General features: G+C 37.8%; 1 protein-coding gene and 2 long non-coding RNA genes across 7 annotated transcripts; 2 read left to right on the top strand and 1 right to left on the bottom strand.

Moving 5' to 3' along the window:
- The first annotated feature begins 8,091 nt into the window (after nt 1–8,091).
- Nucleotides 8,092–11,163, top strand: LOC128806417 (uncharacterized). The gene is made up of 3 exons (XR_008436815.1): nt 8,092–8,193; nt 8,906–9,048; nt 10,835–11,163. It is a non-coding gene; the product is annotated as an uncharacterized LOC128806417 (long non-coding RNA).
- Nucleotides 11,164–33,116: 21,953 nt separating this feature from the next.
- Nucleotides 33,117–62,790, bottom strand: IL15 (interleukin 15). 5 transcript variants are annotated; one of them, XR_008436814.1, is made up of 9 exons: nt 62,362–62,444; nt 53,433–53,562; nt 36,927–37,027; nt 36,406–36,487; nt 36,211–36,252; nt 35,518–35,577; nt 35,241–35,384; nt 34,430–34,686; nt 33,117–33,777 (listed from the first exon to the last, which is right to left on the bottom strand). XR_008436814.1 is itself a non-coding variant. In XM_053975953.1 (8 exons), exons 2-8 carry the CDS (start codon nt 53,493–53,495, stop codon nt 34,573–34,575), a joined length of 606 nt encoding a protein of 201 aa, XP_053831928.1. In that variant the 5' UTR covers nt 53,496–53,562; nt 62,651–62,790; the 3' UTR covers nt 34,117–34,572. The 5 variants fall into 5 exon arrangements, 4 of the variants coding, with proteins under 4 accessions (XP_053831928.1, XP_053831927.1, XP_053831926.1 ...); XM_053975953.1 differs by lacking the exons at nt 33,117–33,777; nt 62,362–62,444 and adding an exon at nt 62,651–62,790 and having other exon boundaries at nt 34,117–34,686; XM_053975952.1 differs by lacking the exon at nt 33,117–33,777 and having other exon boundaries at nt 34,117–34,686; nt 62,366–62,461.
- LOC128806418 (uncharacterized) lies at nt 33,634–49,554 on the top strand. Its single transcript, XR_008436816.1, has 4 exons — nt 33,634–33,717; nt 41,491–41,610; nt 45,708–45,750; nt 48,534–49,554. It is a non-coding gene; the product is annotated as an uncharacterized LOC128806418 (long non-coding RNA).
- Nucleotides 62,791–72,089: the final 9,299 nt, after the last annotated feature.

Genomic DNA, 72,089 nt, shown 5'->3' with positions numbered 1-72,089 from the left:
TTTATGGTTTTCCCCACACAGAGGAGATCTGCTTAGCATTTTCTCCTGACACATGGTTCCCATATGAAGAGATTATGTACCGCATTATGGAATGCATAATTTGTGATCTCTTCAAAGACTATTCCAGGAAAGGTGAGAGAGAATCCAGTACTTCTGAAGATGTATTTAAAGCCTCTGTCAATAAGATCATCTTAAGAATTAGACAGAGATTTATTTAGTCATTTTGCTTTCAGTGCTGCTGACATTTCTAAATAAGAGGCTAACAATAAACTAATTCAGAATGAGTTCATGCCTTCAGGCTTTTATCATACTATAGACACAGCAATCTCCATAGGAAAAAAAAAAAGGATAGTGCAGAGGACAGAATGTGGAAGGCTTTGCTTGAGAGTCAACATTTCTCATGTCAGCAGTGTTTTAGATTTCCTGGTATAAAGAATCTTTCAACTTCAACAGATACCAGATGCTTTTTTTTCTTCATCTTTTTCTTAATCCCAAGTTGCCAACTTGGATCTACAGCTGTTATAGAAATAAAAAATTCCGTCTGGTTCTGCAGATGCATGCCTGACTTTTAATTAACCCAGTGAACACATATAGATCAAATTTGCTGTATCCATTCATCTGTACTTGAATTAGGGAGAGGGATGTCTTCAGTGCTGTAATGTAGTAAAGTTTATTTTTAATTAACCTGCTTTGCACTTATAAGTGAAAGCTAATTAGTACAGCTCATTCATTGTTTATATCTAGGACCACTGGGAATGGTTTGATTTTTCTACCTCCTTGGCTCTGGGCCATAAATATAAATCCACTACCTGCAACTTTCAGTTGCTGAACTGATACCAGTATCTGTAGGAGTTCATACTGTATAACAACAAAGTTTTCTTAGGGCAGGATCCCGGGAAAGATTTCTGAATCTTTGTCCATTTTAGCTCTTGCAGTATGTAAATCATGGATCTGAATTTTGGAGATAGAACGAATTTTTATTCTTCTTAAGCAGTGAATTATCCTTAAATAACTTCTCATTTTGATGCGAGAGCATGCTGAATAATAGAGAAATGGGGGCTTACAGAGCCCATCTCCCTCCTTTCACTCCTGAATGATATTTAACTTGCTGGCACAGCATTGAGACTTCAGACAGAAGGACAAACAGTGAATCCTTCCTCTTCCTCTGCATCCCAAAAAGTCCAGTCAGATTTCCCCTGTGACTTTCAATGTTTTATCTTGGAAAGATTTTCCTAATGTCTGCCTGAATCTTCCTGGTATGCTGCGGACAGTGAATCTTTCAGGAAACAAACAAGCTACAGCAGAATGGCCTGGGAAAGATGTTTGGAGGGAAAATGTATCACTGGAGGTCATATTCCATGTTGCTACACAGATGCCCAAAGCTAAAAAAATATATTGCAAACTCTGGTTTTCTGGAGGCTAAAAGGAGAAAGACTGGGACAGGATGTATTCTGAGCTTACTGGTTCCCTTAAAGGAGTAAACAAAAATACCCCTGGAGTTCTATAGCTGCTGTCAGTTGGAGCTGGTTAAAAGGTATTTGTTAATGGTGCAAACTGGTAAATGTTTTATTTCCTGACAGCTTTTCTGAATAAACAATTTAAGTTGGATTTCTCTGCACCAACTAAACTATTTTAAATGTGATCCAACTGCATTCTTTATGTGTTTTTTTATTACTCCTCGGTGCATAAACCCTCATAATCAGCAAATGGCAATGTTTCCTTGTAGAATGCAAATGCAACTTCTTCCATGGGCACACCTGATTCCCCCTCCCTGTTGGTCTACACTGAGGGAGGTCAGTGCACAAACCTAGCATGGCACAAAGCAATCAAGCCATTTTTAGCACCTACACATGCCAGAGGAAAAAAAATCAGATTCCAAGACAGGACAAAATAGGAACCTACCAGCTTGTCAGAGCAGTGAGCTGTTGGTGGAACAAAACTTCCTTCACCAGTTATGTTGTTAACAGGAGTGCAAGCTTAAACATGCTAACAGATAGAACCAGGCAGTTTCCTGATGTTGCTGAAACTGTGATAGCTGATACATTCTTTTCCTCAGGTGTCGTGTTCACTTTCAAACAGGCCCTCCTAAGCATTTATTCCTGCACAGGTTGTATTGCTGAACATGATTTAAAAAGCACATGCTGTGCTTTAACTAACACAGACAGCCTTTGTAAAGGCTGTAACGAATCCTCATTATAAGCCACACATTTTTGTTTCAAATCAATAAAAAACCACCAGGGACAAAATCAGAACAGTTTTCAATGAAGTTGGAGTATCTATATAGGTATTCCTCTGGTTTACTTCTTGTTTCAGATTGTTTTTCTGGTGGACAAATGTATAAGTGACCTTATTGAATAAAATCTGCAAAAAAAATTTGGTAGAGGAAACAAGATCTAACCTTTTACTTTTATAGCTTAAATGTGAGCTTATCATGCCTTTTAATGACTTTTTTTGGGCGTAAGGATGTGAAGACTGACCAGCAAAAATCAAACCACACAATAAGCTAAATGGTTAAATATTTTTAGTTAAGAAGCACTGTCTTTGAAGGTTCTCGATGCTTTAGCAATCAAGAGTCTTAGTGGTCTGTATAGAATGGATGACATTGTCAAAGTTTTTGTGGAGACCTGTGTCCAGACAGCCTTTTAGAATGCCAATACATTCCACTTGACAAAGCAGAACCATTGGATACTTCTCTGCAGTGCTGCTGTTATTGGAACAATGACAAACTTTCTTTTATTAATATTGTCCAAAGGTAAAAGAGAAAGGTGAGAGTATATATGACAAGTATATTCTCTTGACTGTTTTATTCCCACCTCCCCACACCCCTGGTGATTTAGCAGAATTCTAGTAAGAGGGAAGAAGATAAGAAAGGTGATTGGAAAAGGACTCTGCCTTTATGAGATGCTAATGTGTGCTTTAGGAAATCACCTGTCAGCAAAGAAAGTTTTTCACTTTGGCAACTAATGCTTTTGTGCAGTGAAGGTGCCATGTTTTGACAATTTGCTATGTCTGTGCTGTCTTTGGGACCTTTTGCTCCACTTTAGTGTTCTGTATCAACTGCAGCTTCATAGAATCATAGAATGGTTTGGGTTGGAAGGGGACTTTAACAACCATCTTGTTCCAACCCCTTTGCCATGGGCAAGGACACCTTTTTTACCAGACCAGGTTGCTTACAGTCCCATCCAATCTTCAGGGCAGCATTTTCTGTCTATTAGCAGCTACAAATCCTGGCTTTTCATTTGCCGTATAGAATTTTCCCTTTAATTTATTTTTCTGGAACTAGGATTTTTATTTAGAGTATGGTGTAATTTCTCAGGAGTAAAATATGCAAATTCAGAATGAGTTTCATGCAAGTGTCTGTTGAATCCACATAAGGGGACTATAAAAAAAAAGCCCTCTATCTGTAGCTAGGTCTGAGCAGTGCCCAGTTGAAAATTCTTTGGTTCTGAGTTTCAGATGTGTCAGCATTAAATAAACCATTGTGTGAACTCCAGAGAAATATTCTATTATTCTTCCCCTAAGATAAATCAGCTGCTTTAATTTGTATTGTGATAACTCCCACTGATCCTGCTCAGAAATTAAGATCATTCTTTGCCTTCCAATTGAAAATTAAGCTCACTGAAGAGAGAGCCCTTGTACCAAAATGCCTGCAGAAATGATGCTAAAACAAAATGGATTTTGAGGCCAGGTTCAAAGTGACTTGATTGGTCAAAATGTCCAAAACTGGGATGAAGTAATTTTCTTTTCCAGTCTATGTTGACCTTTTATGATAGAAGGAAACATTGCAATTCTTCTGTAAGTTTTTGTTTTCAAAACATTTGTTTTGAAAGTGACACATATTAGATTTAACCTCTCAAAACTACTTCCCTAATATCTGAGTTGGGAATTGAAGGCATTGTTTTTCAAATATAACCATGGTAATGAATCCATGGCAAAGATCACCACCCTGCCTGTGTATGACTTTCTGTCTAGCCACAAACCACATTAATTGGCAGTGGTTTTACAGGCACTTTTTTGGTATTGCAGACCTTTCCACTTATTTTTTTAGCAGTTACAGGGTGGATTTGCACAGTGAAGAGACTGACTAGATGTAAAAATTCCTAGAAAGAGCATAACTAACCCAAATAACTAATACTGCTGAATTTTCCCTCCCCATTCCCTTAAAAAAAAAATTTAAAAGATAAAAAAGAGGAAAAAAAAAACCCACAGAGAATTGGTGTGACCTAAGTACCAAATTCAGGACTCCTTTCATCAAAGTGTGGTGATGACTTTTCCATGCAGGAAAGGATGTTTTTAGGATGATTTGAAAGTGACTCCATCAAAAACATGCAACTGTGTAAACCAGGATTGGACTGTGGGCTGTTTAGCATCATTTGTGAGCTGTCAGACATAACTTGTACCAACTGAAAAACACAAAGTGTGGTAATTATCTTATAATTTAACCCCATTTTTAATTGTTTCCCTGAAACTATTAGAAAAGAAGCTGAGCATTGAATTGTTATTAGTATTATGCCTCTGATATAAACCAAACTTGTGTCATGTACTCCCAACAGTATATGGATTTACTATTATTGTGTCATTTCTTTATTGCAGTATTCCCTGGGGTTTTCAGATGAAGACTTAATAAAAACAATTTTCATCTGAAAAATAAAGTTTTCAGATGAAGACTTAATAAAAACTAAAAACAATAGCAATAAAGAATCAGGCTAATCCACAAATATACTCAGCATACTGAAAAGGAAAACTATCCAAGGAGTAATCATGGTCTTAATACCAAATTAATCCTCTTGAAATAATAAGCTTTTCAGTCTGAGCTGAAAACTCAGTGCCTGAGTGCAGCTTGAGACCTTTCATGAGATCTGAGGAGTACATGCAGGAATTAGAGACTTTGAGAGTGTCAGAGTGCAAATGTCCCGGGGCTGGCCATGGCCTCATGTCTAGCTGACAGTAAGTGGTGTCAGAGCTGGCCTTCACTTGAGTAACACTGCCTTTCCATGCAAGTTATAAAATAATAATTGCTTTTCCACTGCACAGATGATGCCAGCAGAAAGGACATGGTGGAGATCAAAATATCCTGCTTAAATTCCAGCTCTGGATATTTCTGTGTTTGAAATAACTTCAAAGGTGAATGTATCTTTAAGAATCTTGTAAAACAGATGCTTGCATAGGACTTTTAAATTAACTCCTCTCGATTTCCCTGTTGAGTCAATTGTATTTTAAAAGACAGGAGGATTAAGAGACCACTCCAAAGAATCATTTGCAATCCACAGTGTACAAAGGACAGAGAGGTGAAGGAATCCATGGTGTGACTATAACTGTTTCCTTGTCTTGGAAATATTGAGGAACTTGAGTGTCTTCAGCTTGCAGGTCTCTACCAAACATTGTACCTCTGATGCTGGAAAATGCAAACCTTGTGTTTTCAGAATGATAATTGCGGGACTTGATCTGTTCCAAAGTTACATTGAACTATCAGGAATTTTTTTTGCTTATTTTAGAATTACAGGATAGCCTGATTTGGAAGGAGCCCACAAGGATCATCAAGTTCAACCTCTGGCCCTACAGAGGACACCCAAAGAGTCACACCATAAGCCCAAGAGTGTTGTCCAAATGATCCTTGAACTCTGCCAGGCTTTGGTGCTGTGACACTTCCCTGGGGAGCCTGTTCCAGTGCCTAACCACCTTCTGGGTGAAGATCCTTTTCCTGATATCCAACCTAAACCTCCCCTGACTCAGCTTCTTGGGCAAAGTAGGACTGGCAGTAGATTAATCAGGGTAATTGACCCGTGGTTGCTTCAACTGCACACAATTTGGCAATACTATTCATTGTCCCCAGAATGTTGTGAATGAGTGTTTTAAGGTCATTTAAAGAATTCATTAACAGTAATCCAGTACAGTTGGAAAGCCCTGTGGCTTGTCAGAACAGGCAGCTGGAAGCCAGGAGTTTCCGAATTCTCTTCAGCTTCCGCTCTCCACTCCATGTAGGGTGTGGCTCATCACCTTCCAGCCTGAGTTCAGCACCTGCACTGCCTCCCTGACAGAGGGGGATGCTTGTTAAGTCTCCAGCAGGACACAGACATTATGAGTATTATCTTGTTCAAGCCTCACTCATTGCCCTCAACACGTGCATTGTTATAAAAACGTGTGGTCCTACACAAAATATGGCACAGGAAGTAATTGGGGAAGAAAGCTTACAAATAATGGGTAAAGAGCATTCCTGAGGCAGTGAAAATTCCTCAGACACTGTACAAAACTGCAAAGAAACCAAAGAATCTGCTCCATCAAAGCTGATACACAGCAAGAGCACAACAGGTGAATTTTTAAAAGCCGTTTAGATAAATATGGGCAAAGCACTGCTTATATGCCAAAACCTGCTCACGGTTTTGGTTTTACTCCAAAAGCCCAAATTATGAATGTCTGATGAAGGCTGATGAATTGCAGGAATGGAACCTTGATATTAGACTATAGCAAACATGACACCTTTGCAAAAAGGTATAAAGGATTCAGGAAATAAAAAAGGTAAAAATCGGGAAGTAGTAGTGGATAGCATAAAAAAAGGCAAAATTTGTACTAACTGCAAAAAGTGTTTCTGTGATGCAAATTAAACAGGTATCTGTCTTTATAGTCCAGTATTAATATTGCAAAAATATAGGAATGTTATTAGTAAGGAGTTATTATTTTCACTGAGGGGGAAGGTGCAGAGACAGTAGAGAATCATTATCTGAATAGGATTAAAAGCGAGAATGAAGATAAAAGTATTTGCCATCTCTAGGGTTCCCCTGGATTTGGATACTCTCCAAATCAAGAGGGAAATGTTATGGAGCTAACAATGCAGCGGTGTGTTTTCTGCATGAGATCACTACTATTATACAGAAGGTATAAGAAATAAATTCAGGGCCACCACAAAGGGGAAAATCAATTAAGACCTGAAAAGTGTGATGTGATATAATCTTACCTGACAGGATAGTAGAACTTGGATTTTCACTGGTGTTAGAACCTGGATTTTCCAAGTGGATAGAGAGAAATGTGGGTGAGTTAGAGAATGCAGCACTGGATGAACTAATAAATCTCTATTACATTATTACAACATATTCAACTCAGATTGCATAGACATTCTTTTCACTGGTAACAGCAGAGCTGTTCTGTTTATGGGGCATGTGTACACCCTCGTTTTCTAAAGCAAAATATATAACTCTGTATTTTACCCCATTCTCAGGCCTCACTGCATGAAATCCCTCCACCAGCAAGGAACTCAGCTTGCAGTCTCCTCTCTTTCTAGCCTTCTATTCCAGCTACCAAAGCTGGACAATCCCTGAGTATAAGTGGAAGACACATTTAATTGGTTTTGATAATTCTTAGAAAACTAGATTCAACTTGGACAGTAAATCCATGTAGGTGGATTGCTATACTTACAATAAGTGTCAAGAAGATCAAGTGACTGGAACTAGGAAAATATACAGAATATTGAAATAACTCAGCCAAGAAATAACACTGTAAAAAAGACCCATGCTGGCACTCAGGGGGCTTGATAAGCTCTGATTGTTCAGCCAACATTGGGATTTTAAAAAGATACCTCTTAACTGTTAAGTGCCACAGAGAAGTTGACAAAATTACAGTATAATAAAACATTGTATTTGATGTCAAAGTGAAGCTTTATGCAGACAGTGCATTAATGTTATTACTCTCTGGAGTGGAAAGTGATGCATAAAATAAAAGAGGCATGAGAAGGCTCTAGGCAGTGCAGGTGAGAATTCTTCAAAAGATGGCAAGTGCCAAATAGAACTTTTTAAAATCAAATGTGGACAAAAAATATTCGGGTTTGAAATCATGGGACAGGAAAAGCTACAGAGAGATTAAGAACAGACCTAGAAATAAAAAGGACAGGCTAATCCCAGAGAGATGACAGAGGGGAGGGCAGGACATTCTAGGAAGCGTGCCCAGCCTGCTCTGAGGAGTGCAGCAATCCCCAGCCAAGCACGGAGTGATCACTGCCCCAGTGCCCTGGAACACTGAGCACACTCCCCGGGTGACAGCCCTCACAGCAGTCAGCTGAGAGCAGGGAGCCATCCCTGTGCCCTGGAGCCCATGAGCCTCCTGACAAGGCACGGCAGGGATTTGACTTACCTGGCTCTGTTTGATGAGGGGAAGGTGAAAGAAGACAACTTTCACATCCTCTTAAATACGACATCAGAAATTGTAAGTTTATACAAAAGTTATGAATTCTTTTTACACCATAGCACATTATTTAATAGTATGCTGTCAAGCTGAGATGTGACAAAGTATATACAACAAATACTTGGTATACACCTGAATTTGCCTCAATTACATCTGGCAAAGGACAAAATGAGCAATGCATTTTTGGCAGACAAGCAATTAGTGGAAAGTGGTTTTGACAAAAGGACTGCTTTGCAGCTCAGACAATTACACCATTCAGTGTTGCTCTAACTGAGCTGAGAAGAAAGAGCACTTCCCAATGTGTAGCCACCAAAGCTATAAGAAATCTGCAGCAGTACAGCATTATCCTTCATTCACAGATGCTCAGCTCACCTGGTGTGCTGCTGTGCACACTGTGCCTTGATTTTCTTGCCTCTGTCCTGCCACTGTGGCCCCAGCTCAGCATTCAGTTGAAATGTTGTGCAAGTTTATGCCAGGCAGCCTTTTCTGTGCCAGCAGTCCCATTGGCATGACTCTCCTGTTGCTCTTAGAGGGCTTTTAAGATGAAAGCTCTTGGAGTGGGGCAGACTCCCAGATACTGACACAGTGAATGTGTACAAGTAGCTGGGATAGATTCAAAACAGAAGAATGGAAGTTTAAAAAATACTACAAAACAAAAAATTTCTCATATAGAAATACCCTGTTGAATACAAAAGTATTCAACATCTATTTCATTCATTTAATTTCATTTCAGTACATTTTCTTCTTGAAAGTGTGTGTCCTGGAAACAGATTGATTTCAGTACAACACATGGCAGAATAAAGTTCAGGCTCTCCAGTGGGATTTGGAATCTGATAGGTGCTGTGAAGATGATGGTATTCCACAACTGAAAATCAGGTATGTTTGCTTGGAGGGGAAGCTAGTGGTAATAAATGGATTGATGCTAGCAGACATCCTTTGTGCAGGTTTAAATCTTGCTTCAGTTTGTTATTTGTTCACTTTCACTTATATTGTTCATGATCCTGAGAAGGGCTTGTCCGAACAAGAATGTCCTACGTGGATTACTTAAACCAGTGTATAAGACTGCAGTGTTAAACTGTGCAAAAAAGTGTGTGGAAATATTTTGTCTGGTTTTGGCTGTGCTTTTTTGTGATTTTTTTTTTTTGAATACATTGTAGGTAATCACAACAACATTTGCTTTCAGCACAATGCTCTGGGGAAAAGATTGGTTGCCATCCTGGAATTAACACATACGGAATTTTTAGAAACAGTGCTCAGTTCTGGCTTCCATGTGAAATGGAAATTATAGAAAGTAGGGAGTTTAAACAATGGGCTACATAGATTAGGCAGAAAACAAGCTATGTGGATTTATAGAATTCCATTTGTATTATTTTTCAATAGATCAGTCAATAAGGCTGCAGAGAGGTTTATTATATGTGGATGTCTTTAATTATGAAGATATGAGATATTTTATAATAGGACAAGGGAGAATGGTGGGGCTTTGATCTCAGCAGGAGCCTATCAGTATCTTGGGGCTGCAGAGCGATGTCTCCACATTGAAGTAATGACTGCAATTAATTGTTATGTATCAGGACTTCAGTCAGGTGCCTGAGACAATCCTTCCTCTCATGCTAACTTGGTTTCTGGCATTTTTGTTTATATTTTTCTTTCTCTGAAACACCCAAGATTACTTAGAGTTGTAGATCACATAGTGAATCCCAAGCAAGGTGGGAGGTGGGACAGAGGCACCTCTCCACTGCTTTTCATGCCTTACTAATATGTTCACAGCGATATTGGGTGCCTGGGATATGATTTTTTTCTGCAGGTCAGAGTGTCAGGCACCTTTAAAAATGTTTTAATCCACTTTCCTGAGAAAGCAAGGTTCATATAATCATGTCTGTTTTTTTCCTCCAATAACCTCAGAAACTGTTGGCTAATTTTAGTGAAATGGCAGGAAATATTATAGTGTTAAAGGCATTACTGTTCCATGGGTTTGAGGCAACAGGGTTAATGCCATGGCAGAAGTTGTGTTCAGCAGTTAGAATTTGCTCTGTGAAAGACATTGGAGCAGACACTGAGGAATACATACTAGAGATACGTATCTAAAAATCCTTGGAATATCCAGGGAGCTACTAATTTCTTCTTGGCTTTTATGCAGTAGCTTTTCTGAGATTATCTTGGCATGTCTCACGTAAACTTCTAGTCTTTCATGGCTTTCAGGTCTCATCTTTCCTGATCTATCAACAGCACTGCCAGGCCTTCTTTTAAAGAACTGCCATTCTTGCTTTAGCTGGAAAACTTAGGTCACTGATCATTTCTGCAATGGGTATTCACTGGCATGTGAAGGGGTCAGCCCTGATGGCCTGACACTGTCCTTAAGCTTTATTTAATTTACTGAAGGGGTCAGCCCTGATGGCCTGAGTTGTCCTCAAGCTTTATTTACTTAATAAAGAAAAAGCTCTCCTATGCAGTTTATCCTGGCACTGCATGGTTAGTTACACAATGGAACTTTCTCATGAATGTAACAAAGCCAGTTCTTGGTGTAATGTCCATCTTGTGGTCCTGAAGTACAGTAAACATCAAAATCTATCTTCCCAAAGAAGAATGAGGTTTGGTTTTTGTTTGGCTTTTTTTTTTTTTGTTTTGTTTTGTTTAATGGAAAATGTTCTGTCATGTCTCAAAGGTTGTCACGCTTGAAAGGAAAATGTGCTACAATAAAAAGGCTTGGATCTATCAAGGCAAATTCCCTTATGAGAGCTAAAAACATCACTTAGTACCATGTCTACAACTGAGAGGACAAAATCACTGTGAAAGTCATACAAGGTGCTGCTTTTGATCATCAAATGAAAACTAATCTGCTGAAGAGCTGTGGAGTTTATGTGCAAAACCAAAGTAAAAAGAAGCAGGTTAACATAAAATCTTTGTCTTATTTACTGACTGTGTTTCACTAGTGTTTTCAATCCAGTTTTCAAATTTACCATGTGGCTCTATTATATTTTAAGCATACTTATTTTGCTCATTAATCTTTTTTTCCTGCAGCCAACTCTAATGGCAATTTTGGCTATTCAAATCCTTATTTAATTTTTTTTATGGTGTTAACTGCTCTTTGAATGCTATCAGTAATCTTTCTGGATTAAATTAATTGATTATCATTGCTTACTAGACCGATAACTTTTGAATCTTTCTAGTTTCACAAAACACGCTAAACTGATACAGAAAATCTAATTTTCACTGTCTAGAAAATACTATTTTCTTTTTATCAAAGAATATGAGTGAGAAAATGTTAGGTAATACGTTGAAAATTATCACTCAGCCCATTAAATCAGATTATCTGTGAATCCTAGTATGACCATCAAGCTGTTCAACCTTGGTTCCCAGACAAAACAAATCATTGACAATTTATTTACACATTATCTTCAAAATCTGTGCAGTGAAATGTCATGCCAAACATGCCATAAATATTCTCAGGAGAAAATCAGTACAGCACACGGGCTGCAAAATCTATTGATGTAATAGAGAAGAAGCATCACTACAAAAATCTTGGTAACAATTTTTAATGAAACATGTACGAAAAGTGCTGCGTTTCTACTTACTAATTAATAGGGACTCAAAGTGGAGCAACATTCAGAAAAAAAGTGTTTTCCTTTCTCAAGTGGAGCCTTGGGACTCTCTTTTGATATTAAATCCATGCAACAAAATCTTTGTGTTTCTCCAACACCCACTGATTTTAGAAAGAATTCCATGGCATAAAAATCCATCTTTCTTTACCTAAAGGAGTAGATAAAGTATTTTTATTTTATGGGTAGCCTCTTTTCCCAGCAGGATTTCACCACAGATTTTCAGGAGTAGTTATAACTGACCAGTGCTCAAAAATTTCTTCTGGTGGCCTTCAGAGTAAGACAAGTATTGTCTAAATTAGGTCAATGATGGAGTTTCGCAATCAATAAAAGGATAATTTAAAAAAAAATTTAAAAAAAAAGCCAAAAACATTCTCCTTTCAATTTGTGATACATATTTCAGGGTTTTCAGGATTTGAGTGTTTTCAGTTTCATCAGACATTTTCATGTAGAAACTAGATTACAGAGGAAAGCAGTATTTCAGTGCAGAGGTTGAAGGCACTGATAGTTTTGGATTTTCCCCAAGTCTGGTGAATATTCAAAAAATAAATACCCATTCCTGAAAAGCATTAAATCAAAGAGGGCAGCCCAAATCCTACACCAATGTACAGCCCATGCATGTATGGTACTGCCTCTGACACATGAATAGCTGACAGCTGGGAAAGAAGTGTCACACAAATACCTTCACTGGAAAAGAGTAGCCTGCACTGGCATTTCTGTGTGCCTGTCAGAAAGAAGAAAGGTCCACTAAAGATTCTATTTAGTTTGCTGTAGCTGTCGACAGAGGTCTGCTCTGCCCAACAATCTCAAGCACTCCTGATTCTGAAAAGAGATGGCTGAATTAGGTCTTGCCCTAATTCTTTTGCTGTGTAGGTGCCAGCAGGCCATCAAGCAAAGATTTTCAGTGAAGGCAAGCAAAGGTGAATAGTAGTAATAATTCACCACAGAAATTGGTCCCAGTTCTGCACGGTGTGTGCACCTTTTCTCCTGCAAAACATTAACTCCATGTGAAGTGGTAACTCCTGGAATTCCTTTACAAGAGCTGACATCTCAGGGCATTCGGCTGTGCCATTATGCTGGCTCCACTGGTTTTCTATGTAGGTCACCATGGAATGCCTTACTGGCTCCATGGACACCTTCATGTCAGAAAGTGACAACGACTGCTTCAGTTAAAATTTTAATGGGAGAGGTAGGAGGTCAAAAGTTGATACCATCCAAAAGAGAAGAGACTTGCCACAAATTATAGGAAAATGGTAGTCGGCTTTTAGCCATACATTGGAAGTAAAGTTTCTCCTAGAACTGGCTGACAGCATGGGACTGTCAGGATGTTGTCAGATTGCTGTTGCAGCTCCAATAATGTCTGCTTAGGTTGTAAATAAAGACCGTGAAAAATAGCCCATGCAAAGGTCTTTTCCTAAGCCTAACATAACCAGCTGTCATATAAATTAATAAGCTGATTATTCTTACTGAGGTTTGGAGGTTTTTCATAGTACAAAAAGTCACAGTGTCAATATCCATTTTATATCTGATATATGACATATTGTTAACTTTTCTGTTCTTAGATCTCTCTGCCAGCTAGGTAGGAAAGCAATCTTGCAGTGATTCCAGTAAGGTCTTCAGGAGACTTGAATTACAGCTCATATGACTGTAATTAAGACTCGGATTTGGGAATTTGCCTTTCACTTTATTCTGCCTTTAGCTGGCAAATTAAGCACTTGCTACATCTCTTTTCTATGTTTGAGAGAATTTTCTTCAAGTACAATGGAGGGATCTCAGGTGCAGCTTCAGACTTATCCATCTTCCCACTGCTGGCAATGCAAATCCTCAAATGGAGACATTTTGAAAAAAAACCCACCAGCTGGGGACCCAAGAGGAACAGATACCAGGTGTCTTTCAGAAAAGCTGCTCCTTGCCTTCTGAAATTGCAAGGAATAAATGAAGATATTTTCTTGCAAGGAGAATTGCAGAGGTGTTCCCAAGTCATCCTCCTGGATGGAATATTGTAGTTCACTTAGGAAAGGATCTGACTGGTGTAGATTAAATATGAACTCCTTTAAAGAACTACTTAAGTAGGAGTTAGGCCATTCTTCTTGTGGACTTCTGGGAGTGAACATCATGGAGTTTTCATGTCCTCAGTGCATCAAGGTTTTTACTTTTATGGAAAGTAAAGGAAAATGTAATTTGGAAAATTAGATAAGGTTTCTGATGGGCAGTTTTGGTAGAATATGTCTTGCTGAGATCCATTACTTGTCATCCTGATTTTATTAATTATGCTCTGAATATAAGCTTATCTATTTGAAGTAAATGCTGGGACAGAATTTTGTGGGGAAAATGCATAGCGTAGAAGATAAAGCACAGCAGGACTCTGAAGCTCACAGGAAAGAGTAATTTTGAGAAGAGGGAATGGAGAGGAAAGTGTAAGATTCTCAAGATCTGCACTAAAATGGTAAGAATTAAGATTATTAAGATTATTCTGGAGCATAACACAATGTCCCTTTAACCTTCCTTTTTAAAGACCCCCTTCAATTTCATGAAAATAATTTGGGTTTGTTTTTTTTTTTTTCACAAAGCAGCTAAATTTTCATCATAAAATTACTTTTCTACCATATACTACAGAAATACAGTTCAAAGCCAATAGTGTGAGATGGCATTACATTTAATGGTAAAACAGAAATGAGAAGAAATTGGTGTTATTCAAGAAATGTTCCCTAATTCCCTCATCAATCATATTTGATATGTACTAATTTTAGAAGACAACTCCAAGAGAAATATTTTCTTAAAAATAAAATTGTTGCATAAGCTTGTGGCCCTTGTCTTTATGACTGCCTATAGCCTCCTGAGGTTCTCACCAAATGGAAGAGATACTTTTCTATTGGCAGGAACTCAGTTGAAAAAAGAAGGAAAAAAATCCATGCCCCAAGAGAATAGCTTCATGGGAAAAGATATTAAACAGTGGAAGAACCAGGAAAATTGGAGCTGATTTAGATTGACGATGTTTTCAAACATGTCGGAACTGAGTGAACTTTTTAGGCAAAAATGTTGTGCTAGATCCCTAGAGGACATAAATAATCATATCCATTATCTTCCTTGTGAGATAAAATCAATATTTTATTTTTAAAGGCAGTCAAAAGAGATGGAGCTCCAGATTCTCAGAGGCACAAAAGATCAGTGTAAGCAGGATAGAGTGTCTGAGGCTGTGTAGGTCTCAATCCTACTTTCTTTGTCTTGGAAAGTTGCACAGGATAAAAATGGCCTACAAATAATTCAGATGATCTTGATCTAAGGCATCTGGTTTCCATGAGGGTTTTTGTCATTCATTCAGAACAGTGAAATTACATTATTTCTGGAATGCTGTCGCTCTTCTACTTGAAAGAATCAGCACAGCCTTTGTTAGAAGTGGGATTTGCACGGTCTGCTCTTCAACATCAGATTTCTCTCTAATGTGATATTCCTCCCAACATCTGGGCAAGGAAGAGTCAGAGGACTCAGGGAGTTTGAGAACTTTAACCCAGAACACCTTGTGATCCTAAAGACAGAGCATAAGGAACTGCAGTTCCTGGGAGACAAATGGAGAGTCCTCTGGACCCTGTGTTCTGCTTTCTCGATAGCCGGGGAGCACAGGCGCTTCAATGAGTATTGGAGGAGAAAGAGATTTGGTTGATATTAGCTATCTGCCTGAAAACAGATTTCCTACTCTGGGGGTAAGAAAGTGAAATTCTAGTGTGCTGGACACATTCTTAATCCTCTCTGGTACAGGGTTTCTAAAGCTGGCATCAGGCTGCAAAGAATTGCCTTTCCTTTTAGTGATGCAAACTGCTTCCTCCGAATATAATTTCACTGCCCCTCAGGAGGGAGTTACTGCTTCTCCTCTGAGATCTGATACCTGACTAAAAAAAGCTGGGCTTGCCATTCTCTCTCACCTCTCTGACGTGGGGGCAAATCTTGTATTTTAGCAGGGATCCAGTGAAAGAATCTGATCAGGAGCTGAGTCGAAGAGGCCTGTGGATGCAAGTCTGTGAACACTTCAGAGATGGCATAGGCAATGTTTACAGCAGCATTTGGCAATAACTCAGAGGAACAATTACTGTCTTGTAAAAGAACACAAGATGAATAACCTTTTCTACTAATGTATGTATGTTCCTGGTCATTTTCTTAGGGATGGAAGGCTGTGTCTCACTATGTGTTTCAATTAAAAAAAAAAAAAAAAAGAAGAAATGCACAATTAACGTAGTTTACGACTCACTTTTTTTGGACTACTGATGTCTTGATATGCAGCTGCAGGCAGGTAAATACCATTATCACAAGAGAGAATACCAGTTTTGGGAAAATAGAAGCTAATTCAGGGCCCTCCTGATCACATGTTGATGTGGGGATTTTTGTGTTGGGAGGGTTTTTTTTTAAACGTCATCAGCGAAAATAATTTGTTAGAGACACAGAGGAATTTGAAGAATACTAGGAAAAGAAATGTTCTTATTTTTGTTATTTAAAAACTTGTAAACTGTCTCCATAGAATATAAATGCAGTGCAAAAAATTCTGTTCTTATCTTATAAATACCAATGAGAATGTGTCCATTAATGTGTAATTGTGCCAAGGATTGTACTTATAAACTATAGAGTGTATGAAGTACAAAATGACAATTTCAATTCAATCACAGAACAACTAAAATTAGGCTATACTTTGAGTTGTCTATGGCAGAAAATGAATCCTTCAAATGAAGACAATGAAACCCTTTCAGGGTTTTTTATGTTTGAGCAATTAAAACATCTCATAATTCCATAGTATATGAGGTCCAGTGGAAGACTCATTGAAATAGATCAGAACAGATCCACGACATCCCATTCGTGATTTGTGCAACCAAAACATGCTTTGAATTAAATAAAATTACAAAATACTAAATACTAATGTTGATTTCATTTTAATACATTCCAGTGATGGATGGTTCTCATATATGTGTACTTTCAGTTTCCCTGTAAAGCATTTGAAGTTCAGTTGCATAATGTGGTTTCATACATTGAAATATTGTAAATAAGTTTTAAAAAACAACCCAGAAGACCATTTCTTCCCAAAAATACTTTTGGCAAAAAAATAGCAGCATTAAATGTATTTTTAAAAAAATTAACTTTGTTTGGAAATTTGGACTAGATCTAAAGTTCCAAATGTCAGCTTGAAAATTTCTCTAACTGAGACTATGGGTCTATGAAGCTTTGGTTTGTTCTTACTCAGTTTATTGGAAAAAAATGTTGGAAGAAATTAAGTGATATCAACATGCATTCATTCACATGCTTTTCTTTGTCTGCAGTCATGTTTTAAATGTGATAAAGGATGAGTGGTGTCCATGACCTATCTGCTCTTTTTGTTACAAAGAATGGCAGTAGGGTCTGCTCAGAATCATATTCCAGGCAGTGAAAAAAAAAAAAAAAAAGGAAGCAACAGCTGTGCTGGAAATAGACACTTTGTCTGTGTTGTCCCATCTGCTTGAGATCCCAAGTGCTCAGAGGACAGGCCAAACTAACTTTTGAACATATGTTGCCTGCTGTAGCTGGGTTCTTTAGCTTCTCTCCTTAGAAAAGTTTAAGTTGATTTACAGTATTTCCTCCTCACTTGATTGACCAATGACCTAATTTTTTATCACAATCTCTTTTTGCTGTTATAAACTTTAATTGCAAAATTCCCAAGAACGTACTTTAGCAATCCTTCAACTTTATTCAAAGCACCCACTTTTCTTTTTAAAATACTTTGCCTATTTCCACAGCAGAAAGGGCAAGGGATAAAAGGGATTTGACATGTGGAACTGAGCAAAATATATCCTCCAATGCCTCCAATATGAGCTTTCTTACTTTCATAATTAGGAACATCTCACGTGAACATTTTTTGCCTGTTTTGCGCCACCCCTCTAGGAGTACAACCCCAAGAATACAAAAGGTAAATTTATATCCACAAGTAACTTCTGGGCTAAATTCTGAGCTGGCCTGTCTGGTTAGGCATGGATATGGTTCCTGATGGGGTTTTCATATGGTTAAGGATGTTGTTAGTATTGGGTGAGCATTGACACCAGTAGCTACTGGTAAACACTGGCTGGAGACAGGAGAGACTGGAATGATCAAGATGCTCTGCCTAAACCTGGTGGTGTTAATGATACAATTTTCCAAGTCTGGGTGGATAGGGTTATGGTTAAACTTAGGTTCTGCAAGAGTCAGAGAGCTACATTTATGGTAATCTTTTTTGTTAGATTAAGTGGGTTAAGGTTAGTAAGAATAGCTCTTTCACACTGTCCAGTGACTTTAGCATTCTCAAAATAGTAGTGGACTGCTTGCTATGCTTTGAGCAGATATTTAATTTTTATAATTCCCTTTTTGACATACTCTAGGTGTGTCCTGAGGGCTTTCTGTGTCCCAAGGACTTCATGTTTGGGAACATTTGAAGAAAAAGGAGTCATAATGCAATAAATATTTTAGTTTTTATGTAGCTATGCATATCTCTGCATATTATAGAATTTTACCTGTGACTTTTATTTCTGTAAGGAACAGGCTTAATTAATGTGCACTACACATACAGACACACTACTGTATATTATAATGTGGGTGAGTTTATGCACATTATAACATGTATGTAGTTACACACAGACACACACAATTAATATGCTTAATAGAATACTAAAACTATATTCTTTACAAATTACTAACAAAACCCCAGACCATGGCATGACAAAAGAATTAATTTCTTTTAGAACCTTTTTGGTTTTTTTCTGGATTACAAAAAAGTATTAAGAAAGCATAGTCTTTCAAACATACACTTTCATCAATTGATTTTATTTAGTGACAGAGAAAAAGTAACACTTGTAGTAAAAGAACCAACAAACCCTAGCAATTGCTATCTGGTTCAACACCATTTCATAGGACTTCCAGAGAAAACAATTCTGTTTTTTACAAAACTGTCCTTTAAAGATTTGTTTTACAAACTTCAATTAAAACATTTGGAAATGGGGTAGAGAGATGTTGTGGGTTTTCTGTTATATTCCAGTTTAAAATATTTTTGCTTATTTTCTTTTTAAATGAAAGAAAGTGACTCTGTTGAAAATCATGGTAGCTGTATGCTTCAGGTGACAACATTCCATAAAAAAGGAGTATGATATATTTTGGTAGTTTGATATTTGCTTTGACTATAAAACTTTCTGATGCAGCTTGTCTTGATGAGAAATCTTAGGTTATAACTTAAACAGTCCTCTAATTTTCTCACACATTGCTTTTTCAAAAGGGATAAAATAAAGATTTTATGTTGAATTTTACTCAGCTGTGTTTGATGACATAAATGAGGGCAGAGGCTAATCCTGACTGTGAAAGTAGGACCTTCTAAAGAATTCAGCTGTGGGCACATGAAAAGCAAAGCAGTGCAGCTTATTCACAGCCTCATTGCTCTTTTGAATTTGATGCTTTGATATGATGATTTGATATCAGTAAAATGGTCAAACATATTTTAAAATAAAGAGAGCAATTGAGTTGAGAGATAAAATAATGCAAATTGGAAAGTTTTCATGTTTCATAAACTACTCAGTGCCACAGAATGAGACTGGAATATTTTTAATTACCCTTAAATGTGACTAAGCTGTGTGTAGGTATCAGAAGCAGGTAAGTCAAAGGAAGAAAATTCATGCCTCAGTAATGACTTGGATCATCTGAGATAAATCAACATATGTAGAAAATTAAATCTGATTTAACAGTGATGAAATTAATAGAAAACTTTATTTTTAAAAGTCTAAAGCTTACTACTTCATTCAGTTTAAGAAGTGAGAAGAGAAATAACAGAGAGGAAGGATATCATCACAGAGAGAAACCTCCTCAGAGAGCAAGCTTTTAATTAAATCATAATAGATGCTGACCTAGTCATTGAGGGAAATCAATGTTTCTGATTTGTACACCATTTAAGGAGATACAAGCAGAACCAGAGATGAAGAGTGAAAAACATGGGAATTCATGTATGCATTGGTTTTATTCCTCCTGGGATCACGCAGGTCATTGGCTAAGTTCCTGCTGACCATAAAGCCACGTGCTCAGGCCCAACTGCTCACATGGTTGTTTGGTTTTTGTTCATAAAGAAAACAGAGATTTATGAAACTGGAAAAAAAAAATTTCCTTAGGGTGACTTTGAGCTTCAAGAAGTTTAACAGGATTGGAATCCGGCTGCAGCTGCAGTATTAGCCATTTTCCTTTACACAGGAGATTGATGAAGTTCTGTGTACAAAAAATATCTGACCTTTCTCTATTTGCACTTCAAAAAAAAAAAAAAAAAGGCCTTTATTGGACTAGCAGTGCTGTTTTTAATACTAGGGGTAACAGAAAAGGGATAGAAAGTTTCTTTCTACAGTTATATGTGCATTGCTAAGACTAGCAGTGTTCCTTTTGCCCTGATTTTATCTCTTTAGGACAGGGATGCCTGGAATGGGCTATTAACTTTTTCATGTTGGGCCCCTTCTAGCTAAACATGGAAGGCATGCAAGGCAGATGATGGTGTTAAACAAGTTGTTTAACAACCATAGCTCCCAGGTATTCATCACTGAATGTAAGCCAGAAGATACAGTAATTGTTCTGTAGGAGAAACAGCATTTTTACTAGTAGATGTTTGTGTGAGGCTTGAAGTTTAGGGTTTGTTTGATTATCAAAATTCCTTCCTTTGTGTTAGTGATTTTAAATATCTCTTCATCAAATAAAATAATTTAGGTCGGACATGCAGTCATTTATCTGTAAACCCAGAAAGAGAATCACAGTACTGGATGTCATTTACTCCATACTCTTTGTAATTCTCACTGAGACTGTAATCTCCTCAGGACAGTCCCTGTCTGCCTGTTTTGTGTTTGTGCAATGCCCAGCAGAACATGCCTCTACTTTTTCTTGCCTTCTGAGTGCTGTCTCAATACAAAATAAGGAACATCATTATGATTCCATTGTATTTCCTTCTTATAATCAGGCCTGTCACAATTCAAAAAATAATACTGCCAAGACTCTTAGCTGTAATATCAGAACTGACAGCAGCAAGAAGCACTATTTATTCTGAAAGGGAGTCCCCTGATACAAGTAGAATGTAAGACCTTTGAGAGATCAACTATGATTTATAATTTATGTGGCTCTATGGCAGGTAGTGCAGTCTTCAAATAGAGGAGAGTAATGTCTAACATCTGTATCACTTAAGGTGAGTTCAATGAGTTGTGGGCATTTGTAGGCAATGAACAGTAAGTTCTACTAATACTGAAGTTTAGAAGGTTATTGTGGAAACCTGGACACAGCTATGTTTGAATTTAGCCTATTTAGCTCAAAATAGATCATCACCAAAAATCGTGAATTTTATATTTGTGAACATGCCTCCATAATTATAGAAGTAAGAGCAGCAATAACTACAGCACATAATATGTAATGCCTGTTAAATAGGAGAATATTTCTTTGTTCAAGTAGTCCTGTTGGTACTGGGCTGAGTCAATTCATAGGAGACTGAGTGGAAATCAAGGCTCAGACATTTGTAGGCATTTGGAATTTGACTCCCAAGTTTCAAGATTAGTCTCATTACTTGTTCTTGTGATTTTTGTAATCAACCTCATAAATGCATGAAGTATATAGCACTTTAAATATTCAAAGTACCGTAGAGTCATTACTGCTATTTTAGTCCTTTTTAGCCCCCCCACAAAAATAATAGTTTCTTATTTCTCACTGTCTTTTTTCCCCTTCACAGAAGTGTTATGTTCAATGATGAATACTGAGAATTTCCAGGGCCTCTCAAGCTAATGCCTGATTAACTCCTGCTTTAGGTTTGATGAGATTTTTCTCTGCCTGTCCTGACTGTGCTTGGACAGACTGCGGAATGGCAGATTACGAAGCAGAGCTGTAAGTGCCAGAGACAGGAGAGAAAGACTCAAGATCTGAACAGGTGGGAAACAAGGTCTGGGAGAATTAGGAGCCAACATGTTTTACCTACACATCCTCCTGTATTTGGGGTGAATCAGCTAATTCCCTAGGTGGGAAGACTGACAGGGCAGAAACTGGGGGACAGGTTGGATTCACTTGAAGCTCTCTGCAACCCTGACAAGTATGACATCTGTCTGTATGTGTCCTAGGTGAACTCTCTAAGATATAATGTTCTAAAAATAACAGCACTGGTATGCATGCTTGCCTTCAAGGCCTGAAATGTGATACAGCTGCTCTCAAATTTCCATGCACTACTGCTTCAGTAGTCAGCCTCTTGCAAGTTAAATTGAGGACAGTTAACAGGATTGCAGGATGCAAACAGCATCTTGTATCTGCACACAGCTTGCCCGAGCCAGGGCGTGTCATATTTTCTTCAGTGTGAGTCTGTAGGTGCTTCAAACTGCATGTTTTGCTTGTGCCTGAGGTGACAAAGATTGACTGCCATGGACTGAACAATTCATCCTTACCCCATCTGCTGCTGCTTATGTGAGGATGAGGAAGGGAATGGCAACCCATATAAACAGCCCAAATGCAAAGCAGATATTGTCCCACCAACACATCTGCCTCAGCTCTGCCAGGAAAAGCTTCATTCTCTGAAATCCACAGATCTTTGGGTTCTGCTTCTGGTGCTTGTCTTCAACCCACATTTTCAGGAGTTTCTCTTTGCCCTTCCTTTATTAGGGAAGCTGCTGGGAAGAAAAGCAGGTTAATCAGAGGCAGGGAATAGGAGATGGATGTTAAGATGCCTTTGGCAGTGGGAGGCAGTGGAGGAGGGGGGAGTACTCTGTCTAGGATGAGTTGTGAGGTGTGGGATGAGGTGGAGAGAAAATGTGTCAGAAGAGGGACAGGATGGAGGAGGGGAGAAAATTAAAAATCCCTGTTCCTCACCGTACCTTTCAAAGTGTCTTTCAGACACAAAACTAAAGCTTCCATTTTTTTCATGGACAGCTTGCTCCCAGGCCTTCTCACTTATACCTGCTTTAATACTCTTTCAGCTTCTACCAGCATTTTCCCTCCCCCAGCTCCCCATGCTGTCTTCCAACCCTGAAAAAGATGAACCTTTTTCTGCTTCGAGACAGCAACATTCAATTTTGTTTTCATAGCTATGTAGCTTCTAGTCCTCTGTGCTGTAAGGTAGTCCAATAGTGTGGAATCATCTTGTTGTTACTGTGCGTGATAGGAAATTATTATGATCTTATTGAAAGTAACTAACTGACACACCTTTAATACTGAACAAGTTCTAAATAGGCATCTTGAAAAAATAATGCTTCACAGAGATGCCCATTCCATCAAAAGTCATTAAATCAGAGTTCAGGTAAATAGAATACTAGTGAAGGGCAAGGACTTTTCTTGTTTGCTCAACAATCTTTGCTGAATAATAAATATATTTCTATTCGAGTGTGACTGGGAAGTAATCCTATAATAAAATGCACTCAATATTTTCAATTACTGGTTCAAAGAGAAGTACTTGATAAAAGGGAGCAGTGTTAAGTGTGATCTGAAAGGAAACTCTTTCCAGTGCCTAGCTAGAGGAGCATATGCCAAGGTAAAAATATTCCATTATCAGGTATAAAGTATCAGCTGTTGGTTTGCTGCGTTATAGTAATGAACCATATTGAAACTACAGGTCAGTCTGTCTCATTTCTGTGCTGTGTTTCAATGCACAGTGAGCTGTTTTCTCTGTGTGTTTCCATTTTGTTTAATTGTCTATAGTTTTGTTAAGTACCTAAGAGAGCCAAGGGGCTTTGGCTGAATCTGGAAAAAGTACACTAAGCAATTCAATGCAAAACTTCTAACCTATCCTTACATTTAAAATGTTGCTGTTTTTTTATGAAAATATTAATCCAGGACTGATAATTAAAATCTCAAATTCCTTATTACAGCTTTCATTGACCATCAAGCAGATGCTTAAAGCAGTTAAAATGCATAGAATACAACATGAAAAAAGTTAATTGTCTTTAAAATCATAAGGCTGAGAACCCAGATCTTATTTATACACACTCCCACTATCATATCCACTGTCATAAGTACTACTGGCATAGTGTTCTTAGTCGGCTAAGTTAAAAGACCACAATTAATCAGAATGCTGTTTCCAGGATGCTAGAGGAATCAGGACAATTAGTTAGTTAGTATAACTAACTAACTAATTAACTAATTGTTTTTATGTTCTGCACAAGGAGATTGATTTCCTGGTGATCACCACAGAACAAAACCATGACACCATCCGTAAGCAGCTCTAATTATTATTATCAGTTATTCTACAGTTAAAGCAAACTGATATTCAAAAGCCAACTGGACATGGTTGTGGCCAGCCTCGTCTAGATGACTCTGCTTGGCCAGAGTTGGTTGTACCAGATGATCTTTAGAAGTCCCTTCAATCTCAGTCATCTGGTGATTTCTAAACTGAAGCTTATGAAGCCTTTACCTAAATGGAATTCCAGGACAAGTGTTTGATATGCTTGGACACTAACAGACAAATATTTCATGGCATTTCCAAGTTTTTAGCGACGGATTAATTCTTCCCTGTACAATCCCATGACTGTTAACCAATTCCTTTGCATACTTTAATAGACAGATAGTATCTTTACATGCTCCTCTACAGACCAAAAAAAAAAAAAAAAAAAAAAAGGAAAAAAAAAAAAGAAAAAAAGAGTTTCAGGCCTGTGCCTTACTTACACTGCAGAACTATAAGACTTGCATGTTGCTAAAGAACTCTCGCAACTATGTTACGTGCCCATTACAACTGAAAAAAAAAAACCTTCTCATATCTATTTTTATTAAATTTAATTGAAACTTGCTAGAGAAATATAGGTATAAAGTTTTTTATTATGTTAAATGAGTTTTCATAAGAGCTTTGATCCTGCAAAAATCCAGTCCAGTAATGGAATTTCTTAAGTTACTCCTCCTACTAAGAGCAGCACTACAAACACTTGTGGGTGTCCATGACCCACCATCAGATATATGTAGCATATGCTAAAAATGAAATAGTAGGAAAGGACGAAGTGTATGAGCACTGAAAACACCAGGGTTATATTCAGTCTTTCACTTACAGCTGGCACTTCAGGTATAATTTGGATCCCTTTGTGAAAATTGTCCATTTACCGCCAACAATGTAAGTCTCTCCAAATCAACCGGGCACTCATGAGCTGTCTACTTTGCAAGCTTATTGAAAAAAATGTTCTTGAAAGAGAGATTTTTATTACTCATTCCTTCACCCTATTGCTAAAACAGCAGCCCAGTCAGTCATGCCTTCTTTTTTGTTTCTGGTTTTGTTAGTGCTACTTTTTTTCTTCTTCTTTTTTTTTTTTTTTTTTTAATATACAGATACTCTAATAAGTGTATTATGGGTGTCTAAGGTTTAAAGAGAGACAGTGTTATGATTTAGACTAATGGTTATGATTTAGGCTAATGCTGTCTGTTCCACGAAAGTTGTACAATTGCATGCGTTTCAAGAAGGTTTTTTTAATAAACTCGGTGTCACTTGAACACTTACATGAAGATGTCATAAAGATCACTGAATTAGACTTCTCTAGATTCTCTTTACTGCAATTATTACTGTAACATATCCCCTTTAATTTCTTAGAAGTTATTTGGGAAATCCTCCAACATGTGAAGGGCCAGAATGTAGTAAAGATTTTCCATCTGGTGTTTTTTTTAACTGTTCTAATGAAATACTAAACACTAATGTGCAGCTTAAGCCTCCAATGCTCTTGAGAGCTCAGACTAATCTTTCAGAGTAGGTTTCCTTTTGATGGTCGGAGGGCATTCACAGTCAAAACTCATCTGTGTTTTCTGCTGTGGCAGTGTAATGGCTGGAGGAAAGGACTGCGCACATTTGTTCATTAACCGTGGCTTTGATAAGAGACCCTCTCTGGAACTGCACAGACACAGAAATGGGAGCACAGGAGAATCCATATCCAGTTGGTTAACCTGACTGCAAAGCTTACAAATGACTCCTGGCCATGTGGTTTGGAAAGCTGTTACTCGAACGTGTGCTTTGTCTGCATGGAACTGCAGCATTGCTACGTTGGTGTTTTCCCTTTGGATACTTGGTCGAAAAGTTCAGTTTGTCACAGTTAATCTTTAATTCACATTAACTCCAAAGTGTGCTCAGTGCACCGAATATGCTGAGTACTACACGTTGAGGATGGAATAATAAATTGAGAGGTCATTTTTATGCAGTGAAGTGTGATTAGGGATGTCTGCAATTTGCAGGCCTCTGAGCTCAGACACCAGAGGAAAACAGCTCTGTACTTACAGTGCACAGAATGGGTATTGTGGGTTGACCTTTGGGCCAAACTCATCCCCATCTTTTATCTCACTCCCCTCCTCAGCAGGAAGAATTCCAAAAGTGCTTGCCTGCAAGACAGGTGGGTGGCTGGAGAGCTAGTTAGATATTTTCAGTAGCAGAGGATAAGAGATGCTCAGGGGTTCTTTGTTGTTTGATTACAGTTCAGAGCTGGCAAGAACGTGTAGTATGTGCATTATCCCCTTTCTGCCATTTAACACTGGATATGTTACACCTCAGCAATTCCATGTTTAAAGAAGGACTGGTAGGGTAAGTAAAGAAATTACATATTTATGTCAGCAGGCGTAGAAAGAAGATTACTATTTTTGACCCTTATAAATATCTTTGACGTTAAATAGCAAGGAAAAATGAACTAATTTAATTAGAGAAAGTATTAGCTGTTCTTTTGAACCTGGGATCAAGGGGCTGGCCATGATGGAGTTTATCACTTTGCTGTATTGAGAACATCCTTTTAGCTTAAAGTTGTATCTCAGTCTGAAATGTAACCCTTACAGCATAAATGTTGCTACCAGTGACTCATCTCAGTTATCTTCCTCATTTTCTTTCCTTTTAATTTTCATAAATTTCTTTCAAATTCCTGAAAAGAAGGCATCTAAACAATATAGCATTGATAGCTGTCCACAGCAAGGTTGGTGATGCACAGACTGCTCTAAATTCTGCTTCTCATCCCAAGGAATTGTCACCTCATTGCTCCACAACTTCCTTGTTCTAAGGATACTGCCATTCTCACAACCCAGATGAGAGGCTGTGTCCTGGAGGCATGATCTAACTCTGAAAGTGTAACCAGATGTTTTAAGGTTTTTTTTAAAAAGCCTAATGCCTACCTCAAAGAAATGCTGGAAGGGAAACTATGAGGAAGGTGATAAGACAAAAAATTAGTAATATACAAAGCTAAAATTAAATTATAATCATCTGACTCATGTTCAAATAATCTATTTTCCTTATCAGTTTTAAAAAAAATTCTTGTTATTCTTTATTTAAGTCTCTACCCTTGGCAAGTGTGTTGTAGGGCTTCTTCCCAGAAATGTATTGAATTTCTAACTGTTGAAATAACTACAATTATAAAAATTCAGACTTATGTTTTATAGTAATGTTCCCCTGTTAGAATATATTCTGAGAAAGTTTTGAGTATGTTTATATGGAGTAAAAAAGGAGTTAAATCTCCTTTGATTCTAAAAGCAATTGTATCATTTTGGACAACTCCAATTTCTGATTTTAATAAAAAGCACTTTCAGCTCTTTCATCAAGGAAAAATACAAGAAATTTCAAGTACAAGGTGAGTTTTCTCATTATATTTGCAAAACAAAAATGAATTTGTACAATTCATTGTATAAGTATTGCCAAAGGTACATATCAGATAGTATTTGAGTAATCTTGGAAAAAAAAAAAGAAACACTTGTATTGAAAGGAGATTGAGTCTTACATTTCCACAAGGAATGGAAAATTCTTAATTCTAAATTCTTTATAACCAAGTATTTTACTGTGGAGCCAATTTCTCTGGACTTACTCTAAGTTGCCTTTTTTGTTTGACAATAGTGAAAGTTGAAAATTCCAATAATCCTTTTTGGAGTACAAAATAAAAACCACTTTAAATCTACCTCAAGTCCTGAGAAAGTTTGAGATGTAATCTATATACTCTTTACCTGTGCTAGTATGCCACAAGGTATTTTCCTAGGAATTGCAAAAAATGCAAATGACTTCACTACGTGATTTTTGACAAATAGTTTTTATTCTCTTTTTACAATAACATCAGTAGACTAAAAATACAGCAGCAGCTTAAGAAGTTGCTTCAGACACTGTTTCTGAAGATGCAATAAGTTTCTGGCAGAAAATAGTTTCAAGTAAAAAAAAATAATTTGCAGCTCTGGTTACAAACCAGAAAACAGCCAATAATGATCTTAAGCATGATTAGATTTCTGAGCTCTCTTGAAATATTTTTGTTGTCACAACAACTGTGAGTGAATAGTTTGAAGTAAACACCTTTTCTTTGCAGAAATGTTGTCCAGCTGCAGTGTTCAAGTTAGAAGTTACAATATATGTCCCCATGTGCTAACTATTGTGCAGTGTAACTCCCTCAAAGAGAATAGGGCTGTAGAAAGAAGCTTTTTACCATGCTTTACCATACAATGTTTTTTTACCATGAAACAAGAAAGTAGGAAGGGTAAAGGCAGATCTTGTTTTCTGTCATTAATAAACAAAAGTATTCCCAGCATGGGTTGACTTTGTAAACAGTGAATATGGCTCTTAATTCTTATTCCCTTCTTCTCACAACCTTGAGATTTGCTAGTCTCAGCATTCGTGGGTGTGATATGCAGCTAAGAAAACAGCTGCATGTTATTCTTCCTCAGTTTCCCAGGGTTTGGGTGATTGTTGTGGCTAGAGTACCTCAGGTGTCAGAGATTACCATTGCTGAGGGGGTTGAAATGCACTTATTAGCTGCTCAGGGAAAAAGGGTGCTCTTTTGTATGGTTTCAACATACAGCACTCCTTGAGTTGGTCAGGGTTTGCAGGCTTGGAAGATGCAGGTAACAGCTTTGTGAGAGGAGTCACACATATCTGAGTGAGTGAGTGTTAAATTCCAAATATTGTCAACTATAATATTTAGTGGTTAGAGTAACTTAAAGGACCAGAGGGAAAAAGAATGCTTTTATGCTTTCATCCTTTCCTTGTGACTCCTAATAGCATATTTGTCAGGAATGCTATTGTTTTTGTCCTGTCCCTTTATGTCAATGCATCTGAAAATTACTCCTTGTTTTCTGGGACAAAATGCAGACTCATAAATTCACATGGCCAAGCCCAAATAGGCTGTGCTGTGCCTGTTGGCCTCCCCACTATCTCTCTTTATTTGTATAGGTATAAAGGCCTTTGATAAAGTCCAGACAACACAACTTTTTGACATTTTTATTTTAAGGCAGCTTTCCTAGGGAAAAATTATCTGTATAACCACCATGTTCCATGATAGTATCACAGCTATCGTCACCCTATGTGGCTGGTAATGGGAATTCCAGGACTTCCAGGTAATGGGACTGCAAAGAGACGGAAATTATGGCTTCTCAAGAACTGTTTCCAAGGAGCCACTGGCTGCTGGTGATGGTGCCCTTTCCTTTGCATTGAGGAGGACAAGGAATCATTTCCATAGCTTGGCTTGCTGTCAGTCACCAGATAACTGAGACCCTACACAAGCACATAGCTGGGGAAGCTTATATACCAGCTCTGACTCAATTGATGCCTGCTTCTTGGAAGTTTCTCTGCTTAAGATTCCTTCACCGATGCTGAAATAAGTCACAGACTATCCAGAATTATTCGTGCTTTCAGAAGGTCATTATGGGGAAAAAATGGGGACATAAAACTGACCAAAAAACCCCCTTAGGTCTTTAAGCCAATGCTTAAAATCTGCATCTTAACTGTTATAGCTGGAGAACTTAAAACGTACAAACAACTTCAGAAATTCAATGAATTTTGTCTAAGTTGTCCCAAGTAGATCTTCATAATTTATTAGTGGTATAAAATGCTGGAGGATGAAGTCCTAAAAAGAATTTATGTGATGCCATAAAACTGCAGTACAGCTAAGGGATTTTGGTTAAGTTAACTTATCCAAATGACTGATATCTACTGCTAGGAAGATTGTCTGGGGTAAAATAAAGCCTGGTCACTGGCCTGCAGTAGGAAGTATAAGAGGGAGAAATGTTGTCTGAAGACTTCAGTCAAAACTTTAAAATGTCAAATGGTTCGTGAAAGCAGGAAGCTTGTTACAGTAAAATGTTGCAGGAATTATTCAGAATGATCTAATCTTCTTTGAATTAGTTACCAAGGAAACATAATCTCTCATTTGATATCTTCAACTAAAAAGAAAAAGAGAAAAAAGATTCTTGGAAAATAGGATGTAAAAAGCCACAGTTAAGGTTAATGAGGAGAAGAAAATCCCAGTTGTCATCATGGATTATGATTAACACCTGCTATTCAGTATCACTGCCTCAGAGGATTGGGGAGTTCCATGTGCTACTGACTGAATAAACTCATCTGAATGCCTTCAGATTGACCAAAACTAAGGTTTGGCTTCTCAATACTCCATTGAAAAATAGTAGATTCTATCAATCATAAGAAATATTAGATATTTTTTTCTTTTCTTGATAGAGAAAATTTTCACTCATTGGGAAACTAATGGCTCAAAAGAACCCCAAACTGGGATTACTACTATGTCCTGCATTACTGCAAGACTATAGATTTCCAGTTAGCTGCAGGATGTCTGTGACTCTTAGAAGAGCTAGGAAAGACAAATTTTTAAAAGAATGATTTTTCAGTTTTATCTGTGGCACAAGTACACTGTGTCAATTAATGTTATCATTGTGTTGTATTCCAATGACATAAGTATATTTTAAATTTCTCTCAAATTCTCTTTTGTCAGTTTATTGAGGTCTGTCATGTGTGGTAGAGCAGCCACTGAGGTTCTGTAAGGATTACTGACCTTCAGTATTTCATCTTGAAAAGCTGAATACAGTTGATTCCTCCTGAAAGGCATTAAATAAACAAAGCCACAACTGATGCCTTCTGTTCACCTCACAGCAAAATACTGTCTAATAAAGGTTCTTTCAGCAGCACTGTCAATGTATTTTAAAATGTGATTTCAAGAAAGTATCTTGACATAGGAGGAGTTAGTTGCAGGTCTTTGTTTTCCTTTACTAAAACTTGTAAAAACAGTTCATTAGAAACAGTTCTGTATATAGTGAAGTCGAAAGCCCTGAGGAGTATTGAGTTCCACTAGGAAAAGGAAAAAAGGGGAACAGTTTGTATGGTTGAGGACTCAGAAGGAAGAAAACCAGTATAAGATACTAATTTGTATGTTAAATTTAAAATAAGCTTTTTTAGCCTTTGGTATTTCTTTTTGGTAATGGGACTTCCAGGAGCTCCACTGCACAGAGACAGAAATTATGGCTTCTCAAGAATTGTTTCCAAAGAGCCAGTGGCTCTTTTTTACCATTCCCAGAGTTTACCATCTCTGGAAAATTCCCAGAAAACCGCCTGATTTCTTTTTATATTCTAACTTCATTCATTTTTCTCCGGTATGTTTTTTAACTTTTAGAAGTAGTGAGCTGCTTCTATCATGGCACAGATAAGTCAGTTATCTCAGCAGATTTTTCATTCTTTCTTGTGCTGTTTCATCTTTCCCTCCATTTTTACAAAGCCAATTGATTCCTGGTTGGCTTGACTTGGTCAACCACATTTAGAAAGATAAGAAAGTACCACATTTAATAAGCATGTAGAAGAGGGTGAGGTTATGAAACATATTTATTTCCTTTTGTCTTTATTTAAGTTGTTAACTATTGGCTTAATTAAGCCTTTTGATAAGCAGAGGTGAATTCTCCAACATTGTTTGAGGGAAAATAGTTGGAAGGAGACAGTTTCAAGGTGCTGATTTGAACTTTTTGTTTAAAAAATGCTTAGCTTGCTCATCTATGGCTTTCTTTTCCTCCCTAAGTGCATGAGAGTAAAATTCCATAGAATTCATATGAGCAAAGTTTGTTCCTTCTCTGCCTCTAGAGAAGATATAATCCTTTAGACATTACAGAATGTCCCTTTTAAGTATGGCTCAGTGTCCTGTTGATCAGTCTCCTGATGCTGTACAGAAATTCCTGTTTTATCCATGGAGAATACCTGTTGAAATCTCTATACATGTGTGTATATATATATAAAAAATATGGTGGTTTTCCCTCCATTGTAAGTGTTACCTCTGTACATTGGGCTGGTTGACTCAGATATTCATTGTCTCTCTGAGCTTTTGCCCCATGGAGCTGCAATGGATCTTAAAAGTACTTTTCTTCACTATTATTTTGCTCACATAGTCATATAAACAAGATGGATAATCTGGAATTGCTGTTGATCCCCCAGGTATCTCACTGCAGGCAAAGAATTCCCTCTTTTATATTTTCCTCAAAACAGTGAAGGTGCTAACAAGAAAGGTATCTGCAGTTCAGAATTTAAAATGTCTGTGAAATCATCTGAACAGTACCTGATCAACAGGTGCTCAAACATTTGGGAGCCACTAGAGGCAACATTCTATGGATGAACAAGTAATATTTATCTTCAGTAAAACATCAAGATGTCCAGTAAAACATCAAGAAGGCAGAGGATGTCAGACATCATCTGTACTAGTGCTACTTGCATTATCCTGTTAGTATACAGACAAGAAATGTGGATACTAAGTACTAGGAATGGAAAGGAAAAGCAGATTTTAAATTATTGCAATGTCAAGAAAACTGAAGTAAGTGCAAAACTTTGATGGAAGAGCATTTTTCTTCTCTTCTGGTGTCAAAAGGTAATTATTGTTCTCTCTGTACATAGAAACACTCTGCTGTGAGTTGCCTTAGTCCCCCTAACTGACAAGGATTCATTGGAGAAAATACAGTATTAATCTTTTCCTTAATATTTGCCAACAGCAGTTGGAAAATATTAGCTAGCAAATGCCACACAAATAACTCAGCCTTCTGTAGAAGAAATACCTTCTTCAACCTGGGGATGTTTACTTCAAAAGTAACCATTCTGAATCAGTTTCTACTGTTCTGCCTGCAGGACTAACAAGTCGGATCAGATGTGTCCATGTTTTAGTCATATTGAAACTTTTCCTCTGGAATACATATGAATTTCTTAACTTTTTTGAAAGAAACACCCCCCCCCCCCAAAAAAAAAAAAAAAAGGCCAAAAAACCCACACACAACCAAAAAACACAAACAAACCAACCAAATATCAAGCTGGCCTTAATTTAGTCTATCCTTTATACCAGCTAGATAAACTAGTTGATATAAACTGAATAAACTAGATAATTTATTATAACCATTCGATTCAGGATGTAGTAAAGCTTTCAGATGGCTTCTTAGCTCTCAGGAAAAACTAAGCCCTAACAGAAATGCTGGAGATCCAGATTAGCAAATGGCCTCTTTTCATCCCAGAATATGCACCTGGACCAGGTGGAAGTAAAATGAAATAAAAGGGATATGGCCAGTGTCCAACAGAAAGTGGTTAACAGAGTGAGTGGTCACAGACTTAGCAATATTCTTTGGAAAGACAAATTCACAGTATTTGAAATACTCGCTGCTGGTAAATGAGTTAATGAAAAGCAAAATAAAATCAGGAAATTTATTTTCAAAATGGTCAAGATAAAGAAAATTCTGAGCAAAGCAGCTCTTTGATTCTCCCATCATGGGTATACTGCCCCCCTCTCAAAGCCAGAAATAAGGAAAGTCCCTTTACCTCTTTGACTAAAGACCAAAGCTGTAACTTGGTGTTACCTTTCCTGTGCACATGACATCAGGTAAGGAAAAATCATACTCAGTACCTACCAACGAATTAAGGAAAAATTTAAAATGTAGGACCATTTTATTTCATGCAAACTATGTAATAAACACTTCTGGTTTTGATGTTTCATGTTGGCAAATAATTTGTTTCTTTTTTGTGATATTTCTACCAGTGATAAACGCTGATATCAATGCGCTCATGAATTTACCAACCTGTTTGTCTACAAGTCCCCCCGAAGATGACATCCCACATGCTCATATTTATGTTCTTCCTCTTGCAGTTTACTGGGGATTCATCTCCTCAGAGTGCTAAAGGCTGACTGTTGGGAGCATCCCAACAATAAAAGAGAAGAGCAGGCAGCGTGTTTGTTGCCATAATGAGATTGAAACTTCCTTCCCGGTAAGTGGACAGCTGAATGACTCAGCCATTTATCAGCTGAAGATAGAGAAATGGAGGTGCCTGGAGAAAAGAATTACTTATTATGGATGGCAGCTGGTATGACATGAATATGAATCATGGGGAAAGCAGTTCGTTTAGAAAGAGCCCAAAGGCAACTGGACAACCTTACAGAAATACCAGAGGACAGGTGACTGCGTTGAGTCTTAGAAATGTAGTTATGATTTCCAATAATTGGCCAAAATTGATTTGTGTCTTTAAAGTTTTTTCCCAAAAGGAGACTAAAATTACAAACCCTACTTCACAGGCAAGATTTCTATCTAATTCATAGATATTTTTTTTTTTTTTTTTTTTTTTTTTTTTTTTTTTTTTTTTTTTTAAGAGTGCAAGAGACTTGGTCACCTCTTTTATTCAGAGAATTAATTTAACACTGCTTTAGTTGACATCTCAGTTGAAACCTTTGGTCATCAATAAAGGAGTTGTAGCCATTAATGAATAAATTCATGTTAGAGATAACAGATGAAGGAACAGTACATGTTGTTGCTGGATATAAGAACCAAGCACCAGCTTTACCTTCTGTGAGAAGACTGGAGGTAATTTTTAATGCCCTTATGCTAGCATTGTGCAAAAGGGGAAAAAGACAAAGAAGAGTCTTCACATAAATATTCTAATTTTTGGCTTTGAGTTCTTGGGTAGAAGAAGTAATTGGGCTTACCTGAAAACCACAATAGAAACAGATATAATAAGAGATAGCCAAGAAGATTGTAGATTTTTTTTTTCTGTTTTATTTTTGGTGATAATTTAATTTCTCTGAGGGTGTTCATCTAAGAATCTTGTTTCCCAGCTTATGTCTTTTGGTCAGTGTTTGCAATCCCTTTGTATAACCTTTTCAAAATTTTGTACAAATTCTGTAAAATTTTTTTCTTCGTATTCTTCACACTCTTTGCATTTTTCTGATTTTGTGGAAGTCAACTGAAAAAAAAAATGCAATAGTAAAGCAGGATACCGATCCATTAGTTCTGATAGTTAGTTTTTTTGCCCTGTTTTGGGGAATAATTCCACTGCAGGTAATGGCTATGGAAAATATTAGTGGAGGCTTCCATGGTAGTTATGGTCTGTGCAGTTCCTGGCTTATTTTTTGAACAGAATCGTCTTTGAGACGTCTTTGAGAGGCACATCACTTCAGTGAAAGATGCAAATGATTGTCCCTCTGAAAATTAAGATACTTTTCTGCATGTGTCTAACATACCTGACTGCAGGTACTGAAGCTGCAAACTGTCATTTATACACACACATTCAAACACCCTGACATATGTAAGCATGCACAAAAGGACTTGCTCTGATGGGAATCCTGAAAGTGTTTTTCTAAAAACCACTGATTTTTCATTATTACGAGTACAGGTTACTGGAATCTCATTCGTTTTCATCTCTACCATTCCACCATTTATGTAAAAAAAGAAGTATTTCTGCTACTGAAGAAACATTTTTGATTTGCCTTTTTTCCTCACACTGTTGGTGTTGCTTACCTTATTATTTTCAAAGCTTTCATTTCCATTTTTCCATATGTTCCACACATCCTGTGTTTTACTACAATTTTTGATACGACATTCTTGAATTATCACTTCTGTCTCTAAGAAAAAGCACCTCAATACAAGTTCTTGGCATTCTTCCTGAAAAAAATGCAGTTGCAATAGTTTTATGATTAAAAAGGAATAATCAAATGTAGGACATAATTTGTGATATAATTTAAAGCACAAGTATGATATAAGTGAGATGTAATCTAAGATAAAATCAGCCACTTACTGGGCATCTTTTCTTATTATTCAAATACATCTGAATATCTGCAGAGATGGGCTGTGAGAGCTAAGAACAAAAAGACCAAGCAGTTTGCTAAGATGGGGTGAAACATAATATCTTAGTGAGGAAGATAGGAAAATAATTAGGATAGGAACCTGGCATATAACTAAACATAGTGGAATTAATTTAATATTATTCTTAGTAGTTTTAACACTTTAACTCAGAGATCTGAATTCAGAATAGGTAAGAGAGTAGAGGAAGCAGGTAATGCTCCCTTAAATGAAAAATTCATCCCAGAATTATTTTAGCATTGTTTCCTTTGATAAAATGATTCACACAATCACAGAATAGATTGGGTTGGAAGGGATCTTAAAGATCCTGTACTTCCAACCTCTCTGCTATGCACAGGGACTCCTTTCTGTAGGCCAGGATGCTCAAAGCTCCACCCAACATGGCCTTGGTCATCCCTTTCAATTGATTAATTTTATTAGCAGATGACTAAATAAGAATAATTAATACCTGCTTGCATAATTTATCATAAGCACTTTGATTAGAAGAACGATTTATTCCAAGGCAAATTATTTGATTTTAGACACGTTTATTAAATTAGAGCAAGTCTACCTCAGGGGATAATTTCTAGTAAGGTCATGAAGCCACCACATTAAACATTAGTTGTGGTCATATGTGAAGTTTACTTACATCCTCATCTGCATTTGCAGTGTATAAACTGACATCAATATCCTACAAGAAAACAAGAGTTGGAATTATAAACATTAGCTAACAAACACCATCCCTCTCCGTCTCACTAACACTTCTTAGCTGAGTGCAGTGCTAAATATTTTATTAAGTCTTCTTCTATGGTCATACAGAATGCTGACTGTTTTATGAACTTACTTTGGACGTCTTGATCCTTTCCAAATCTTTCAGAACTTCTGCCCACTTGCAATGACTTGCTTCTGTCTTTGGTACATAGGCACTAGAACAGAAGAAACATAATGACCATTAGGCTAAACAGGAGGTATCTACAACGTTTATGCTGAAAAAAAAAAAAGACTCAGCATTGTAAGATATTACAGATTCATTATTTACATGTAAATACATATGGTAAATGTTTGGGACAAGCAAGCACATTTGATAAATCATAAAATCACATAGATACATAAAAACTATATCTCATGTCACACACAGTATAAGCAATGTGGGTTTTTTAGAAGGCCAGATTTATAGAACATAATGCAAGAGAAAGGCTTGATTACCTGATGTAAAATACCTAAAATTCTTTTTCTGTAAAAAATAAAGCGTAAAAATAAAATTCCAAATCCGCACTCTAAACTGACTGGAGACAAGTAACAGCTGTGATAATAAAAATAAATAATTTGTAGTTACTGTCTGATTGACATTGACTTTGTAGTTACCATAGGAAGAAGATGATTAGTCCCATCCCATTCTTTAAAAGGCAAAAGCAATGGCTGTTCAGAAGCAGATACTGCAGACAAATACTTTTCAGGTGTGTTTTCTGAAAGACACAACCAAGGTGATACCTTGTCACAATTTGATTCCACAGAATTTTGCTTTAGTACTGACTTAATTAACAAATTTTCCAAGACTTCCAATAAAGACAAGACCTTGTTGTGTGTAGCTGGAAAGACCAACTGATTTGTAGCTTGGAGAAATACATAATCACTTTACCAAACAGCTGGTAGAAAATCAGATGCTTGAAGGCACACTGTGAAAACCTGAACTCATCCTGGGCCCCCTATTTATTTATCAAGTCATATTGCAGCCTGCAATTTAATGCAGAGGCAATATTAAGGAACTTTTGGTTTCCACCTCTCCCCTGGCTACCATTTGTTACCCAAATTCAATTAATTACCTACAACTTTGACTCAAATACTGTGGTTGCATGTGGTAGTCTGTAATTTTACAATTTATTCCTCTGTAGTATGTTTTAATATTCCTTGTTATAAGTTTGTAATGGTTCCTTCTATGTACCCCTGAGACTCTACATTGAATGCATCAAATACTATAGTTATGTGTACAAATGTTAAACACAATATTTAGATATAGTAAATACTTACATTTCTTCACACAGTGTATGTGTGTCTAATATTGGTCAGTAATGCATTTAAGAATTTCCTCAGTGAAGTTTGGCAACTGGAAATAAGGAGAAGCTGTGCATTATCCATCAGGAAGCATTTCCCTGTGCACAGCCTGGTAACCTTTGTTCCAAAGTCACAAGGTCTTTGATTCAGCTGATAAAGTTCCCTCACAGGCTTAGGTTAATTACCTGATGCGGTGCAGTGGTTTTGACCCAAGGTTTTATTCCTGATCCAACATGCAATACTCTATAGCTGACTCAAATGACGTTTCTTTACCTGCAAACTTGCAAGTCAATATTTAAAAATGGACCAGAGAGCACAACAAAAGAAGAGCTGGGCAGTGGTAAAAATATCCAATTGGGAGGTCAGTCCATGCAGTATCAGGATTGCAGCTCACTTGTTGAAAGCCACCTTAATAAAGCACAGCCAGGAGAGCAATGATCACATGTGTGACAGGACTTCTGGAAAGTATTTGTAACAAATATTTGCTACTCTTTTAAATAGAAAATGCTTTAAATAAATTGCAATTATTTGGTTTCCAATCCCCAAAGATATAGCTGAAATAGCATAGTTACCTAATCCTACAAATTTCCACATTAATTTCCACATTAATAATGGGATGCAGTGTCAGTCCCTTTTATCCCCTTTGCCTGTCCAAAACCTGTTAAATAAAAGTTATGTAAATGAATGATACTCTGACAATCTAAATTGCAGTAAGGACAGAGCAGGTAACATCTCCTACATCTTCTGAACAATTTCCATATGGAGGATGCTGTGTTATGGTCAGCCAAAATAGGTCTATAAGCAAGACTAAACCTCTCACTGCCTCCACAACAAATGGAAATTGAAAATATGAGTACTAAACCCAAAATATTAAGTACTAATACATGTATCTTTTTCAAATGTACAGGATAAAAAAAGAAAATAATTATTAACTGCATGGATATGGTCAAAAGAGCTAAATCACTTTGCTATAGTATAACAGAAAGGCTTTATCCTTTTCACAGTTAACACTGATTTGAAATTGCCATGTTATTTCTTTTGGGTTTGGACTTTGTTAGTTTGTTTTTGTTAAATCTACATACTAACGTCTTTCATTTGATATGCTAATACTTAGAAAATATCCTGTTTTGGTTGGGTTTGGGGTATTTATTATTATTATTTAAGTGAAGTCAGAAGTAGCCTTATGGGGAAACTCCAAGTGTATTTACAGGAATTTTAAACCTGATTGGTGGATACAGGTGAATAAAACATGTTTTAACCCCAAGTTTTAAGAAAATAATTTAAAGTATACTAGAAATGTTTTACAATAGCTAAACGTTTTTATCATTCTACAAGCTAGTTTTTATGAAATGAGATGAGGTGGCAACAAATTAAAATATGAAAGACTTATGATGGGTCCATAAGCACAAACCACCTTTGTAATTTATAATTAGTGTAATGGGGCCTTAAAAAATTGATTTGAGAGGGAGTCCCAGTCCAAATGAATTGTCAAATTTATGCCGCAGAACAAAGTTTTCATGGTGAGGGAATAATATATTTTGATATCTAGTGAATAATGGACCAGGGTTATCATTAGTTTGTCATTTGTTTCTTATTTTAAATAATTGTTCACTGTAATGACACTGGAACACCGTGTTCTTAATGATTGAATGTCTGCATTTTTGGTTTTCTTAAATATTGTAGGTAACCTTTATTATAATGAAATTATAATTGCTAGCGTGAAATAAATGCTTATTTTTTAGAAGTAATAGAAGTCTTTTTCTAATGATAAATATGTGAAAAATATACTACATGCAGACTCTAAAGGGTACTCCATTTGTTCATAAGGAGATTTCAATGTCAGCTACATCCCCCAACACACTCCTTTGCAGACCCAAGGCAGGGCCATTTTCTACTTGAATTTCTTAATTCTTTCATTCAAACCATTATTCGACAACAGAAGCATTGCTAGCTGGCTTAGAAGCTTTTAGAAATCATTCTCCTGCCTTGAACACATAATTTTATAATGTAAAAATTTTCTTTGGATAATGTCTGGTTTTGGTTTCTTACTCTGTGTAATCATTAACTAATTACTCTCTGTCTTCATTATATCTCTGGTATTTACCCTTGCGAACATTGGAAGAAAGAGCAGCTCATGTTTACAGACATAAATATTTTTTTCTATGGCTTGTGTCCTGATTACTTGCTACTCTAAAGATTAAAGCCTTTGGAAGTGAATATATGCTCTTCCAAAAATTAATTATGATATACATAATAATGTTTGGGAAAGGAATGCTGTTTTTTAATAATGACTTTAAATTAAGCATTTTAAGAGCAGTTACCTCTGAGTGATATCTAAGGTACAGTAGTATTGTTTTCTCTTTAAAGAAGCAAATCTGCAAGCAGATGAAAAAACCTTTCTTTAAAAAAGCAGAAACAGCCAAAGACTTTGCTGGTTTGGCTGTCACAGAAGCAATAATCTAGGATACTCAAAAGAAAATATTGGTGGCGTTTTACAGTATTTAAGTTACATGTGATGGAAAATACAGACAGTTAAAATGACATGTTTCTGCCTAAATACCATATGTCTAAACTTCTTTATTAATATTTGCTTATAAATGTCTCCTTGAATCCTTGAGATAAGGTATTCATAAACAAGAGAGTTTATTTCCCAGCTATGCCATTTGGTGCTATTGGCAAAGGTCTTCTCTTTTTTTCTCCTTATTTTGAACTATATTTTTATTCTTTATTTATATCTGTATTCCTCATCTGCTTCCTTGTTCTTGAAAACATGTGATTGGAAGCATACAATGTACTCAGATCTTATGAGGGATTTAGAAACTGGTGATAATATTTTCAGTTTCCATGGGAAAAAGGGAACTGCTGCCAGTGGTTTTTTTCACGACTGTATCACACCGGTGGCTCAGACCTCGATATGTTTCCCTGCCAGAAATTTATGTCCACTTCTTTCAAAATCCTGGAATGTCCTGAGAATCTTTCACCATTTGTAGAAAACTCTCACTCTATAAAAAAACCCAGAGCCCTGAAGTCTAACCTTCTTAATTTTTGATTACTCTCGAATTTTCTGTAACTTCTTGACTTCTAGCACACAGTTTTTTTCTTTGATCAGCCTCCTCTCCTTGTTCCCATGAGCAAATCAGCCTTCTCAAACACCTTTCTCTCGTAAGAATCCATTTTCCCATTTTCATTATGTAGTGCAATAGACTTCTTGCACATTATTTATTGTTATTATTGTAGTCGGTCTCTTCTTCTCCCCTGTTCTAAAATTATGTGTCCTCAGCATTTTCTCTCTGGCTTCCTGTGTAGCAAAGTACTTTCAATCTTCTTTTCTCTGTTACTGCTGCAAATTTCCCTCTAAAATCTTAACCATAACCTCCAGCTCTCTCCAGTCCTTTGACATTTTATTAAGCAACATCTCATGCGTAAAGTAGGGGTCTTTTTAGATCCATATTCAAGTACTGTCTACATCATGTAGAGCTGAGTTTTCCACCCACTCGTTTGCATTGTTGCAGCAATTCTTCTTCGGTGTTTCTTTTGCCACAATAATTAGAGCCTTCTTTAGCAAACTCTGCCTCCTCCCCCAACAAAATCTCACCCCGTGGCTCTTGCTCTGCTATCCTCTGCTTGTTTGCTCCACTAATTAATTGTTCTGTCCTCTTGCCCTAGTGCAATTACCTTCAAGGGGACAAAGTACCAAGTAACTGCACAACTAGAGTGCTGCATTTATTTAAGGTTTTGTATTGTGCATAAAATTGGAGCTCATTCTCTCTGCTCAGAAGCATACAGAATGTCAGAGTCCAAAAGACTGAGAAGAAAATCAACTTTTTTCCCCAGTCTTGTACCAAAAGAATATTCTTTTCTAATTTTTTTTTCACAGTGGTGGAGCCATGGAGAGTAAAGGTTTCATAAACTAATGGAAGTGACTGGAAGAGGAATGGAGCCCATAAAGAAAGCAGTAGTTCTGAACTAGATAGATGTTTCCATATTGAGCCCTTAAGTAAGTAATTTTGAAATCAAATTTTCATGGATTATGAATAAGTTTTAGAGAAAAGACATGTTCTTAGTGCCTTGTCATGGAGTAAATGCTGAAAGTCAAAGAAGATGATTCACTGAAGAATCTCTCTGCCCTTTCATCCCTAAGTTCTTTTAGGCTTCTTATAGGAAACAACCAAAGGGAAACAAAGGAAAAAAAAAAAAAAAAAAAAAAAAAACAAACCTGAATTTGAATTCGTGTCAGAATGTAATTATTCAAATTTATGAACACAGAGAACCACCTTAGTGTTCTCTGAGACAATAAGAAACTGTTGCAGATGCTACCTATAGGTACAGCCCTCAAATATGTTGTCAAAAAAACTTTTTTTACATCTCTGGTAACTTCTGAATACCACTTGATGCTGCAGCTATTAAAGAGTTGCTTCCACGCTATCATGGTGCTTGAAACCAATGTAGTTCCTCTTCTCCCTTCCTGTCACTCTTTGCACAGAAGCCTTGGAAATCTGCCCTCAAGCTCCACCAGGTGTTATCAGCAGCTCTCCTTCACAAAGTTTTAATGTAAAGAGTGAGCTTTCCATGTCACTGTCTGGCTTGTACATATTGAACCAGAAAGGAAGCCAATGGAATTACTAGGTCTTAAATTGAATCACATGGCTGAATGCTTGTGTGGCTGAGAGCCAAACCATGCCTTGGTTTGTTAAATGTTTAAGCTTTTATGACATAAAGTGATTTTTTAGAAATTTTGTATATAGCTAGAGTTAGGCTGGCTAAGGATTTTTTTCTCAGCAATAAAACTGAGTATTCTTTAAATATGATTCCTATTTGGTTACTTCCTTTCACCTCCATCCCACCAAGAACTACAGCTTTTCTTGATTTTGTTGTATAGTGGTGATATTCTTGTGGAGGGACTATCCTACATGGCTTATTCTGCTTGTATTAGAGAAGTGTTAACCTTTAAAAGAGTATTCTCAGTAATCAGCATGGCAGGAGACTCTGTCAGTTTAATCACATTTTGTATTTATATGTTCTTTGTTTGCTTAAGTAGCTGTTGATTTGCTTTGACAGTCCTTCCTTCTCCTGTATGTTCCTGATAATTGGCATTTATGCTAGAGAGTAAAGTTTGCAATGCCTGTTTGAAAATTTTGCTGAAAGGTCACAGAGTCATTGCTATTCCACTCAATACCTTAAACATCAGAACATGAAATGTAAGAAGTTAAATATTTTCTTTTGACCTTTAGCTTTTTTTTTTTTTTTTTTGCAAAGCATGCTTGAGGCCCAGAGCTGACTATTGCCTTGTGAAGATGTGTCCTGTACTTGGCTATAGACCTTATATTTGCCAGGTGGCACAATCCAGCCAGGAAAGAAAGCTAATATATGCTTCTTTCTCTTTTCATCCTTCCATGCCATGTCATTCTTCCCAAGGTATCAATCACTCCTCAAATTGTGAAAGATCAACTTAATGTTTTCTTGATGCAAGGATATATAACATTAATGCTAGGTTAGCTTGCCAAACACGATTGACACAGAGACTCCCTAAATTTTGCTAGTGACAAAACTAATTTAGCTCCAAGACACAGTCAAGAAAAAGTACAGAGCAAAAAACTCATTTGTAGGGCACAGATGGTTAGATTGGACCATTTCTCCCCAAATGACACCCTTCAGGATGCAATATGTAATAACTAGTTAAAAGGCCTTTCAGAATAAGTTCTCACAGATAAATAAGCAGTAAGAATAAAAAGAGGTTCAAAATGTAAAGGGCATTAATAAAACACAAAAAAATTAGAGCCAGAACTAAAGTTTGTTTAGCAAAATGTGTCCTGATCTATACATTTGCTGTTAGGCACTCCTTGTAAATATTATTTGTGATATTTTTATCATAGCAACAAATACCCAGGGCATGAGAACACAATTATGGATAAAATTTCTATGCCTTTAGGGTAGGATATTAACAACTAAGACAGTATTAAACATGGAAACTTGAACAGCAAAAAAAAAAATATATAAATGATGTCATATTGATGCATATAACTGAAAACTCTGAGACCATAAAAAATAGTTGTTACAGGAACAGCTGCTGGACAAATAATATCTCATCCTTAGCAAAATATTCAGCTTAAAGACTGTGAGTAAGACCATACACTGATAGAGAACTGTAACACACTTGTAATTGATAAAAGACTAAAAATATAAAATGGCAGTTCTCAAAATTGTGAAGTAATGCAGTATTTTCAGAGCTTTTTTAAAAAGAAGAATTATAATCTATGGCCCTCTCTTACAGTGATACTTTTACTGGAATTTGCTGGATGCTGAATTAAAGGGGCATGATGCAGTTTGAAACATTCTATTTTTTTCTTCTGCTCCTAATGTTCTTTAAAGAGCAGAAATAAATCCTAATATGTGACAATTGTGGTAGCTTTCCTGAAACCAATGAAATTTTAATTGCCAGCGTTGTTGAGAATTTGACCAAAATATTAACCAGGGAAAAATAGATTCATTGAACAAGTGAGGAAGCAGCCCACAGACCACTGTAAACAGATGAATAGGCAGAAAAAAAACTAGAATCAGGATTCTAAGAAAGAAGAACAAAGTATCTCTACTACAGATTTATTTCATATAGGATAGGCATGGAAAAAGAAAGGAAATTTGGAAAACAAAGTGTTTCTGTTTTACATTCTTTACAAATCACTTATAAATAATAATGCAATAGGACTTACAGCAACAGGACAATCATTCTTAGTCTCTTGTCTTTGCATACAGGAGAAGTGATTATTGGAAAAGCTCTAGTGTGTGTGCTACAGAAACCTTCCCCTTTCATGTAAATTTTGAATGTATTTTTGTAGAATGTAGCCATCATGAGCTTGCACACTGAACCACTTTTTTCTATATGTGACAGGGGCAGTAGTAGTGTATGTGCAACATCCACATTGTGGTAAAGCATACAGGGGGGATTAGTTAAAGATCAGATTTCTCCATAATATTTTCTTTCAAGCATGTTTTTTCATCACTTTTGAACGGTAAAGCTAGAAATCAGGTTTATGCCATTCTAAAAAAGGGCTGATAAGAGTGTTTTTTATCTGCCTCACACTCATGGGCAGTGAGACAGATAAAACACTATATCTTTTTTTAAAAATATAAAAAAGTGACTGGTGATATTAATAACAGTGTGCCAGACTGTGTGCCTGAACACAACTCAGTTTTCTGAAGACAATACAACCCTGCTTTGGTGTATGGGTTTTTCTTTGCTTTCCCAACAGCTTACTGCTTCCCTGCCACCGGAGCAAGGTACCTATTTGTCCTGAGTGGAAGCACAACATTGCAAAACATTTACTTTGCTGTCTTACAAAGAACAGCGAACAAATTTGGGTTTTGGCAGATACCTACCCAAACACCATGTAAGGTCCTCCTGATCAGTAATCGAATTTAAAAGTTAGCAAAAATATATGGCCATTCACATACAACGGCACCTTTTGGTCTAAAAAGCATAATAGGCATCATGCACATAGAGACTGTTGTAAAATGCAGGTGAACCCAGTGGGAAGAAATGATGTTGTCTGACTCCAACTCAGAAGGCTGAATGATTTCTTTATTATAACTATGCTATAATCCATTAATATACTATATAAAGGAGATACTAAAACTACAAACCTACTTTTTCTAACTACCATATCTAACTCACAACTCCTGACCCTCTCTGAGAGGTCAGACTCAGGTGGATTGGATTGGCCATCAGGCTCAAACAATCCTCACCAGAATCCAATCAAGCAATCACCCCAGGTAAACAATTCTCCAAGCACATTCCACATGGGAAAAACAAGGAGCAGAAATAGAAATTGTTTTCTCTTTCTTTCCTCTGTGCTCCTCTATGAAAAAATCCTGAGAGAGAGAAGAATGTGCCTGCCACAAGAGACACTTGCCAGTATGCAACTGAAGACAGTAGGGAAAATTCATGGGAATTATCACAGATGAGTCCCAAGCTGCCAGCTGGCTACTGAAACTTCCCTGATTATATGCTGGAATATGTTTAGACTTAGCTTTACACCCAAGTCTTACGACTGCATTCTCTATGACATGCTGCTCATCATAAATCTCTGGGCATTTAAGGTTGGGACCTCAAGGAACCAAGGAGCCAGCTGACTCCGTACATGTAAGCATTAATCTTTGAGGTTTTTTAAAAACATCAGTGATAGCATTGGTTGCCTATTTCCAGAAGGGGAACAAAATCTGAACAGAATGTGTTTGTGTTTCATCTGTCTCAGGTCAGAGTGAACACATCAGCACATTCTTGCTACTTTGATAGATTACACCAGCTCCCAAACAATAACCAGAGCTGTTGCCAATGCAAACAATGCCAAAAAAAGAATTATTTGAAAGCTCAAGAGAGCACAAACTTTCACCAATGTTCCTTGTGCCCTCTCCACTGGACATGCAAACTGGCTAATCAGCATAGCAGAGTATGGCTGAAATGTGCATGCTGAAGAATTTTATACTTTCCTTCCCTAAAACCAGGAACTTCCATATTTCTAAGCTTCTAAGCTTGCTGGTTTTTGTTCCTACTCTCCAGCAGTTGAATTTCTGAATTATTGTGCTAGACTACTCCTCTTAAGAGGAGTATACACCTTGAAGTTTCCCAAGCTTTTGCAAGAACAGGTCCAGCAGCATTTCAGACCCAGGAAGTAAAATGTTCTTCCTAATTCATTTTTTGATTTTTCCATTATGCATTCCTGCTACTACTGCATGCTGTCTCAGAAAGGTTTTCTTGCAATGGATTAGGCTACATTTAATGCTATCATTTGTTTTGCACTTGGACATCGAGCCTGGAAGTTGCTGTGTCTGCTTTTGTCCCACTGAGTTTTCTACCTTTTGCTTTCAGAGCCTGAAGGACATTATAGATCTTTTTCTTATACCTATATAGACAGCCAGCAACAGTTTTGCATCAGAGTCATCTCACTGATGACCTGTTTCATATTAAAACTTCTTCACACAGCTTCTGCACACTCAAAGATCTGCAGAAAATCCTGCTGGAAGAGTTATGTTCCATATAATGACATTTCATTAGCCCGTGCTTCTCTCCTGTAGTACATACTTTACAGGTAATAGGATGAGGCTGTATTCATAACAGGCTAAAACAGGGACATGTTCCTGATATGAATTAGAGAAGCACACAAAATTTAGGGATAGCAGAGCTGACTGCAAGCAAAGCCTGATGTCTCCAACTACTTCCAGCTGAGAAGGGAAGAGCATATTGATACCTCCCTCATATATCATTGATTTCCAGTAAAAGAGACTGCTTGTAAAGCTTGTCAGATTTGGGGCTAGCATTTGCAAGTTTATAACTTCTCTAGCCCTTTTCCCCCTGCTCTTTACAGCATACATAAATATTTGCTTTTTAATTGGTTTATTAGAATTGTATGTAAAAATTTCTTCCATGTAAATATTTTTCAGCTTACATTTCAATTTTTATAGCCACTGCTGACTTCTAAACATAAAATATGATGATAAGTCATTTAAAATATTACATTAATGAGGCCTCTTCCTAATGTAGTTCTCTGAAGAGCGCTCATTTTACATGCATATATAACCTAAGAGGACATAGATTTCTTTTTTTAGGTCAGATCAAGTTTTCTAAAAGTCACAATGTCACAATGAATAAATAATTGAATAAACATACCTATTATTTTCAGACATTACAATGGAGGAAATGCTGGTGTCTACCCTTTTCCTGAAAACAAGTATTTTATTTTTTGTGGGTTTGACCTCTTAATTTTTCTTTCAATTCACCAGGCACTGTGAGAACATTTTAGTTTTCAGTTATGAATTACAAAAAACATGGGCTTGTGTTTACTAATTCTAAATACCTGGGAAAATGTAGCATACTCTCAAGATGACTTTTTACACAAAGGCAGGAATCTGTAGAATTTTTCAGAGCATGTAGCAAAGTTGCACCCCACCAACCCAAGTTTGTGGTCAGCTGAAGGGATGATAAATAATTTTCATTTTCAAAAATTTTAATTGGTTATATGAATTAGAGAAAATTATCCTTTAGAAAATAATAAAAGTATAAACAGAAATAAAGATTAGTTTTCATTACTTAACTGAAGGATATTTTATTTTCTGATATTTAAGTCAGGACAAAACAGGTGTCATAGGCTGCTTTGACATAGATCACTCTGTCTCAGTTTTAGGATGCTCCATACTTTCTATATGGTTTGAGCACTGAACTTTTAGGAAAGTTACTGACAAAACCCTATAGATCCTAAAGAGGGCAGAGGATCACTTGTAGCCCTTATTGAACCACATTGTTGTTGAAAAGTCACTTTTCCAAAGTGTAATACAGAGCTTGAGTTCACTCTTAACACTGTATCTTGCTCAGAGTTTCAGTCAAATTATTTTCTCTTTAAAAATTGTCACAAGTGCACAGTACATAAATTTGCATTATTGTCAAGTTGTTCATGTTTAGCTGGATGAAAACTACTAGAAAACTACTTTGTCCTCACTGTGACCTGTGTATCCTGAAACTGCACACAGTTTAAAATGGGACTTGAAATATTCATGTTTCATTTAAATTATGCAAAATCATCTACAGCAACCATAAAGTCTTATGAATCTGTGAGATATTTTCAGTTACATGAGGGCAGGAGATACATGGGGATTTTGTCAAAAAAAAAAAAAAAAAAAAAAAGACAGGAAATAGAAGGAATTGCTTCAAAAGTAGAACAAGTAGAACAGGAGAAAAGTTAAATGCTATAAAGGAAAGCTACACTTTGTGTGATCAGCTAGAGACAATGCCAATGGTACCAGCAGGTACCTATAGCAGAGTTGTTTAGTGTGGGTTTAAGCCCACGCTCTTGAATGCCAACGTAGATTTTCAGGTAAACAACCATCCTGCTCCAAAGAACTTACATTAGTTTCTCATCTGTGCTTACACAGTGGAATTGTTCTTGAGAGATTGGCTACTAAATCAAGTACTTTGCATGTGGAACTTCAGTGCTACCTACGTAATGCTTCTAAAGAAGATTCTTCAACGTTCTGGATGAGCTATTTGTCTAATAACACATCTGCAGCTGCATATCACAGCTTAATCTCTTGTACTAACAACATTTGGACTCGTCTCAAAATGGGAAAGGGTACAGAAAAGAAGAGGAAGTACCTTCCAGGACATCTAAATATTGCCTTTTGCCATCATAATTATAAGAGCTTCTGGTGGGGGAGGCGCTGGGCAGAATGGGTAAGTAAATGATACCACTGAGTTTGGATTATGCCTGACCTTGGTTGAATCAGTTGTTTTCCACAGACTAAACAAAAATTTAGTCTTGATTTATTTGGCACTTTGAGAATTTTTTTTTCTTAAAGCCTGGTAGCAAAAATGGTCAATCTTAGGATAAAATGTCCTCACATATCAGCATAAACTCTACTTAGCAACCACTAAAACCTGAGAGTTATTAACACTATTCTCATCTCAGTTCCAAAGCACAGCATTGTACCAGGTACTTGGAAGAAAATTAACTCTATCCCAGTCACAAGGGCATGAAGACAGAAGCTTAAGTCTAAAATGCCACAGCATACCTCTCAAGCTAAATGGACAATTCTACCTGCAAATTAGCAGCAGATAGAATGAGAAATCTTGTAGCTGATTCATATGATTCCAGACCTTAATGTTGATATATTATTTTATCATCTCCCCTTTGCATTAGTATCATGATGCAAAATGAAATTCACATCATTTACTACAAAAAACTTTTAAATCAGGCCTCTTCAGTAGCCCAGAGAGTTGTATCTTTGAAGGACAGTATCCACCAAAATATGCTTGAAAAGTCTCAGATAATGCAAATTATGGCACAACCTTTCATTCTGAATAGAAGCAAGGGGACAGGAAAATGGGGTTAGTCTCCAACTGTGTGGAACAAGATAATGAGGTGAAAAACACCTCTTTTGTATGAAACAAAATGAGCATAACTACAGGCAAAAAGCTTTAGTCCATTAAATAATACTGTGTTTGTCTGGAATTGTAATAAAGCAAAATTAAAAAGGAAAAGCATGTAGTTATTTGGTTTGTTTCTGTGGGAAATGGGAAGTCACAGGAGCAGTCTCTCTACTTGTATGCAGCTATGGATTTCTGGGAAACACAAACTGGTTAAATGAGAAAAATTGCAGAGCAATTAAGGATAGAGAAGAGAAGAGCACAAATCATGCAAATCAAGGCTCTCTGCTGAAAAGTTTGCTTGGATGTGAGACAAGGAGATGTGAAGAAAAGCATACTTAGGATTCAAGAGAGAGGGAAAATACCCACACAAGAATTCAGCCAAGACATAAAGGTTAACAACTCTACTTTGCAAAGAGTATTGTGAGACATAAATAATCTGGTGTGTTGTGTCATGTTGCAGGAGAAACAGCTACATTTATAGCAGCCTTTTCTTCAGAAGTTTAGTTGGAAGCTGTCTGAGAGCATAGACAAGAGAACTGCATGACAAATATATATTTTAATAGAAACTCTACTTTTTTATAACTAACAGAATTCATCAAAGTAACTGTTATTTCTGTACCTGTTTTCCTTAAATCAGTACATACAAATGCCACTGTGAGGTCTTTTCCTCCCTCAACTGCTGATCCCCAGGATCTCTGTTAGAAACTACTGGGGGATTGTGATTGTAGTCAGTCCAACAAAATCCCACGTTCCCTATGAAAGGACTTAATTAATCACCTGTCTTGAGATGAAGTGAAACATCTAGATTGTATTTAGAGGGGGAGGTTTTCTTAATTTAAAAAAAAAGTGCTAGTACACTGCCAGTCAAAGATGCTTTCATTTGAAAGTAAGTTGCCATGGTGACATTTTTCTCTCTTTCCTCCAGGAAAAAAAAAAGGAAAGAGAAAAGAAAAAAAAAAAAAAAAAAAAAAAAAAAAAAAAAAAAAAAAAACCAGTGAATGCTGTGGAAGAACAGTGATTCACAAATCTGTGCTGGACACTGATATGGTATCACTCCACTACCGTGCCTGTGATTCAGTCACCAGACAAAACACGTAGGCAGGAGGATCTCCAGAGACTGTAGAATGACCCATGGAAGAGACTTTGTTTGTTATCCTCACTTGGGAGCTAGGGAGCAAAAAATATTGCATCCATTTCTCCTTGGCAACAATCATGAAAATTGTGTTTTTCATAAGTTATGGAATGGTTGTTTCATGGTTTTCCCCTTGTTCCCACTGCCATCTGGAAAACTTGGAGACAGAACACATCTTCATTCAGCTTTGCAAAAAAGGTCTGGTTCCAGCTTTGGCCAGAGATGTCAGAGGACTGAAGTCAATGGAACACAGACAGGAGAAAAATCCTGCTTGCACTATTGGCTCTTAGAATCAGTGAAGAAAGACACCAGATGAAACATACATCTCCTCACTCTTTTCACATTTTGTTCTCATTTTTATGTTAGCTTAGTGATTTATACTAGAGTAACACGTCAGTGGAACCTTTCATTCAGCAGTCTCCTCAACAATGACCTTCTAGAGCCACTGCAGAGCATCACAGCTCACAGACTTGCACTGAACAGGAGCTTCTTCAGTGCCTTGGGTGAGGGGTTATTTGTGAGCCTATAGATTAAAATCCCCTTTGCTTCCCTGCCAAGCTCCCAAGGACCAGCTACTTTCTAACTTTTTGTTTATAGTCTCTTTTCTTCAGGTGTATGAAGACAACTCATAACAAAGTGGCCGACAGACAGATTCTGTTACTCAGCCATTTTGGTAATGGAAGGCTCATCTGATTTCTGGGAAACTGACTGTGAAAATTGGTTCCTAAATTTCTGCTAATGTTGTAACTACCTGTCTGTTCTGCAGAGAGTGATACCTCTTTGAGCTGATACCTGGAAACTGTTCTGAAACTTCTGATAGTATCAGAATGTACTTAAGTTAGCTTTTGTGCAGTAGTTTTTAAGACTATTTTATATAAATAATCTCCATTGAAAAAAAAAGTTAAAAGATAGCTCATCTGGAAAAGCATCATATAGTTCAAGTCCTTAAGGATTATTAAAGATTTAAAGGAAAAAAAATCTGTGCAAAACAATCACAGAGTGCACAACAATATATTTATTCTTAGTGGTTGGAATCCCTCAGCTTTTTTCCTAACAGTAGTTTATTCTACTGTGATTTATATTTTCAACTTATCTGCAATTTTAATTCTTTTAAGGGGCACAACATAGATGTTACATCTGTATGTTACATCTGGCTGTGTGTTAACACCTGTTTTTAGAAACTAAGCCTTGTTAAGAAGGATGTTGTCTTTTTGTCTGTACCTTCATCATTTACTGCCTATATATATAAGAAACAGCATAAAATTGTTAATTTAAGAGATGATAAATTAATAGCAAAAATACCAAACTTACATATACCTTTAAAAGTGGTACAGTTGTATTTTAAAATGTTCACTGGCTTTGGAAGCAAACGGAATTGCTTCCAGAACACGAGATATATTTTTATTTATCATGAAGGATGAAGGCATTTAAATAGGTGAGTCATAGCAGAGGCAGCATTAGTACGACCAGAGGGCAAAACAGACTTGCTTTCTGATAGTCACACAATCCTGTGTCTGCATCTTGCTGCAAGAGTAATGGCTTTCTATATTATTTTAAAAACTGTTGAGGAAATCCTGTAGTCAAAACAACGCTGGCTGAATGTGTATTTAAAATGCTCAGTGTAAATAAAGACTTATTTGCTTGTCATACATTTGATTTTTTCACATCCTTAGAAGAGTAAATAACCTTAGGTTATTTACATGTACTACTGGCAATCATTGTGGAAGAACTGCATGCTCAAGACAGTGAATCATGACCTGCTTCTAACTTCCCATAGCTTTCATTGGTGGCACTTGAGTTCCAAATTTTTCTCTAAAATCAGGAGGTCTATATTTTCTTGCTTTTAATAAAAGCGTAGACTGATGCAATCACTTTGGCACTTTGCATGAAATCATACAAAGCTATTGGATAATCAGTAATTAACTCAAATTTGAGATGATTAATTGGTTCTGTGACTTCTGTAGAAAAACAACTAGAAATCCAGCAGAAAAGATGAGAAAGACTGAGCAAATTAACATAAGAATCATCAACCAAGAGAAGAATTAATATTAATAAGATAACTATGTGACTTGCAGCCAATGAACATTAATGCCTTTGTTTGCTAAAATTTTATAAATAGTGAGGAATTTGTTGGCTTTGTGGAGGTGCCATCCAGCCTCCATTTCTGGACAGAACTGTAAATATACTAATACTTCAGCTCTGTGTGTGGATCTGCCTCTTGCCCAGCCTGTTTTGGGACAACACCAAATGCCAATGATTTTAGAGTTATAAAAAAGTCACCTGGCCACACCACCTACTGGAAATGCAACTGCTACTGAGTCATCTAGGGATGTGGGGAGCTCTGAAGAGTGCTACAGAGGCTGGACACTTTCAAGGATTTCTCCCCACAGTAAAGAGTGTAGTAAATACTCTCAAGGATCAGGGATTTCAGCCTCACAGGTTGTGAAATATCAGCCAGACACAGGGATTAGGGCCAAGCAGAAAAGTTGGCTAGAACTTGCTGTGCCACAAATCAACTGAAAAATATGAATGTGAGGAAAACCCAGACCTATTTCTGGTGTAACAGGTAATTCCGGTACAACTGAACAACGAGGAGTGGAAAAACCAACGCAAAAATTATAGAGCGTAAGGATTTAGTCTAAAATACTGGAGATGTTTCCAAGCCTTAGATTTGCTTTATTACCTATTTCTCATGTTGGGTTGTAAAAATAACATCAAAAGCTTTGCTGAAATTTAAAAAAAAAAAATGTCATGCTGTTTAAGTGATCCTTACCTGAGTCTGCAGCCTGCTCAATGCTCCAGCAGAGTTCTGTGTTGGCCGTGCCGTCCCCAGCATCCTGCCTGCTGGACCATTACTCAGAAGAGAAGCACAGCATCTGGATCAGGAAACTACATTTTGGGGCCTATGTGTGGGGGGGGAAAAAAATATAAGTATAAAGCCACAATAGATTTCTGAGTGGATTTCAGCCTATCCATTAAGATCATTCAAAGCAGAAAGCCTCTGAAATTTTGTGAGTAACTTCTATGTATGTATTCTAAATTAATGAAAAACACAAGACAGACTTTTTGAAAAGGTTATTTTTATTTAGATAGTAGAATCCCATCTTTGAATTCTGTAGGAAAAAGGGGGTTCCCCTGGAAAATGTGTATTGTCAGCAACAGATAATTTTTGTGATTTCTCACAACAATCATGGTGACTGTCAAACAAGCTAATTGCCCCTTTTTATTGCCTTTCTACAGAAGACACCATAAAATACAATTGGAAGGTTTCACTTTTCTTTTATAAATTTTTTTCCCTAGATTTGTGTTCAAATCTTGCAAGTTTTGTGGTTGGAGAAACAAGCTAATTTTTGTTCAAGCAATAGATTTTGTACTCATAGCAAGACTTCAAAGAGATACAGCAGAAAATGAAAGCATGTTGACAGAACAGCTTATTTTATTAATATTAGTATTATTAATATTAATATTAGTTTTTAATTTTAATTTTAATTTTTAATTTTAATATTATGTTTGTTAATATTAATATTAGCATTATTAATATTAGTATTTTTATTAAAGTAGTCCTAACATAATCTGCAAGAAAATAAATGTGTGAAAGAGGCTCCCTACAGAAGCTGAAGAATCTCCATCCTCAGAGGTACTGAAAAATCAACCAAAGCTGGAATAACCTGCTGTGATGTCAAAGTTATCCCAGCTTTAGGTGGAAGGCTTGAAGAAGGGTCCTGCATGTGCCTTGTCAAAATATGAACTATACAATGAAATTAGGCCTTGAATTAAAAGAAATGCAGTGGAGGATGGAAAACACACACACACAGATGCGTGACTGCATAAGCGTTGTCTTCTCAGAAAATGAAGCACAGAGAATTTCAGAGATATGAGCTGAGAACACAGTCTTGTTTCTGTAATGTGTAAAGGCACTATGGCCAGTTTTGTAGCCCTTCAGCAGCTGGGTCTCAAACAATAAGGCTCAGTTTCTGTTCCCTGTATTTTGGTCAAAATGAACTTATTGGCGCTGGAATTTTTTACAATGTATTATTTACTCAGGCTAGTGACTTTCTTTTAAGTCCCCTTAAGAGTAATTCAATCATTTCCAAAAACGAATTAGCAGAAAAGATGCATTTCTTTAGTATAAATAAAATGTTTATAAGTATTTTATTAAATCTGTGCTTCATGGTAGTGTTTTCAAGTTTGGCATAAACTTGGCCAAATCCTGAGTGGCTTATTTTATTTACATAATTGCAGAAGAGATTTTTTGGCATTGTGTAGGTGCTCTCCAGCAGTCTCTTCACTGACATATTCCATCTCAGAGCTTCCAAGGCAAGCAGAACTTTTTGTGTGTGTGTACATAGGCTTTCTACAGGAGCAACATTGTGAAGACTTAGGAGCAAATCAGTGATGCTGCTGGTGCATAGGAGTGGAATTTGAGCTGTATGACTGGATGGAGAATACAGCAAAGAATTAAGACATGGTGGAAGTGAAAGTAAGGAGAAAGTTTGAGGGTAGCAGAAGTAGAAGGATTTATGATCCTAAAGCATATTCTACTCAACTTCAAACTCAATTCCATGCTCACTGTCTTCCCATGAATTCATCATTATAAAAAGGTATTAAATCTTTAATCACAGGATGATGTAATGATTTCCTTTTTCTCATACAGCGCTTGTGAACCAAATGGATTGTTTTCACTGAGTGGACCAAGCTCCTGGAAAAAAACCAAACCAAACCCCTGTATAAATGGCTTTGTTTGACAAAAAAGATGTGTAGAAAAGATCACAGAAAGAAAACCTGGGTTCTATGACAAAGGCTGCTGGATGCAGCCCTGAGTCCTTGCCCTTGCTTTCATCTCACCATCTTTCTGTGATTTGGGCAAACTTCTTAATCTTAAACTTCAGATTTTTCACAAGCAGCAATAATTTTGAGTTCTGTCTCACAAGAAATCCTCCCTATTATTTGCTTTGCATATCTGCCCCTAGGATGGGACGCTTCATGCTCCCCAAGCAATTATTTCTGGTTGCAATAGTCAGCTAGCTCCAATGTTAGCTCAGGTTTCTCCAGGGTAGATGTTACAGCTTGAAGAAAAAAGTGTCTTTGCAGAGCTTAGTTCAAAATGGCAGCAATTCCTCACAGCTGCACTGGAACACACTAGGGGCTAAAGTGAACACAGACAATCCTGGAGACTACTAAATAATCACTTAAAAATAAAAATTTATTCCCAGGTATCACATACGGGGCCCAAAATATTTAGGTTCTTCCAATTATCACCCTGTGCTGCCACTAAGGACCTACCTCATCTGTTATAGCATGAAATAATGTATGACAATTTGTAATGATGCAAGTATCTGGTAACCTGCTTACAAAAACTTATCAGCATGGACAACAGATTAATTATATAGTACATCTCCTGATGGCTTCCAAATATTTCTGCTATTCCTCACTAATTTCTAAGGGAAATAATAAGTAAATAAGCAGGAATCCATTTCCTTCTTTTACAGTAGTACACTGATTTATGAATGGAAGACAGAAAGCTTTTATTAGCTGCCAAGGTGCCTGAATTCTTTGTGCTCTCATCATGATATAAAAATTTATCCCTAGCCACCCATAAATCCTGACGGATGATGGAGAACAGGCCCCAGGTCAGTTAAAGGATGTGGAGGAAATTCTAGATCAGACTTCTCAGAGAGAAGGATATTATCTCAAACGTGACACTCAGCCCTGGTCAAGTTCGCTGTTTACACTGATAAAGTTCAGGCAGCTTGGATGAAATGCCTTTCTCTTCTGGTCCTACCTTCAGGTATCAGGAATGGTGTGGCCAGCAGGAGCAGGGAGGTCATTCTCCCCCTGTACTCGGCACTGGTGAGGTCACACCTCGAGTGCTGTGTCCAGTTCTGGCCCCTCAGTTTGGGAAGGACGTTGAGATGCTTGAGCACGTCCAGAGAAGAGCGACAAAGCTGGTGAGGGGCTTGGAACACAAGTCCTGTGAGGAATGGCTGAGGGAGCTGGGCTTCTTTAGCCTGGAGAAAAGGAGACTCAGAGGTGACTCTCTACAGCTCCCTGAAAGGTGGTTGCAGCTAGGTAGGGTCGGTCTCTTTCTCCAGGCAACAAATATCAGAACGAGAGGACAGAGTCCCAAGCTGCGTCATGGGAAATATAGGTTGGATATTAGCAAGAAGCTTTTCACAGAAAGAGTGATGAAATATTGGAATGGCCTGCCTGGCATGGTGGTGGAGTCACTGTCCCTGGATGTGTTCAAAAAAAGACCGGATGTGGCACTCAGTGCCGTGGTTTAGTTGGGGTGTTTAGGGCATGGGTTGGACTCGATGATCTTGACGGTCTCTTCCAACCCAGTCATTCTGGGAATTCTGTGATTCTGAGCACAGGATCACAAGACCTGTCTTGGGAACAGCACTGGACCAGCAAGAGCAGAGGAGCCTCCAGTGTGCAGGAACCTTCTCTGTTTGGCACAGAAGCAGTGAGAAGGTAAATTGGTATGAAACCAGAAGTCCTTTCCTCTGTGAATGAATAATCTGTCTGTGTAGGTATCAGGGGCCTCCAACATGATTCTGTCCCATTAAACATTAGCTCAAAAAGGAGTTCTGAGCAGACATTCCCATAAGGAACTCCTAATAGTGCTTTCCACTAGAGTTTGTTCTTTGCAGAGACAAACTCTATCACCTTGTTTGTTAATATGTCAGCATTCATTCCTGGAATGAATTTCTGTCCTATCAAAACCTGTAAAATGGGAATCAGACACCTCAGCTGAGTGAGAAAATGTCTTTAAATTTGGGAGCTGCTATAGAAAATGAGATTTTGCTTCATAAATGTTTCTCTGAGAAATCAGTAGCTGATAATAAGTAACTGAGAGTAGGGATTTACTCTCTCCATTTCTAAGCAGTTACTTTAAAAATACTTTTGAAAATTAGAAAAATTTTAGCATGCATGGAGAGCAAATGGACATGTTTGGGATGTTCTTGTTTTGCCTAGCAGTTGGTACCAAATTGCCTAGCAATTTGGTGTAGAGAATTGGGAATGTATTATAATAATGAGAATTGGCAGTGAATTACAGTCCTGTAGTTAAAATAACCTTTAAAGTCATTATCTTTGATTATGACTGTTTAAGTGTACAGAAAAGCCTCAAAAAAAAACCCCAAAACAGGAATGCACGAGTATTCACTCTTCTGGGTTTTAGCTCCTAGTAATGGTGCAGTGTTGAAATAGAGAGTATAGCAACAAGACTGAGTCATGTTAAAAAAGCAGGAGGAATAAAATCTGTAGTTTTGTGCAGACTAACAAGTTTGTTGCAAAAACTGGGTATGGGCTGCTGTGCTTCCCTGATCCCTGCAAGCAGCAGCACTGTGCTGGCCTGCAAAGCAGTGACCCACCCTGGGTCACAAACCACACTGTTTGGATAGAACGGAATGTCTCATAGCGAGCTGTTCCAGACTGCCTTTCTTCCTGCTGCGCTGGCTGCACGAGCTGAACTCTGAGCACAGAAAAGGGAACTGCTGTTCTGGCAGAACCCTGAACCTGACACTGGGAGCTGTGTGTCAAATGGATCACTGTCCACGGCATGAGAGATACTGCAAACTGAGGATTAACTTTTCATACTAAGAAAAAAATCTAGCATTATATTATCCATACTTCCCAACTACTCCGTATCAGCCTGTACCTCTGCCCCCTGTGACCCTTCTCTATTTTCAGTGAACTCTTAGGCATCCTTAGAATGGATCTTGTAGGATTAAATTTACAGGAAAATGGACATGTACTAAATGAACCAGCCTAACCTTCTGGAACTAAAGACCAAGGTCATCTTTGTGGATAAAAAAAGCTGATGTTGCAAGAAGAAAGAAGAAGCAAAAAAGTTGCTGACAGACACAGGGGGGTCAGCCCGAGTAAAATGACACAGCATCTTCCAATTAGATTAAGAAAGAGATCCGTGCTTGCCTCGTGGACAAAGCAGAGCTACCAATCAAGAGATGCATGGACAAAGCAGAGCTACCAGTCAAACAATGCATGACTGTGTAGACCAAGACAAGAAGTAAATATAAACAATGTTTAGAAGCACGATAAACGGCTTTTGCTTGATTCACATTGAATCACGCAGAGTCCTTTGTCTTCTCTCCTCATGATCTGACCGTAATCTTATTTTTCCCAGAGAATTCAAACATTCATAAAGACAGCAAGACATAATGCTTTCATAGTGACACCATAGAATTGTTTAGGTTGGAAAAAACCTTTAAGATCATTGAGTCCAGACATTAACCTGAACAACACACCTTTGTGTCCTTTGAAGATCTTCAGTGTTGGTAACTCTACCACTTCCCTGAACAGCCTGTTCCAATGCTTGAGCACTCTTTAGGTGAAGAAACTTTGTGTTACGCAGTCTGAACCTTCCCTGGCACAACTTGTGACTATTTCACCTTCTCTTATCACTTGTTACCTGGGGAAAAAAGATCAATCTCCACCTGTCTACAAGCTCATTGCAGGGGCTTGTAGAGAGTGATAGGGTCACTCCCAAGCCTCCATTTCTCTAAATACCCCCAGCTCCCTCAGCTGCCCCTTATAGGACTTGTGCTCCAGACTCTTCCCGAGCTCCACTGCCCTTCTCTGGACACGCTGCAGCACCTCAGTGTCTTTTTTGTAGTGAGGGGCCCAGAACTGGACACAGCACTCGAGGTGTGGCCTCACCAGTGCTGAGTACAGGGGGACAATCCCTGCCCTGGTCCTGCTGGCCACACTACTGCTGATCCAAGCCACGATGCCACTGGCCTTCTTGACCACCTGGGCACAGCTGGCTCATGCTCAGGTGCTGTCAACCAGCACCCCTAGGTCCTTTTCCACCAGGCAGCTTTCCAGCCACTCTGCCCCAAGTCTGTAGCGTTGCATGGGGTTGAACTTTTTCACTTGGCCTTGTTGAAACCCAAACAGTTTTCCTTGGTCCCTTGATCCAGCCTGTCCAGATCTCTGCTGAGCCTTCCTACCCTCCTGGAGGTCAGCACTCCCACCCAACTTGTCATCTGCAAACTGACTGAGGGTGTACTTGACACCTTTATCCAGATCGTTGATAAAGATATTCATCAGGGCTGGCCCCAGCACTGAGCCCTGGAGAACACCACTGGGGACTGGCTGCCAGCTGTACTTAATTCCATTCACCACCACTCTGGGCTTGGGTAACCAGCCAGCTTTTCATCCAGCAAAGAGTACACCAGTTCAACCCATGACTATCCAGTTTCTTCAGAAGAATGTTGTGGAGGGGAATCAGATAAGAGAAGCAGGACTTGCCTTATGCCCTTGCTGACTGGGCCTGATCTTCTGGTTGTTCTGTACTTGCTACAGGATAACACTCAAGATGATCTGCTCCATGACCTTCCCCAGCAGCATAGTCAGGCTGACAGGCCTGCTCCCGTTGCTGAAATTTTTTTGTGTGTCTTTTAGGGCAGTAGCCAGATTAAGCTGCAGCTGGGCTTTGGCCCTCCTAATTTTCTTTCTGCTTAACCTCCTGTTTTCTCATGTTGTGTGCATTGGTGTAGTGGCACTTCAGTTGAGCTGCTGATTCCACCACCTCCTTGGGGAGAGAAACTCTAATTCCTACATGACCATTTTCAGGCGTGTCCATGGTTTCTAAAACATCACTGACCTTTGCGTCTTTTTTGCCATATGGATCTCCATCCCCTGCCTTCATTGGCGGATAGAAGGAACTAGCTAGCACATAGTCACTCAAAAACTGGTGGGGCTACCTTCAAGTTTGCCTCTAGCGAGCCTGGTTTTACCATTTTCCCCATTCTATTTTAAAATTGTTTTGATAAGCCCTGCCAATTTCTGCGCAAAGACCCTTTTCCTCCTTTGGGACAGGTGTACCCCATCCATTGCCAGAAGGTCTGATGCTAAGTAGACCAAATCATGATCAAAATCCCTAAATTCTGCAGGTGACACCAGGCTTGGAGCCAGGTATTGGTCTGCTGGATTGTACCATTCCTTCCCTGCAACAGGATGAATAGAGGAGAGCGACAATTGTGCTCCTGATCCCTTAACAGTCATCCCAAGACCCTGGAGTCTCTTAATTGCCCTTGAACTTCTTGTTGCAACTTCATCACTGCCTACCTGAAAAAAACCAGAAGATGGATGATAACCAGAGGGTTGTGCCACAGGACGACACTTTCACGTCACATCTTTAACCCAGGCCCCAGGAGGGATGCAGACTTCCTGAAGAAGCCTGCTTGGTCCGGATATGGGGCTTTCTGTTCCCTTCAGAAAGGGTCTTCTATGACATCAATCTGTCTTTTTTCTCTTTGTGGAAGTAATTTTGACGCAGGGATGAATTAACTTTAGTGACACCTCCAATCCAGATGGACCATCCTCCTCATTATTGTTCCGTTCCAGTTGCAGAGCCTCCCACCTCATGTGCCAGGTCACCTGGGGCACTGGGGCAGTCACGGGTGAGATGTGCAGAAGCCTATTGACATTCCTCCATCCCTTAAGTCACTGTGCTCTGCCAGGCAGAGAGAGAACCAGGAATCCCCTGTGTCATGCAGGGCCTGTTTTGGGATGCAGTTCCAGCAGTTTGTCTTTCTCACACCCCTGGATATTCCCATTCCCAGAGCGCTCGCCCCTGGATCAGGGGTTGGCCACTGCTGCCCTCTGGTGCAGGGCACAGCTATGAAGTCCCCCGAAGCTTCAAACAGCCCAATAGACTCCCAAATTTAACACCTCTATTGAGCTATAAATGGTGTTTGTTTAGACTATGTTAATCTGCAATTATCTTCTTCCAAGACAAAATAACCATGTGGTTTGGTTTACCAAATGTTTGGTTAAACGTTCCCATTTAAGTGATACATGCCAGATTAATTTCTAACTGTAAATAGAAAGAAACATCCCTAGAGACAAAGGAAGCACTTCACTATGTACTACTTGGAAAGTATAGCCAAAAATCATGTGATAATTGTCATCAGGAGTTTTTTCCACAGTGTAAGACTCTCTTAAAAGTAAGTTGCCTAAAAATATCTTTACACAGAAGGAATCGCAAGACAGCGGTTGTGCACAGGAAGGAGAATTTCCTATTAGACTTATAGAGATATAATTTTGCAGGTTGTGACAGTACAATCTGTGACAAGTTTCTGTTCCCCACATCTTTCCCTCTTTTCTAACCTATATGAATCTATGATTCTATGACTAGGTAGAAAGTGCTGTTTTTAACAAGACTCACCAGTGCATATATTTACTTTTGTTTACTACTGACTAAAATCTCTCTATTACACTGCTATCATCTACAGAAACTCTGTCACTGTTTTCAGTAAGATTCCACTGACTGCAGATTTTCTGTTCTCTGCCCGCATTTAATGCTCTTTCAACTGTATACACTAAGTAAGTAACTTTTCTCCCAGATTTTTGCCTCTGTCCTTGCTATATTAACCAGGCTCAGAGCACTAGCTTTGTTTTCTCCTCATTTTTGCTGAGTGAATCTGTTAGCAAACAATGACAAATTTTCACGGGCTAGCACCAGTTTTCTCTGTTTGCTATTTCTCTAACACAGCAGAAACAGAGAAACAGGTGCCAAGTGCGAGGTTAAATACAACACTTAAACTATGTCTTTCATAAGAAATCTTATTAGAGAGTTTTTAAAAGATTTAATAATTTGAAGCTAAGCTCCAAGAGCTTTTCTAATGAAGAAAAAAAAGAAAAACAAGAGGATGCCAAAAGTTGTGAAATACTCACAAGTCTCGGAGTGTTGAGCAGCAAGTCGACACGACACAGAAGTTAGGATAAGGTTTGCATAAGTGACAGCAGCAAATGCTCCACCCCCTCCTCCATTCTGTTTTACTTTCAGTTGTTATATAAATAAATTTGTACCTAATAAGGTGGAAATTATTCTCATGACAAAGAGCAGACCGTAGGGATTTCCTGCTGCCATTTCCTAAGCAACTTTCAAGCGTGGGGAAAAAAAAAAACTAAACAACATAACAACAACAAAAAAAAGTGTGCGGAAATACATATGCTTACAATTTAGAAGGCAGGCAAGTGAGTGCCAAACATGAAAGACAGCTGACTGATTGCTATCTGAAGCATGGGCCTTCCTGGACATTCCAGTTTAGCATTCGCTGAAGTGAAGAAGGCTCATGGTTTGTGCCCTTGTTGGTGGAACTCGTAGCTTAAGTGTAGCCTCCCGACCAGGGCTCAGCAGAGTTGCCTACCTTGGAAGCAGACACTGCAGCTTTGTGCTGTGACTCCTCCTCTTTCCAGCCAGAACAGTGTTTTTTTACTGGCACAGCTGCCTTAGGAGGGAAAATGCAGCGGCCTTTCAGGACAACACCAAGAAGCTGTGGAAGGTTATGAGGACGGAGAAGAGCTTCTCCAAAAGGCTTCTCCATCTGGCTTGCTGTGGAACAACAGGGCAGGGAGGTGGCATAGGCCAGCAGAAGAGCATTCTTATAATGGAGCCGAAAAGAATAATCTGCAAATTGCATTGAAATCCAAAGTTGTAGATTTTTAGCTGTAAAGAAATGTGGAGGTTTAGTGTCTGTATTAATTACCAGGAATGGCAGCTGTACACCTAAAGTCCTGCCTGGACACCTCATCATAAAAATACTTTTGTTCCTTGAAATAAACTTGAATGTCTTGAAGATGAGGCTTAGCAGCTCCCCAGGAGTACTGTTAGGTTTCCAGGAACCATCACTTACCTATGTAAGGTTCATGCATTCGAGAGGCAACAGTGAAACCAGTTCTTGATCTCTGTGCAATCTTTTTTATATCCTCAGCTATGCTGTTCTGGGTGCTGGTTGTTATTCTGTGCATGTCACACTAAGAGGTGGTAAAAATATTCTGCAGCTAAATGACAGGGTTTTAGAAATTACTCTGACTCCTTGCTAAAGAAGAGATGAATTTCTGGAGCTGGGAATTTCCTTCTTGTTTCTCAGTGAAATAATGTTTTTTTTTCAGGAACACGATTTATAAAACAATACCAGTTAGTTCACTGTGCTAACATATTCTATTACAGAAAGATTTAGAAAATCTATTTATGAACATAAATATGACTTCTGTATCTTCAACAGCTGTCGTACAAGCGAGAGAAACAGGACCTGAGACTGAATGTTTCCAGAGAGTAGTTACAGGTGGCTACATAAAAAAATGCATTGTGTTGGACAGCTGGCTGCCATTTCTTAGCACCCTGGTGTCCTGTGGTCCAACATTTGGGTCCAACATCCATTCTGCAGAGAAGGCACTGGAATGAAATGACACCACATTAATTACCTCCTGCATGGGTTCAGACTTGCGGTAACTGCTACGGCAAAGAACTAAAAAAAAAAAAAAAAAAAAAAAAAAAAAAAAAAACCTAAAAAAAAGAAAAACTGCAGAACTCACAATTTTGTGCTTGTCAGGGACTCTTGGCTCTCTCACTTTGCCTCAATGCAGGCTGTGAATGTCACTTTTTTAAGCAGGTGAACAGACATGAGAGATGAAATCTGCTTCACCTGGCAGCTGTTAGAAACCGGGGCAGGATTTGAAAGTGAAAATAAAAATACAGACTTTCCATGGCTAGTGACAGATTATGAAAAGAAGTACCAGCATTGTAGGAAAAATATCAGCTTGGATAAATATTTAAACTGAAGGAAATATCCGTTTATTAACTGTCCTGTGATAAGAGCACTTATTTTCAGACAAGAGCGGTCATAAATACCTGTTTCTTCCGCTTACTCCAGTTCAAAGAGTGAGAGTATATTATATCAAGTGTACATGTGATTACATGTATGTACTTGGACTCCAAGGTGTCTCATATTTTCCACTTTTTAAATCTGAAAGAAAATTGAGTGTTTTCCAATTTTTTTTTCTCTTTGATGTGATAATTTTGCTATGTTAAATTTGACAGAATTTTCTAAACTAGGAGAAATTTATAAGCAAACAGACAAAAACAAGCACCCAAAGGTTGAGGTATTAACTGATTATGTGAGAATAGGGAAAGAATAACTTGCTTTCCCAAAATTTTCCTTTGAACACAGCAAAATGGAATCATTGCATATAGAGTGGGTTTTTTTAAATATCTCTCTGGGTTTCTTCTTTCTTTGAGCACTGTGGTTTGCTGGCATTGCTGAAGTTTAGAATATATTTCTAGATTAATATAAAAACTATTCCTAAAAATTACATTAGTTTTATATAAAAGTAATGCAAGTGTCAGTATATATTATGTTACAGTAGGGTGGCAATACCACCAGCACTGCCTCAAAATTTAACTCTCATTCATTCTCTTAATTACACAAAAATGTGCTCCCTATTACGCAGGAGACATTTTATAAACACCTACTTGCTAGTAGCCATATCACAGTGTTCATTTATAGCAGAAATTATTCTCAGATTATCAAAAGCAAAGTACATCTTTCTAATTTATGCAAGTTTAATTTATAGTGGACACGGGCTGTTTGGCAAGATACTGGCAATTATTCTCACTAAGAAGCAACTAAATTGTAACTTAGAGTTTTAAGTGCAGTGACAAAGGATGTGAATGCAAACAGTAAAGTAGAAACAGATGCATGACTGTCATTTTGGAAATAAAGCAGGAAAACTGAGAACTCACACATGACCATCCTGGTTTGAAGCAACATTACCCAAATGGTTTGTGCAACTGCATGACTCTCGCCAACAAGTTTATGGCTTCTCTCTTCCTAAAATTCTGCCTATATTCTCGTGGAATTCCTCTGGAACTGGTGTTAATTCTGTTGCTGAACACCAGGAGAGGAAGTCTTGCAAAAAGGAGCAGGAGTGAAGAAATGGGAGGGAAGAAGGCTTTTCCAGATCAGTCTGTGTGATCGGATGGGTGTACAAAAACCAGTAGTTCTATCAAAAACAGACCTCTGTAGGATGGCCCCAGCTGACTCAGCCCAAATCCAACTTCCTTGCAAAATTTCTGAATGTTTAAAGAAGGGAATGCACTACACTCTTCTCACCGACTGTCTAAGTATCAGTCATTTTAATAAAAGGTCTTGAAATTTAGACCTTCACTTGTAAGTTATCCACTCTGATAAGACAATGCTCTATAATGATTTAATTTTCTTTAAATGAATTCCAAAACTTTTGGCAAACCTGAATCCAAATATACATGCACATGCAGAAGATAATAATTGCAATTTAAAACACATCTCTTCCAAAGTACTTTTTTTTTTTTTTTTTTTGTGTTATAATATTCCTGCTATCTTTGAATTTTTGCTCCAGGGCTGAACTACTACACCATCAATTATCAACCCTATGAATTTCTGCATAGGAAAATGAGGGAAATGTTTTCTTCCTCTAGGTGACAGGGTGGATATAAAGAGCTGATAAGGACGTACAAATTTGGCTCCCTCCACCTTTGCCAGTGTGGCAGCCAGAGGAGGTAGCTCCAGGGGAAACAGCCTTCTGCCTCTGAAAAGTCACATCCCAGCAGCCTTCACCAGTACTCCATGGTGGTTTAGCAAAGCTGAGCCTTGATTCTAGTGATAGAGGCCAGGAGCAGAGTGCCTTACTACTGAGAAGGACAGGACAGAGGGGAGCTTGTATGATGAGGGACTCACATCAGTCTGCCTTTCAGATAAGGTAGGAAGGTGCACTTCTGGAAATGATCATATTCATACAAATAACTGAATTTGGTATCTGTTCTGCACCAGTGCTGTAACCACACATACCAATATTCAGGACTGAAATAGTTCTATGGAGCAGTTACTCCTGTAATAGAACATGTGATGTACCAAACATGTTACTAGGTGAGAATGTTTACCCTCTGAAAATATAGGCAATTTCTGCTTCATGGCTCGTATGGGGCTATAATCTCTTTTTTCACACTAAATTGTAATGTTCCCTAAATTATAGACTCTTCAGATTGCTTATTAAAAACTGGCATTGCAAAACCGGTACTTAATTTCTAGGCACATCTGGAGAGACATTGTTATTACGCCTTTCAGAAGCACGCACAATATTTCTGGCATGTTATAATTTATCAACTGTTGCCACTAAGAATGAGCTATTCCTATTTAAAGATACAGCGTTTCCAGGCAAAGCTAGATCAGATGCTAAGTCAGCAAAAGCAAAACAAAGGGAAGGGCATTTAATGCATAAAATGTGCAGAAACATGTTTCTGAATCTGCAAAATAAGTTAACACAGAGAAATGTGCAGCTCTTAGTTGGAATTGTGTTAGGAGCATATAATCTTAAGTGCCAGGTGAGCAAGTACCTCACAGCACTTATAGCATAAGTCACATAAAATAAATATAAGTATGTCACATATTTAGACAAAATATTTGCAGTATTTCAGCCTACAATTTTTCCTAAGAAAGTTGCTCTTCAAATTGCATGATAGAAAAATTCTGCATATAAATTAATTATAAAAAAAAATTGATTAAAGTTCACTATAAATAAAAAAAAAAAAAAAAGCTGGCTAATATCCCAAAAGGAATCCCTTCACTATGGATGTTCTCTCAAATTATACTTGTGTTATCTCTCTCTGTGTTAATCAGACTTGAGTGGAGCAGCCAGACCACAAAGCTCTTGCAGTTCACACTCTCTGATGCAGGGAGCTCCGTGCCAAATCCACAAAACCGCTGATGACTCTAATCCTTACATTCCAAGATAGCTCCTACAGGTACAGGACTCAAGTGCTTCTTTGAAATTAGGTGCTGTGCTACTTGACCTCAGATGACTGGGCACCTTCTGCACTGGCTTGCTGGAGCCCACAGCAGTGCCTTGGGGAAGCAGGCACATTCCCCTGTTAGGTTGCTCATGCTGAGCAGAGCAAGGCCTGAATTAGCCGAGTAGCAGGGCTGGCAAGAGCCTTTGAGGGTTTAAATGCCCTTGGCTGCGCTGGTACTGCCTCCAACCAGGATCTGTAGCTCAAAATCCTCCCCTGAGAGCAGCGCCTTTATGCAGCATAAAGCACACCATCCAAAATACGTGTCGGTCAATTTTTTTTTTTTTTTTTTTTTTTTTCTTGACAAGCATTTTCTAAGTGTTTCTCAACTGAAATTCCAGAACAGAAAGCTGAAGGGTCAGAATTTTACACTCTAATAATCTAACTGAGTCTCTTGGGAGAGGTGGGGTGGATTCCTTTCCTCTCAGCTAACAAATTGTTAAAGCATGTTCCCAAAATCTCACAGTCTCATTCCATGTAGACACCCTCTCTGAGGTTAGCAGCCTGCTTTGTGGCTCACTTCACCATTTGTAGTAGAAGCTTTAAGGAACACAGGAAAATTTGATCCTAACTTGTATGAGGATGCAAATAAATCCTACTAGAAAGAATAACATGAGAGAGATTCATAAACTGGAGAGATGAAAGAGGAATGCAACTGAGTAATAATGTGCATTCCATCAAGGTAATTTCCCTTTTTTTCTTCTTTAATACTGAAGTAAAATAACCGTGACATTTGTATCAAATTTCTTGTCTTATGCTTTATGCTGTAATACAACTGTCTCTTTAATGATCAGAGCTTTTGTGACAGAAGTATAAAACACTTCTTGAAAACCAAATTCTGTATAAACAGAGAAAACAAGACATTTAGCTACCACATAGACAAAATGTATACTAAACTCTAAAAATTCAAGAGACTGCACAACGCAGTGTATTTAGCCAAAAGGGAGGAAAGGGATTTCTCCAACTAGTTTAAAATAGTAGTTAAATTCAGAGTTGTCTTTAGTTTTGTCACATTGCTTTCAGACTTCTAGGGTATATGAAGAGAATATATGACAATCTATTATGACACTTGTGGCATATTGAACTCCCACTACACCCCACAGTATCACTCCTTTACATGAAAAAAATCAATGTGCTTTCTGCAGGTGATCTTAATATATGGCACACTGTGTACAGAAAGAGTGAATGCTCTGGGATCTGGCAAGATTTTGACTAGCTGATGAAAAGGTGGTGGTTTGAAATTTACCATCAAAATTGGTCATTTTTTATCTCAGACCTGGGCTTTACAGCAGTTTATTGTCCTCAGACCAATGATGTTCCCCAGCTGTTACTTCTGTTACCTCTCCCCAGAGCACCTGTTATTCAGGAGCAGCAGCTGCCTCTGAATGCTGTGCCTTTGCTTTCACTGGGGCCACAAGGGACACAGGAATGTTCAACATGCATAGGAATGGAGATTCCCGGTAGAGGAATTTCTCATGGAACAAGGGCACGATATCCTTGATGGTATTTCTTTGCAGGAACTGGACAACCCTGGCCTGCAAATTACAGAGATACTTTAGTTACTTTAGAAGTAGTTAGGACATCCTGGAGAAGACAATAAGCTTTGTACAAATACAATAGTCAACGCTGGACGCTGAAAACTGTCACGTACTATAACCTGATCAGATGCTTGTAGTATAACAGCCAATCTATAAGTGACTTGTATATGCAATTATATTACATTAGCCAATGAATGTTAATTAGCTATTGTATTATGTAAGGCAATAAGGTATAAAACATGGATAAATTAGACAATAAAGGAGGATGTCATCTAGCCATATTGGTTTGAGTGTCGTTACTCCGGCCGGCTCTCCGTGGGACCCTCTACAATTCCCCATTTTTAACCCTCCCCTGCTCACTCTGATTTCTCCCATCCTCTGCCTCGTGACTGTCTGGCCTAGGTGACTAAAATTCAATGTGGGAAATCATGCAGTAGCAAGGAGCAGGAGAGCTGTACAGCACATTTCCAGTCCTCTCTGTTTCCCTGACGATTTATCTGTGTGTATTTCCTATTTCCTGTGCCCCAAAAACAGCCAAAGGGTTTATGGACAGGATTTCCAGTATCAGGCCATTGAGCTCCACCTGTTCAGTGAGCAGCTTCTTTGAACTGCTTATATGAATGTCCAGCACAGGGCTGGCTTGCAGATGCAATGTTTCTTAATGCTGTTATGTCTAGCTATCCCTGATATATGACTTGATGCTCTTGTTACTCTTCAGTGGGCTTTGAAATCTGCTCCAGATTGTTCCAAATAGAGAAAAATCAAAGGCAAACTTCTGGGCTGTGTCCTAGTGTAATGAAGCAGCAGCCCTTTAAATTGCTGCTGCAACATTGGCCAAACTAGGGAAACACAGCGAGCCAAAACTTTTTGCCACTATGTTTGGATCAAAGTTTGTGTGTATTAAAATAGTAGATAAAAGATGCTCAACACATTATTACATTCTCTGCAGAGTTGAAAATGTGGGAGGAAAAAAAAAAAGCAGGTTTTTGTAAAAAAACATCATGGAAGAGTTGAGACCCAAAGCACCCATGGTTCCTTTGCCTTTTTTTGTCTTGTGTACTTGTACAGTACTTAGTCAAATATAACCAAAGAGTAACATTCAGAAATATTTAAACTATAAACAAAACCCGTATACACTGAACTTTAATCAGTAGAGGCCAAGATGTTTTTTCACTGGGAAAAAAGTTGAGACTTTAGCACTATGAAAGAGCTAAAGAGACTGTAGAGGACAGATAAGAATTCAAGCACTGATAGGTGGCCCTTAGGAAGGAAAGCAAATCAAGGAATTAAATCATGTTTAAACTCAGGGAAATACATTGCCTCAAAAAGATTTCAGTTTGTGAGAGTGCAACTACACACAGCAATGGTAGTCTATAAATCCTTTTTAACGAAGACAGTAAATAGTAAACTTGCAAGACATGGACAAGTGGTCAGTGTAGGCATGCTCCAGAAGAACAACGGATGTGATGTCCCCTGAGAGATAAATAATAATAAAATCTGTCCAAAATCTCAGATATGAAAGACTATGGTATTTCTTGTCACTTCCCAGATACCTACATTAAAGGCAACATCTTGTCATTTGTTTTTTGTAACCACAGGATTCCTCCTGAAGTGACTCCTACTGTTTACCAGAGAGCATCTATTTTTGTGCAGCTCCCATTGTAGCTACATTTCTATCTTTAAAAATCAATGTTCTGTGGCTTAGGGGAGGGATAGAATTTAATTCCTGCTGATATAACACTTTCCTGCAAACCCTTCCATGTATTTATACTGGTGGAGACTCTGTGATTTCCATGATTTACATTACATGGAGCTGGTCCATAAAATTGCAGGTTTACTTGTTTCATTTCTGGGTGACTGTATGAAATCAATTCCAACCTACTCTCATACACCTATCAATAGAAGGTTAGACCTGAGAATCTGATAAACACAGTCTTCTGGCATTCCAGAGGAGCAAGAGATCCATTTCATCTTTGGCAAGGAGGGAGGACTAAGTCTTTGCACTGAATGCATGAAAAAGTGAACTGAAACTGATGATGGTGCGAATTCATATTATCCTAAACTACAAAGTCTTGTAGGCCTTTTTCATTGCCAGTCACCCCAATTAGCAAAAGCTATATTCAGCAACTTGAAATCAAATCCTCTGTGCTCCGGCTGAAGTAGGAATTTTAGCTTATAATTAGGGGTTTGGGCTAATTTGTACATTTCTCAGGAGCAGGGTGAATATATGTAACTGGTGAACTTCCCAAGGCTTCCTCAGGAATATAAATGGCCACTGTGTGATTCTTGAAGGACAGGTAACGTAATTTGAGGTTTTAAAAGCACTAGACATATTAATATATTTTATCTGATAATTTAAAACCCCACTTGAGAAAGAGATAAGCTGTTTTTCTGGCCATCATTGTGATTTTGTTTATGCCTTCTAGTGTTTATATGGAGTGTTCTCCAGCTGTGCATATAATACAATTTGGGAGTTACTTTTGTTCAAATAGATCAAAAACTGAGTTGTAAAGGATTTTTGACAATATCTAGTCCGTCCTGCCCTAAAGTGTGAGCACATGTGCCTAAACCATGCCTAGTGGATATTTTATTGATGTTCTCTTCAAAATGTCCAGTGTGCTGTAAAACTTTACAGGAATGTGGCATAATAGGACATGCAAGGAAAGTGCACAGCAAAGGGAGGATCCTGTGGCAAATGCATGAAAAAGTTTTTCAATATTATTTCGTGGTCTGCTTTTCACTTCCAAAACATTTAATTCCTTCTGTTTAATACTGCCTGAGGTTTTGTGAGCAGAGCTTTCATCTGATAGCTGCATCAAAAGTGAAACTGCTTGAACAATCCTGAATGACCTACCCATTTTCCTTTCTTTCAATTACACGAGTTCCTCTGTGTGCAGCACTCCTGAGTCCACCTCACAGGTGCACAGGTTGTGCCCCCTAATGACTGATTTCTTGCTTGCTTGTATGAATTTTACAGGACAAGATGTCAAAAATCTTAGTGAAGTCAGGATGATGTGACAGCTACTTCTTCTCCTGTATAATTTAGACTTTTTATCCTGTCACAAAAGGAGTAATTTGTTATAATTTGTCCATAATGAAATGTGTGGGCTTATTCCTCCTCCAATTTCCATTTTGTCCAAGTGTTTCTCCTGGAAGGCTGTCAGGCATGGGAGATCACCTATCTAGACTGGTGCACTCACTCTTTCTGCCCCCATATCTCATGGGCAATCATTCTGAGCCTGCTTTTTTATCA

This window comes from Vidua macroura, chromosome 4, assembly GCF_024509145.1.
Source record: "Vidua macroura isolate BioBank_ID:100142 chromosome 4, ASM2450914v1, whole genome shotgun sequence".
Lineage (NCBI taxonomy): Eukaryota > Metazoa > Chordata > Aves > Passeriformes > Viduidae > Vidua > Vidua macroura.
Note: the sequence above shows the minus strand (reverse complement) of the source record. Positions and strands in the feature narration are given on the sequence as shown.

What these genes read in the sequence shown, in the direction of transcription:
- IL15 (XM_053975953.1), bottom strand. Translation starts at nt 53,495, where the DNA reads ATGCTGGGGACGGCACGGCCAACACAGAACTCTGCTGGAGCATTGAGC. An exon ending in TGAGCAGGCTGCAGACTCAG is followed by an intron (nt 37,028 to 53,432) that starts GTAAGGATCACT and finishes TGTGTCTTTCAG; the next exon opens with AAAACACACCTGAAAAGTAT. An exon ending in CTGCAAATGCAGATGAGGAT is followed by an intron (nt 35,578 to 36,210) that starts GTAAGTAAACTT and finishes TTTTGTTCTTAG; the next exon opens with CTCTCACAGCCCATCTCTGC.